This window comes from Scleropages formosus, chromosome 13 (assembly GCF_900964775.1).
Source record: "Scleropages formosus chromosome 13, fSclFor1.1, whole genome shotgun sequence".
Taxonomy (NCBI): Eukaryota; Metazoa; Chordata; class Actinopteri; order Osteoglossiformes; family Osteoglossidae; genus Scleropages; species Scleropages formosus.
In genome coordinates this window covers 13,561,912-13,620,630 of record NC_041818.1, presented here as the reverse complement: position 1 = coordinate 13,620,630, position 58,719 = coordinate 13,561,912, and the positions used below count along the sequence as shown (strand labels likewise).

Below are 58,719 nucleotides of genomic sequence, written 5' to 3'. Positions count from 1 at the left end.
GTATCTTGCTGAAGGGCTCTACAGCTATAGGTGGAGTCAAACCTGAATACTTTGGATTCAAAAGCAGCAGAGCTGTTAGAACTGTGCTACCAGCTGCCCCCAAGTTGCTTTTAGTTTAAGGCACTGACTGGAGCCTTTTTGTATAATGAGCCTTATATGATGGGGTAAAAGTTCCCCCCCATAAGTCATAAGTATAGCTCATAGTTTCAGTGTCCACTAATATTTTCTTTTGAGCTGATGAGATGTAAACTCCATGGCCCCCTATCAAAAATAGATCAGGCCCATTTTCTCTGAGGAACACAGCTGCATATATGACTTTTCTGAAGATTTACTCTGGGGTTCAGTGTGCCGAAACAGCCCATTGCATTGCTCAGATATCTTCCTTATTTTTGTTCTTTATAGCTTAATGGACGTCTTGTTTTGCGAATTGGAAGTTAACTCCACAAAGCGTACTTTGCAGAAGAAAGGGTTAAAAGAACTGAATGCAGGGGCTGGATGTAAAAGAAAGGCCATAAGCGCACTGCGTGGTCTGGGAGTGTGTGTTGTTGATTGTGAAGTGTGTATAGGAGCAGATCTCTGTGGTTTGCCTGCTCAGACTGGTGTGAACTCTTTGAATCAGTCTTCCTGTGTCACCCTAACTGTGCACATGCACATATGATGAGAGTAAAAAAGTAAGAAGGCAATCACTGCTGGTAGAGAGCAATGCTCAACAAAACACTTTCATAAGGAGCACGAAATGTGTGTGATTAATCAGGCAGTGGAACATGTGTGAAGAAACGCTTCTAGCAGACCACAGCCATCTCACTACAACTAGGGGGCATTACCATTTATTGATTTAGCTGATGCTTTTCTCCAAAAGGGTCTTACAGTTTTAATTTACATAACTGTTTACTCATTTACATTTATTCATTTAGCAGACGCTTTTGTCCAAAGCGGCGTACATCTCAGCAAAAGTACAATTTATGCATTACATTGAGAGAAGGAGACATAGCTGCAGACATGAAAGTCTCAAGCAAACCCAGTTTGTTACCCACCACTTGCTGCACCGAGGTTCATCGATCGAGTAGGTGCATAAAACACAGGACAGACAAATCCCGATACACTCCCACCAATTTTTATTTTTTTTTTTAAAATATTATAAGATACACAAATTAACAAGTGCAATACCAGAGTAGTGGCTGAATAAAGGTTGTATCTGGGGATGCTTATGGAATTATTTATACATCTGGGTAATTTTTATAATTTATACATTTTTATCATTTATACATCTGGGTAATTTTTACTGGAGTAATTTTGGAAAAGCACCTTATACTCTGCACCAGGAGGTGGTGTTTGAACCACCCAGTTTATAGATTCACTGCAGGCAGTGGCTACTGATCTCATTCACACACACTTTTCGAGTGGGATCTTTATGTAGTTACCAGTGTAATATGTTCTGGTTTAAAGAATGATGTCAGACAAGCTGCACTTGGAGAGTCATGTGTCTGTATCAATGTCTTTCCATCTGTTGGTGAAATGCATGTTTGTTTTTACTCTGTTGTACATGACCTTGGAGGAAAACGTGTGCTAAATACATAAATGTAAATATAAATGGAACTACGCTTCTAATTTTTTGTGACTCCAATTATTGTTAAATTAACAAATTTACGGAGAAAGCAGTTCAGGTTGGAAAACATACTGAAGGGAACGATACCTGGAAAACAAAACCTGTGGATCATAAATCCATTACCTCATTCACCTCAAGCGCCACCATTCCTGCTACATATTTTCAAAAACGTAGCATTAACGGGATGCCGGTTTGTGCTAGTTTTGCTCTCACTGCAGCTTCGCAGATCAATAGCATTGCCTCTTTCTGTGTGTGAAGAAGTTTTGTATGAATCATGAAGGTTGTAAGCTACTGTGCTAGACAAGCCCAAGGCTGAAAGCACACTATCACCATGGCAACAGAAAACTTATCCTTCCAGATACACTGCACTAAATCCCCTACAACCATCTACCATCTATACACCACAGCAGGGTAACACTCACACACCTGCAAAGTCACTGGTTCATCCGAAACATATCTTTGGACTGTGGTAGGAAACCAGATGGTGATAGTAAATAGTCTATAATCCCAATGATTCTGGGGAGGATCTGAACAACTCTAACTTGGACAAGCGGTTAATGAAATAGACTGTATAGTATATAAATTACGTTTTCTTTACCTTTCCTGCAAAGCACAAGGCAGTAGAAACACGAGTTAGAAATTTTTTTAAAGGACATCACAATGCAGAACAGGTACACAGTATGTTTTATATTACATCAAACTTATCTCACGCAATAATTATAATGTATTACATTTATTCATTTAACTCATTTTCACCGGAGCAACTTAAGGTCAGTATGTTGCTCCCAGGTACTAAGCTGAAGGGGAGATTTGAAGTGGTGACCTTTGGGCCCAAAAGCATCAGATCTAATCACTATACTACTAGTTGTCACCTGGTAAGTACTATGTAGGTCAGTGAAATATCCAATAATAAAAATATCCAATGGACAATTTTTTTTAGTGACAAAAGAGCTTGGCATGACATCCAAATGTGTCACTGAAGTGTTTTGCCTTTTTCTAATTAAAAATATATATTTCTTATCTATGGGGCTGCGGTGGCGCAGAGGGTTTGCTTGGGTCCTGCTTTCCAGTGGGTCTGGGGTTTTAGTCCTGCCTGGGGTGCCCTGCGATGGACTGGTGTCCCATCCTGAGTATGTCCCCTCCCCCTGCAGCCTTGCGCCCTGTGTTGCTGGGTTAGGCCCCGGTTCACCAAGACCCTGCTTGGGATAAGTAGCTTCAGCCACTGTGTGTGTGTGTGTGTGTGTATTTCATATCTGTTCAGCATAACAAAGCCATGATTCCATGGGCTATCAGGCTACAGAGAGGTTTGAACCTGGTGTCATGTGCAAACTTACTATTAAACAGGGTGCAGCATTCAGTAGCACAGCAAGTTGTGCTGTTGTCTCAAAGCCCCTGGGTGGTGGGTTTAATCCCTGCTTAGCCAGTGTGGAGATCGCATGTTCTCTCCGTGTCCTTGTGGGTTTCCTCTAGGTGCTCTGGTTTCCTCCCACAGTCCAAAGACATGCTGTTCAGGCTCACCCATAGTGTGTGAGTGACAGAGAAAGTGTGTTCCACTGATGTATGGATGAGCGATCCATTGTAAGTAGTGTATCTAGCAGTGTAAGTCACCGCGGTGAATAAGGTGTGTGGGCTGATAACACTACATAGAGTTCATTGGAAGTTGCTTTGGAGAAAAGTGTCTGCTAAATGAATAAATGTAAACACCCTGGTCACTGCAGAACCCTCTTATGTGGTTGGTAGAGCAAGACTTGTGATACAAACCCTTTAGCCAGTTATCTGCAAACAAGTACTTCTGCCACCAGTCTTACATTTTGGAGGCTGTACAGCTACCTATTATATTTCTAAAAATTAAAAAAAACAAAAATTCAGATCTAGGTGTCACGCCTCCAGGAACATGTGGATTGGCAACACCTGCGGCTAATTGATGACACCCAGGATATAAGGAGCTCCGTAACAACAACACGATGTGGATTCTTGCAAACGCCCTCCTGGTTTTGCGGTCTCAGCAGTTTCTTATCCAGTGCCTACAATTTCTGTTCTTGATCTCTGACCGTAGCCTGTTTTCCAACCTCAGTGTTTACCTTGCCCTTGCAGTGACGTTCGCGCCTCGAAGACCTTTGCCGCTTCCTGACCTTGATCATGTCCTGCCCTTCGAACCAGGAGAAAAGAATAAAACCAACTCCCACTTGGGTTCGCAACCTGCCTGTCGGTCTCCAGTCCGTCTGTTGCCATGACACTAGGCAAATATATGCATTATCTTTTTGGCATTTAAAACAGATTTAAACCTCAAAATTCTTTTTATTCTCTTAATCTGTTTATTTGTACAGTGCAAAACATTACACCATCTGAAAATGCCTGCTGTTAATCAAATTCCTTCCTTCCCCAGAACCTCTTTTTAGACCAGTTTTTTTTTTTTGTGTTTGATGCACTGACCTAATACAGAAGTTTAAGCTCAATCAATTCATTTTACTAATAAATGGTCAACAAATATATTTGAATATGTGGACTGCATGATGACAAAACTACAAATTACAATCAGTCTCAGTTGAGATACAATAAAGACGTTGTATTGACAAAATAATAGTCCATTTTCCTCAGTCTTTGGGTCAAAGTGATCTTGAGTCCATATTTCACTCACTCACTCACTCATTTTGGAGTCACCAATCCATCTGAAATGCATGTCTTTGGATTGCTGGAGGAACACAAGAACAATCAAGCTCTACACAGACAGAGCCGAGACTAGATTTAAACCAACACGATACTCAACATGATAATAATTCAGCATGCACATATTCACACCTAATAATTCATCACAACCCCACAGATTCATAATACAGACTTTTATATATTAAAAATGGTTTGATTTGCAACAATGCATTTATTTTTCAGTTAAAACTACATTTGTTCAATCCATTTTTAACTTTCTTTCCGTCATTTTCCCCTTATTATGAAGCATTTATCCATAATAAAGACTGTATGTTGAACAGAGAGCAGGAAATTCACTGCCAGTCACTGTACTTCACATCTGAGTACACACTGTCTTGCTTGAGCTCTTTCTTTTTTCTTTCATATCGAGATTTCTTGTCACCAAAATCCAAGGCAGCATAATTAATCATTTCTGCATCATAACTCTGTGGATGAAAAATAAGCTTTGCATGAGCACAAATGTCTCATGTTCAAATGAAATGAAGTTACTTTTAAAGAATTGTGTAGAAATATAAAAAGTATGCAGTTACATAAATGTGAGTTCTCAAGTGCTAATTTTGAACAAGTTTGGTTTCAGAAATTTAGAAGTAAATTGACAGAATTTTGTAAAATAGCTCTACTTTATTAACATCTGTCCACTTTTGTCCAGTGTAACTTACTGTCAAACTGCTTCACATTTATTAATTTTGCTGATGGTTTTCTCCATGGCAACTTACAATGTTAAGCTACCTACAATTTTTCATCCGTTTATACAGGTAGTTAATTTTTACTGGAACAATATAGGGTACGTATGGTGGAAAGAATCAAACTTACTCCGCTTAAGAATCACATGTCTGCAAGTTCTCTCTTTCTTCTAATGTAATATAATAAATGTCAATGTAAGTACTTTAATCAAAGGTACTATAGCAGCAAGCAGGATTCAACACTGGAACCTTTGGTTCACTATCTGCTATATTACCAGATGCCCTGAACTTTAAATTTACTTACAAATTTATATAGTGTTCTTACTGCTTCAGTCCAGGGTGAGCACCTTGATCAAGGACTCCACAGCAGGGTTGGAATTTCAACCTCAAACCTTCAGAATACAGTGAAAACCCTAACCAACACATTAATTGTTACCCCAGAAAGTTTAGGCAGAAGGGTCTGGCCTCTCTTTCTACATTTTTGAGATATTTCTTGTATGGCTTCTTGACATTCCTAAGCAACATGACTGAAATTCAACAGCATGCATACAGAATCACGCACATTCACAAATTAAATTTCCGTTTCTTAAAAATATCCATTTAGATCTGGCTAATTAAACTATCCATCCATCCATCCATCTTCCTCCGCTTATCCGGGGCCGGGTCGCGGGGGCAGCAGTCCGAGCAGAGTACTCCAGACCTCCCTCTCCCCGCACACCTCCTCCAGTTCCTCTGGGGGAACCCCAAGGCGTTCCCAGGCCAGCCGGGAGACATAGTCTCTCCAACGTGTCCTGGGTCTGCCCCGAGGCCTCCTCCCAGTGGGACAAGCCCGGAGCACCTCCCCAGGGAGGCGTCCAGGAGGCATCCGGAACAGATGCCCGAGCCACCTCAACTGGCTCCTCTCGATGCGGAGGAGCAGCGGCTCTACTCCGAGCTCCTCCCGGGTGACTGAGCTCCTCACCCTATCCCTAAGGGTGCGCCCAGCCACTCTGCGGAGGAAACTCATTTCTGCCGCTTGTATCCGCGATCTCATTCTTTCGGTCATGATCCAGAGTTCATGACCATAGGTGAGGGTAGGAACGTAGATCGACCGGTAAATTGAGAGCTTCGCCTTACGACTCAGCTCCCTCTTCACCACAACAGACCGGTACAATGACCGCATTACTGCAGACGCCGCACCGATCCGTCTGTCGACCTGCCGCTCCATTTTTCCCTCACTCGTGAACAAGACCCCAAGATACTTAAACTCCTCCACTTGAGGGAGCAACTCCCCCCTAACCCGGAGGGAGCAATCCACCTTTTTCCGACTGAGAACCATGGCCTCGGATTTGGAGGTGCTGATTCTCATCCCCGCCGCTTCGCACTCGGCTGCAAACCTCCCCAGTGCACGCTGCAAGTCTTGACTTGATGAAGCCAACAGGACCACATCGTCCGCAAAAAGCAGAGACGAGATCTCGCGGCCACCAAAACAGACACCCTCCGTTCCCTGACTGCGCCTAGAAATTCTGTCCATAAAAATAATGAACAGAATCGGTGACAAAGGGCAGCCCTGGCGGAGTCCAACATGCACCGGGAACAGGTCTGACTTACTGCCGGCAATGCGAACCAAGCTCCTGCTCCGGTCATACAGGGAACGAACAGCCCGTAGCAACGAGCCCCGAACCCCATAATCCCGAAGCACCCCCCACAGGATGCCACGAGGGACACGGTCGAATGCCTTCTCCAGGTCCACAAAACACATATGGACTGGTTGGGCAAACTCCCACGAACCCTCCAACACCCTAGTGAGGGTATAGAGCTGGTCCAGTGTTCCACGGCCAGGGCGAAAACCGCATTGCTCCTCCTGAATCCGAGGTTCGACTATCGGTCGGATTCTCCTTTCCAGTACCCTGGCATAGACTTTCCCAGGGAGGCTAAGGAGTGTGATCCCCCTGTAGTTGGAACACAATCTCCGGTCCCCCTTCTTAAAAAGAGGGACCACCACCCCGGTCTGCCAGTCCAGAGGCACCGTTCCCGAACTCCACGCGATGCTGCAGAGGCGTGTCAGCCAAGACAGCCCCACAACATCCAGAGACTTGAGAAACTCGGGGCGGATCTCATCCACCCCCGGAGCCTTGCCACCGAGGAGTTTTTTGACTACCTCAGCAACTTCAGCCAGGGTAATGGACGAGTCCCCCTTCCGAGTCCCCAGCCTCAGCTTCCTCTACGGAAGGCGTGTCGGAGGGATTGAGGAGATCCTCAAAGTACTCCTTCCACCGCCCGAGAACATCCTCAGCTGAGGTCAGCAGCGCACCACTTCCACTGTAAACAGTGTTCGTGGAACACCGCTTCCCCCCTCTGAGTCGCCGGACGGTTTGCCAGAATCTCTTTGAGGCCGACCGAAAGTCTTCCTCCATGGCCTCACCGAACTCCTCCCAAGCCCGAGTTTTTGCCGCGGCGACTGCCAGAGCCGCGCTCCGTTTGGCCCGTCGGTACCCGTCAGCTGCTTCAGGAGTCCCATGAGCCAGCCAGGCCCGATAGAACTCCTTCTTCAGCTTGACGGCATCCCTTACTTCCGGTGTCCACCACCGTGTTCGGGGATTGCCGCCGCGACAGGCACCGGAGACCTTATGGCCGCAGCTCCGAACAGCCGCACCGACAATGGAGGAGCGGAACATAGTCCATTCAGACTCAATGTCCCCCACCTCCCTCGGGACCTGGTTGAAGCTCTGTCGGAGGTGGGAGTTGAAGACCTCTCTGACAGGGGCCTCCGCCAAACGTTCCCAACAGACCCTCACTATGCGTTTGGGCCTGCCAGGTCTGTCCAGCTTTTTCCCCCGCCATCGAATCCAACTCACCACCAGGTGGTGATCAGTTGACAGCTCAGCCCCTCTCTTCACCCGAGTGTCCAAGACATATGGCCGAAGGTCAGAAGAAACGACTACAAAGTCGATCATCGACCTCCGACCTAGGGTGTCCTGGTGCCAAGTGCACTGGTGGACACCCTTATGCATGAACATGGTGTTCGTTATGGATAAACCGCGACTAGCACAGAAATCCAATAACAACTCACCGCTCGGGTTCAGATCAGGGAGGCCGTTCCTCCCAATCACGCCCCTCCAGGTATCACTGTCGCTGCCCACGTGGGCGTTAAAGTCCCCCAGTAGAACGACAGAGTCCCCAGTGGGAGCGCTTTCCAGCACGCCCCCCAGGGACTCTAAAAAGGCCGGGTACTCTACACTGCCGCTAGGCGCATAAGCACAAACGACAGTGAGAGACCGTTCCCTGACCCGAAGGCGTAGGGAGATGACCCTCTCATTCACCGGGGTAGACTCCAACACATGGCGGCTGAACTGGGGGGCTATTAATAAGCCCACACCAGCCCGCCGCCTCTCACCTTGGGCAACGCCAGAATAGTGGAGAGTCCACCCTCGATCGAGTAGAGTGGTTCCAGAACCCAAGCTGTGAGTGGAAGTGAGCCCGACTATATCTAGACGGTATCTCTCAACTTCCCGCACCAGCTCAGGCTCCTTCCCCGCCAGTGAGGTGACATTCCAAGTCCCAAAAACCAGAGTTGGCGCCCGAGGTTCGGGTCGGCCGGGCACTCGGCCCCGACCACCGCCCAAATCACAACGCACCGGCCCCTTATGGTTTCTCCGGCAGGTGGTGAGCCCACCGAAGAGCGGCTCCACGTTGTGGCTTCGGGCTGAGCCCGGCCAGGCCCCGTGGGCATAGACCTGGCCACCAGGCGCTCGCATGCGAGCCCCCCCCCCAGGCCTGGCTCCAGGGTGGGGCCCCGGTGACCCCATACCGGGCGGGGTAAACGGACGCCTTGATTTTTTTGTCATAAGGGGTTTTTGAACCGCGCTTTGTCTCGTCTGTCATCCAGGACCTGTCTGCCATGGGAGACCCTACCAGGGGCATGTAGCCCCAGACAACATAGCTCCTGGACTCATTCAGGCACTCAAACCCCTCCACCACGATAAGGTGGCGGTTCACGGAGGAGTAATTAAACTATTGATGTTATTTTTCTGAATCCCAGTTGAAAGCCAACACTGAAGCCAACTTCAGAAAGTTGAATACAGGTACACATCTTTTCAGTACTTAACTTTGAACTGAAAAATGCGTCTTACTTTGTACGTTAGGCTTAACACAAAATATATGAAAACATCAGAGTCTGAAGGCAGTTTCTGGGGAGTCTGGATAACTTTGAGAAAAAATACTCTGATCTGAAATTTGCCTGAAGTGTCTAAGAAAATATTCTTCCACTAAGTATTATCAGTAATTTTCACACAATATATTAGGTTTCTTTTATATTTTTAGCTGTCTGCCAGTTGTCAGAACCCTCTGTATATGATGTTTATGATGTTTTGTTAAATTAATTAAATGTCCTTGACTGAGATCTAAACAGAATTCATCACACAATTCAGTATTAAGTTGCACTGGGTGGGGACTAAAGGTAAACCTAGGGCAGCTGGTAGCAGAGTGGTTGGAGGTGCTGCCTTTGCACCACAAGGTTGCAGGTTTAAGCCTCACCTCCAGCTGCAATACCCTTGAGCAAGGTACTTACCCTAAACTGCTCCAGTAAAAGCTGGCCAGCAGTATGAATGGGTGAATAATTATAAGTACCTCAACACTGTAAGTTGCTCTGGAGTAAAGCATCAGCTAAATGATCAAATATAAAGCAGAGCACCTTAACTCCATATCACCTAATGCTGCATGTGTAACATACACAGCAGCTACCTAGACACCTTGCAGAGTATGCATTCTTCTAATATTCCCGCTTCTCTTTTCTTGTACAGTAAAGGTCACAGAATACTGCATGAAAGCACTAACACTGACTGTAAGTGTAGCACGTGGCTTATTATAGCGCTTTCATCAGTCTACAGGAGGTTTTCTTGTGGGCACAAGGTACAAGTAGCTTTAAGTGACATGTCAAGATGTACAGCGGTATCAAGATCTCTTATCATAGAAATAAGAAAAGAATAACTACACAATAACATTGACATACAATACTTTTTACACAGCAATATTACAATAACCAGTCATAACCAATATAATTCTAATGAGGGACAGATTCCCAACCTGGACGATTTTATGAATAGATGCTGTGGAGTGGTTAAATGCTTGTTAAAAGAAAATCTTTTTTAATTTTCCGTGCAATTTTTTTACACGTAGCAAGCCGTCAGTTTTTCCCCAAGTGAGCAAAAAATGTCACTGACGGTAAAATGTAAACTGAATTAAGCTCAATATTATCGTGTAAACAATGAATAGAGCTTGTTGTACAACTTAAACGTGCCAAACAGCAGTTCTATATAATTGTTTCACAGTGCTTGTGTCCATGAATAAGATTTCACAGCTATAAAACACGAAACTTGATAGCAGTGACAGCCTATGGAATGCTTCCAGTTAGTGTTTTCATATAGGTATGTCAACCACTGTGAAAAATGTAAGTAAATTTAAGTGATAACACTATTGCTGCATACTCATCACTTGGTTTTTCTCACTGAGACTGAGGTTTTTACCACGTACATGAATTCTGGACTCATCTTTCCCGGAACCGCTGGGAAGGCCTTGCTGACAGATACAGGCTGTTTGATCACATGGAAATAAATTATGAAAATGATTAGTGAAAGGTGAGAGCATATTACAATGCTAAGCAAACCATATCAGACCAGTTTACTTTCAACTTGTACCAAGCAACTAAAAAAATCTATTTGTATTGCTGTTCCAATAAAAATATAGATAAATAAACAGCCTTGTTTGACAGGATTGCTATTAGCACTGTTTTAATGTTTAAATTAAATGTTAAAATTTTATATTACCTAGAAATATTACTTGTGCAGAAGAGGAAATTATAGATCTGTCCCCCCAGAGAGCAGTTTTCAGAACAGTCAAAATGTGAATGTGTTGAATGTATAATTTGAATGTGTGAAGCAATGAAAATGTCTGTTAAACATTTAAAAATTTGTGATATACTTATTTTTGCAATGAAATACCCCTTTTTCTCCAAATTCAACACAAAGAAAAAGTTTCTAACCTCTACAATTCTTATTCCTGGTACAAAGCAGCACAGCAATGAAAATCACACAGAAACCCAATGACACTGCCTGAACAAGGATCAGAGGATCCACTGAATGATCTAAAAGACAATGGCAAACATTTATTAACATTGCAATGTTGCAACAAGATATCCATGATCTCTCCATGTATGTATAGTTACTTCATATTTAAATAAATGAACTCAATGCACAACATTATACTCAAACTACTCAATGTAATCTTGATCTTCACTTAATGTTCAGCAAAAATTAAACTTGTAAAAATTTAATGTTGAAACCTACCGTTAAATTCCAGCTGTGTCCCATTTCCAAACAGTATGTCCCCACATGTGACCACAGCACAGTAATAAATCCCAGCATCAGAGCGGCTGAGGTTCCTCTTGGGGAGGCTGTAGACACAGCTGTGTGTATGAGACCCAGCCTCAGGGCTCTTCTCACACTCATCACTCCTGTTTCCATGGGTGTAAATGAGTCCCGGAAGGGATTCTCCCGAGCCGTGTCTGAACCAGTAAACACTGTGTTCTCCTGCACAGGTCTCACTGTCTACTGTACACTGCAGAGTCACCGAGTCTCCTGGATGCACTGGGTCTGACACAGGCTGCTCCACCACAGTCATGCTGTTGGGCTGCTGTTTGTTGGGACCTGAAAAATCAACTGTTTTTCATGTTCGGGAGTAATTCATTTAAGGAATTAAAAAACAGAATGTATTCAAAAACTTTTTAAACCATTAGAACACTGCGGCAAGGAGAGGTATACCCTAATAAATAATGTATATTGAAATATTAATGAGAGAATGCAAATTGTCAAATGGTCCATACACTGGGAACAACCACACACATTTTCAGAACCGCTTGTCCCATACGGGGTCGCGGGGAACCGGAGCCTAACCCGGCAAGACAGGGCGTAAGGCCGAAGGGGGAGGGGACACACCCAGGACGGGACGCCAGTCCATCGCAAGGCACCCCAAGCGGGACTCGAACCTCAGACCCACTGGAGAGCAGGACTCAGTCCAACCCACTGCACCACTGCGCACCCTGGGAACAACCAAAAATTTATAATTTGAAACACAATTATCAAAAATAAAAAAAAAAAAAACAACAAAGTTTATTACCCTTTATTACCAAATAGGTTCCAGCTCCAAACACAATTGAGTAATCTTTCCTCATTCCACAATAATACATTGCAGAGTCTGATGATTCTATGTTTGATATAGTTAAATGGTTGAGTCCCACACCTGTCTTTACTTGAAAGCGTGTAGAGTTAAAGTTATTGTAAAACATAGCATCTGAAGAAAACTTAAGAGATGTTGCTATGAGAAGAGGTATCTGGCCAACATTTAGTTTTAACCAAAATGTGTATTCCATGTCATCATTCGGACAGAAACACTGCAGTGTCACTCTTTCCCCAACGCGAACCGCCAACACTGGATGTGGCTGAACAACATCATCACCTTGTGTCACATCTAAAACATGCAAAACACAAAGACAGCAATTATTCAAATGCATGTATTAAACTCATTGATAGTGCAAGAGCATGAAAATGTGAAACGCTCCTACCTGTTCCAGGACTGAACTGTGTTTCGAAAATGTGAATGTTTATTAAGCCTAAAAATAGTACAACTTTTCAGCGATACTTACACATTTCAATAAAAAAGGCAAGGATCATACAGAATCTGATCATTCTGTTGAGAAGATCTTGTTCTTATCAGAAACTTTACAGTGAATCTGAACTGTGTCATGTCAAGAGTTTTAGAAGAGCACATGAGAAGAGAAAGGAAAAAAGGGGTGGCTAAGGACATAGGGTTACTTGATTGGCTGAATGAAAGTTAAAAACAAAAAATTTTCCATTTAGTTGTTCCACTTAAGGATTGATGGACCTTGTACTTGAAATTCTGTTGTCAAATTTGAGCTTTCTGTGAAATAGCTAGTTTTCTATTGACAAGTGACAGTATAGCATCTGTACTGTTGCTGTAGCTAAAAAATTAAAACGTGGAGAATCTAACCTAACCCCCCCACTGGTGCCTATACATGTCTCTATGAAAAACCCACCCAACATGAAAGAACCAATTTCGTATGAAAATAATGTGACTTTAAGGAAATACTGAATATGACCTCTGAAATTGTCATCAGTTATACAGTTCACATGTGCTGCTGCCATAGAGAGCACCATCATCAGTGCAACAATTTCTTAGAAACCAAGTACCTAGTGTAACATATCCATTTTTGTTCTCAGTGTCAGCACGTAACCGGCAAAGTTACCCATTTCAAAAGCAATTTTAGGCCCTATACAAAAATAAAACAATAAAGAACATTACAAAGAAGACTATATAGAATAAGTATAGTTCAGTTATTAAATTATTCCACAGTCAATTGTAGAAAGTTTGAACAGCAAAATCCGAAAACTGATATTTCATTAAAATTTTAATTTAAGTATTTGTTGTGAAACCAACAGCTGCTGATATCGTTCAGCTAACTTCTTAGGCAATGCAAGGTTTTCCATTAGCAATATCTCATAATTCCACTAGTGACCACACTGTTATCCATTGAGAAACTCTGTAATGAGCAAATCATAGATGAATAAGTAATATGTCATGTTCCACATTACCCTAACCCTAAAGATGTTTCTTCTTAGGGTGGAGATTGTTACAAGCTCAGTAAATGGCTTACTGAAGTATGCTGTACAGTAAGGGAGTAATGAAGACCACAGAAAATGTTCACTTTCTACTGCAACATCCTCTTTCATGTACTCCCACTCACATCTTGTTTATGTAAGCCCACTTGTAAGTGCAAAAACATCATACGGCTGTATTGTTACAATGAGACCGTCTATGGTTTTGGTCACAGAAAGACATGCTTACCTACTCATTACTAAATATTATAGATATAACACACACACACACACACACACACACACTGTCCAAACCACTTGTCCCATACGGGATCGCAGGAGGCCGGAGCCTAACCCAGCAACACAGGGCGTAAGGCTGGAGGGGGAGGGGACACACCCAGGACGGGACACCAGTCCATCGCAAGGCACACCAAGCGGGACTCGAATCCCGGACCCACCGGAGAGCAGGACCCGGTCCAACCCACTGCACCACCACATCCCCCTCATAGATATCGCCATTAACCTTTATTTAGCTGACACTTCTGTCCAAGGTAACTAATTTTAGATAGCTTTACAGAAAGTTATATCATTTTAAGGAGTGTGGTGGTGCAGCGGGTTTGGCCTGTGCCTGCTCTCTGGTGGGTCTGGGGTTCAAGTCCTGCTTGGGGTGCCTTGTGATGGACTGGTGTCCCATCCTGGGTGTGTCCCCTCTCACTCTTATGCCCTGTGTTGCCGGGTTAGTCTCTGGCTTGCCGCACCCCCACTTGGGACAAGCGGTTTCAGAGAGTGTGTGTATGTATGTATGTATATAATTTTACACAGCAGCGTATTTTACTAGAGCAGTTTAGGGTAAGTAGCATCCTCAAGAGGAAAATGATGGCACAGCTCCTGAGCTGCTCATTTGACATGGGTTTAAGTCGCCCTCAAGGTCTGTGGAGTTTGCATGTTACCCCTACTTATTGCCAATTAAGAGTAGCACCTAACCCTCAGAGTTAACCTTGTGGGTGGTGATCTCACAAAGCAACTCCATGTAGTCTTTTTGAGCAGAGCATGGCCAGACTTCTTGTGCCACCAAACTACCAGGCTCTTGTCACTGAATGAATGGATCCGTGGTTAGCTGTGTGTGTAATTTGTTAAATCAAATTTTGGTGAGGAATTCTTGTTACTACTTTAAGATATCATGTGAGTATATCATTTGTGTCCCCTTTTTGTCTGGCCCCTCATCTTTGGCCAATTCACCAGCACAGACAACATAGCTCTCAGGATCCCAGGGGTGCTCTAGCCTCTCCATCAAGGCAAGGGTGTGATCCTTAGAGGGGTATTTCATAGATTATATAATAAAATATTCTTCAAATATATGTGTGGCTGACAACATTTGTTCTACATTTTAAAACATTTAAGAAATGTGTCAGCCTGTCTCTATTTCTAATGACTGTATGATTATAATCTAGGTTAATGTGTCTGAAAATACATATGACAAAAACTTCAATGAATATTGAGCTTACCGAATTATTTTTTGTCAAAGTTGTCTGATACCAGTTATCATAACAAGCTAATTTTTAGCTTCTGTTTGACTTTGACAGTATTATGATTTTCATAAAAAACACTGATCTCAACCTAGATGCCAAGAGTTTATTTACGGGGGACTCAATGACTGTAAGTGAATACAAACAAGTAGAGAAACTAAGTGACCTTTACAAACTCGATTTGGAAAACAGAACTTTTGGAGCTGTGAACATACAGTACAAAGCAAGAATCCAAGAGAGTTGAGGGTGTCAATTCTGCTTTTCAGTCCTCTTTAACGTCTGGAGGAGAGAACAGGGTGAGGAGACAGTATGGAACCTGCAGAGGAGGAGCTGATGTCTCGTGAGGCAGAACTTGTGGAGATCCACGTGTGTATTGACAGACCTTCTTGGACAACCTGACCTTACATTTGCTTTTAAATTAGAATATTTGAAACACTGACATAGAACAAACAGTTGATGGTAACAATATGGTGTCTTGTCAGTGTTGCTGTTTTAGACACCATAATCTCAGTTTCAGTTGATGCATCGGACTTCTGAGCACACTCTTTCCTCCTCCTTCTCTCACCTTTTTCTCACAGTTTCAGGTTTCTTGTTGGCAAAAGGTAAGGAAAAAATAATTCAGCATTGCTGGATCCCAATTCTGTTAACAAAAGGGAAATCTTCTGTTCAAATTTATGTTTCTATTTAATGCATTATAAAGAGTAATTTAACATAATGAAAGTAGTATGAGTATTTATAATGCATTTATATGAAGTCAAATAAGAGGAAATTTTATTTGAAAACTGTTAAGTGACTGTACACTGCAGAGTCATCGAGTCTCCTGGATGTACTTGGTCAGATGCTAGCTGCTGCACCGCAGTCTTGCTGTTGGACTGCTGTTCTTCAGAACCTAAATATAATTGGAAGATTGTAGGAAAGTAGAACATTTATACTGACTTAATTATTAAAGAATCTTCCTAGGCAGCATGTATGTGACACCTTTTTAATATGTTTACCAAATGATATGTGTATTAGTATGTTTAGGAACCAAACTGTTAACCGTAAAAGAAAGTACATTTTTGTAAATTCTTTTTTAGAAAAATAATAATTCTTCTACTATAACACTAGATTGCATTGCATGTTTTTCTACTGTAATCCATTGTTTCATATTTTTGTACAGATATTGTAATATACTCATTTATAAAACTGTGTACTTTGTTTAGATATCTACTAAAATGCCAAAGAACACTGATGGCTGCTCTTGGAAATCCAAAAATAAAGGAAATTTTCAAAGTAAAATTTTTTAGCATTTATTTTCAGAAATGTTCCTGAGCCAAACAGTATTTCAGAATCTCTTACATCCCCACAGTAACCCGTTGCTGAATCTGAGAGCTCTGTATTTGAAATTAATTAATAATTAATAATTTCTGTCAAAAAACTGGTCTTCAGTTTGAATCTTGTACTGTTAAACTTGTTGTGAAATGCTCCGTGTAGTAAGTATTCAAGAGATGTTGCTATAATTGTGGGACTTCGTCCAACTATTTGCTTGTACCAAGAGAACTACTCTGTTTCACCCTTTGAAAAGAAACATTCTGGTGTTGTGGTGCTTCCAAAGTAAATGGTCATTCTAGGATTTGGCTGATCTAAGACATTAGTTTGAATCATACCTGAAACAAAAAAAGACAAAATATTGATATCCTGGGGTGCGGTGGTGCAGTGGGTTGGACCGCAGTCCTCCTCTGCAGTGGGTCTAGGGTTCGAGTCCTGCTTGGGGTGCCTTGCGACGGACTGGCGTCCCGTCCTGGGTGTGTCCCCTCCGCCTCTGGCCTTACGCCCTGTGTTACTGGGTTGGCTCTGGTTCCCCGTGACCCTGTTTGGGGCAGGAAGTTCTGAAAGTGTGTGTGTGTGTGTGTGTGTGTACTGATATTTATTGTTGTAGAACTGCAATGGTCATACTGGAATACGCAATATGATATACTTGCATAAAACTGTGCTAAAGAAACATAGTACAATTTTTGTCATCTCATTTAAAGCCCTCATATTTTTCATCACCTAATGTTATTTTACCAGCTTTCTGTCATTTGAGCCCAATTTGCAATGAAAGGTGCCATTCAGCATTAACAATGCAGTTCAAAATGCACTAAAAGATATCCACCACAAAATAATAGTACTAATCGGAGACTTTACTGTTTGGTGTAAAAATTATTTCTTGAAAAAGTAATTACCAAAGTATATAACATATTCAAAGTCAAACTTACACACTTTACTGAAAAGGATGAGGGTTACTGAGAGTCTCATCATCCTGGAGAGCAATACCTGTCCCTGGCAAGCAGCTGGTGTCACCTTCATGGATTGTACCAAGCTAACAGTTATGTAAAATAAATTTAACTCTAAGAATGTTTGAAAATGAAGCAAGTACGTGAGTGATATATTGATGGGTGGTGAGATGTCAGTTTCATCGCCTTACTTCATTGGCTGAAAGAACAAGGTAAACACTCAGTTCTTTCCATTCACTAGTTCCTTTGTACCCAGTGTCTTAACTGCTTTTTATGTGTTGCTTTTTTTATGATGTGGAAAACCAAGCGTAGTACTGTTGTAGATTTCATCTGTTTTGTTTTTCTCATTTTAAGCTCTAAACCTTAAAAAAAATTGAATAAAAATAATGAAAATTCATCACACACCTATCATACCAGAAGTGCACTAAGTCTTTTACCCAGAAAGCAGCAGCAAAAAAGGTGCCAAACCTTTGGAAATTAATGAATGATTGAGGCAGCTTTGATATATAGAGATAAGAGTTGGAACTAAAACTCTCTGTATGAGGTTGTCTAAAAGTGGTCTTGAAGAACCACTTCTGTGAATTGAATAACTAACAAAATTAAAAGGTGTAATTTTTAGTATTTCTTTTTAAAATTACTTAAAAAAAATGATGAAATCTTTATTTTCCCTCAAATTATGTACAGAGGATATGCACTGCAGTAAAAAATAATAATGTAGTTACAAATTTCACTCCAAATTTATGAATCTCACTCCTAAATACAAAATTAATATATAAAAGAGCTTGTGAAATTTTCTGCAATAATAATAATAATAATAATAATAATAATAATAATAATTCACTCAACATAATTTGGAAGAGTCAAAAAATTTAATATGATATGCATATGACAATGGTCGTCTGGTGGCGAGATGGTTGGAGCGGCTGCTTTTGGCTCCGATGATTGCTGGTTTGATCCCCACTTCTGGTTGTAGTACCCTTGAGCAAGGCACTTGCCCTGCAATTGCTCCTGTACCTGTGCCTGGGTACCTAGTTGTGGCCCTGTGTCCCTTCCAGGGTGTGCCCCCCACCCCTTCAGCCTTGCGCCCAATATCTCCGGGATAGGCTCTGCCTCACCGCGACCCCACTCGGGACAAGCTGTTATTGAAATTGATTGGTTGTATATGACAACAACAAGGTGTAAGACCAGTTCAGCATCAAATCATGAGTTTCAGTCCCGCGCTGTGTATGTAACATGCGAGTACACAATCTCCTCCTTCAGCTCTTTCTTTCTTCTTGCATTTTTGGGTTTCTTGTCAGAAAAGTGCAAAGCTGCATAATTCAGCATTTCTGCATCCTGATTCTGGGAGAAGAAAACAGGCTTCTTAAGAAAATTTTTAACTTTATTTAAAAAAAAATTTACCACAATGCAAGGATAATCATCAGCACTTATGTGTATTTGGATAGAATTTCTTTGTATAGTTTACTAAATCTTATCTTAAAATTACAGGACAGAATTTGACCATGCTAAAATGTTCAAATTGTCTAAGAATGTTTATGGTGTTTATGATGCTATCTTTTCAAAAAATGATCACTGACCAAAAAAAATCACAAAATTTGCTGTAAACTTTAATTCCATATTTCCTGCCAGTTTTTGGAACTTGAGTGCCTATAATCTCATTAAGAATCTTGTTCTTTTGCAATGCTAACATATATACAGTACATTTTAAATAAGGACAATAAAGATTTCTCATGACTTTAAAAAATTTAATGTACACCCACAGCTAAAGCAAAATTTTTGAGCATCACTGTAATTTTTAGTGTAAGTGAAATTTTATTCATACCATATGAATTGATCTTCCTGCTGTGGAGTCATCTTGGTTGATTTGTTGTGGTACATCCACTTTTTCATTAAAAGAAAAGAAATGATTAAATTATTAAGCTAGAGGACAAGGCATACTCACATCTTTCATCTTAAGGCATTAAAAATGTAGTGCATGAAATTATTTTGTGAAATGCATAACAAAATTTGTATATTGTATGAAATGAAACATTAAAAAAAGCTTAAAAAATAATAAATTTAGATATTTTAATTTTTCCATATTTAAATTAGGTATAGTTTTGTTTGCTTACCTGTACAGTGTTTGCAGCATTTTTTGTTTCTAGTGGTTATAAGCACAATGTTCACAATCACACACAAGCACAGTAACACTGCCAAGCCAAACACTACAGCAGCCATAGAACTCCCTGGAAAACATAAAACATGTTCGTGAAGGTAATATTTATTTTGCATTCATTTATTTCGCTGATACTTCTCTGAGGTGACTTACAGCATTAGATTTGTATAATAATTTATTTACAATCATTACCCATTTTAACTGGGTAAACTACAGTCTTTAGATATACCCATTTTGTAGATCAACATGTAAACATGTGAATACATCACAACCATTGGACACCACTCAGAATAGTTTGATAATTTGGTCTCCACATTAATATGCTGGAAAAAAACCATTTTGGTATAGGTGTTTTATTATACAGTACTTACTCTAAGTTAACAAATGTATTGTTTTGGATGATCATAATTGTACATCTTGTGTTACTGCAGTAACATATATCTAATCACAAAATAAAACAAAATGAATCTAGCAAAACTGACTGTGCCATGTGTTTTCTGGCATTACATCAGTTCAGTTTTCTTCTAATTTCTTAATCAGAGTACAGACTTATTGTATATTGTATATTTGGATGGGACCAAGTCTTTTCTCAGATCTTACCTTCAATTTCCAGCTGTGTCCCATTTCCAAACAGAATGTCCCCACATGTGACCACAACACAGTAATAAATCCCAGCATCAGAGCGCCTGAGGTTCCTCTTGGGGAGGCTGTAGACACAGCTGTGTGTAGGAGACCCAGCCTCAGGGCTCTTCTCACACTCATCACTCCTGTTTCCATGGGTGTAAATGAGTCCCGGAAGGGATTCTCCCGAGCCGTGTCTGAACCAGTAAACACTGTGTTCTCCTGCACAGGTCTCGCTGTCTACTGTACACTGCAGAGTCACCGAGTCTCCTGGATGCACTGGGTCTGACACAGGCTGCTGCACCACAGTCCTACTTTTGGACTTTAGTTCTTCAGGATCAAAATGATTTTAAATTGTTAAAATAATTTAAGTATTTCAATTTTACACATTATGAATGATCTACAGTCCTGCTGTCCGGTGGGTCTGGGGTTCAAGTCCCGCTTGGGGTGCCTTGCGAGGGACTGGCGTCCCGTCCTGGGTGTGTTCCCTCCCCCTCTGGCCTTACGCCCCTGTGTTCCCGGGTAGGCTCCGGTTCCCCGTGACCCCGTATGGGACAAGCGGTTCTGAAAATGTGTGTGTGTGTGTGTGTGTGAATGATCTACTTATATAAATGCAATTTTCATGCTCATAAAATTTATATTTCAGAAATGCTTTGAAACATGGAATTCACTTAATGCTTACCTTTTACTGTCAGAAATGTCCCCCCTCCAAAAAGAGTTCCATAATCCCTTCTGGTTCCACAATAATACGTTGCTGTATCTGATAGCTCAGTTTTTAAGATGACCAATTCATTATTTCTCTCACCCATTTGTATTCTGAAGCGTGTGGAGTTAAAGTTGTTATAAAACACTGGTTCTGCTGCATATTTATTAGATATTGCTATGAGATAAGGCCTCTTTCCAATGGACTGCTTGTACCAAGATATGTATTCAATTTCGTTCTTTGAAAATATGCAGTCCAGTGTCACACTGTCTCCAAGTTGCACTGATAGTACAGTACTTAACTGAATGACCACATTAAATTGTGTCATATCTGAAACAGGCATGAAAGAGAAGATAATAATTAAGACATTTCACAGATTAAAAAATGTTTAAAGTAAATTACAGGTTAGAGAAGAGTTTGAAGTAAATTACTGGCTACCTGCGAAAAACTTTTGGAAAAATACAGTACTATAATAGCAAATAGCACATGTTATTATTAGTCATGCTATCACACCACAATACATACATGGCATTTGCCAGTGATTAATGAAATTAATGAAAGTAGCACTTACATATTGTACTGCAGAGCAGGAGGGTGACACAAAGTCTGATCATCTTTGCTAGCAAGTCCTGTCATCTGTTGGACTGCCTTTTGTGCATAGACTGTACCAACAGGTTTGAGAGATAAAAGGTCAAGAAAAAAAAAAAGAAGGGGTGTTGCTGAATTATCTGGGTTCTCTGACTGGCTGAAAATACACACATGATTTTTTTTCCATATTTTTAAATCTAACAACTGATTTACAAGTTTTGGATTTTAAATGGCATTTACATTTATATCAAGTTAATCACTTCAGTAGATTTAGCAGATAGTGTAGTGGTTAGCTGTGCTGCCTATGGACTTCAAGGTTACATGTTCAAATCTGATCTTCTGCAGTAGTACTCTTGAGCAAACCACTTTCTCTGAATTAGTCCCGTAAAAAGTACGGTGTAGACAGCTGGTAGCATAGAGGTTAGAGCTCCTGCCTTTGAATCTAAAGGTTGCAGATTTATTCCCCATGTCTGGCTGTAGTACCCTTGAGCAAGGTACTTACCCTGAACTGCTCCAGTCATGTTACCCAGCTGTATAAATGGGTAAATAGTTGTAACCTTAACATCATAAGTCAATTTGGAGGCAAGTGTCAGCTAAATGTAAAAATACAGTAACTTAGCTGTGTAAATGCTTTATAAACCAGGCTTGGATGATTAATACAGTGTTGTAGAGTAAAAAACATCTTGTATTACATGCATCAGCTGGGGTAACTCATAGCAAAGTGGTTTGATCTGCTACCTTTGGATGCAAAAGTTATTGGTTTAAATTTTACCTCTAGCTGTTATACTCTTGAGGAAAGTATTTATCCCTGGCTCCAGTAAAATTGCCCAGCTGTGTAAATGGGTAAATATAAGTAGCTTAAAATTATTAGTTGCTTTGGAGAAAAGCATCAACTAAATGAATTAGTGTAAATGCATAGAAAATGCTTGAATGATTTTAAAGAAAACTGATAACTGCAAATAGAATGTATGTTTTTATTAAAAAAAAAAAAAAATCCTAAGTACATCAGTAATTTAATTTTCTGGTCCTGTTAGCATCCTTCAACCATACTTTGCAAGCAGTCACATGAGGCAGCACATTCACATGTACTGTAACACATATGCAACCTAGTGATGTCAGACAGATGAAGTAAAAGAGATAAGTTTTAAAATAAAATGTTCTGCACTAACTTATAAAAGTCCTCTTCACAAGTCAGTTTTACAAAAATGTGAACTTAAAACATGTTGTATCAGTTTTTTACATTATCATTGTCAAAGGCCTGGCATCCCATCCAAGGTGTAACACTGCAGCCTTACATCCCATGCTTCTGGACTGGCTCTAGATCACCGTGACCGTGCTGAAGACAAAACAGTTATTGGAACTGGATGGATGGATTGTCAAAGGCAATTCAGTGTTATGATGAAAACAAGAATGAAATCTAAAGTGTATAGAAGATCATAAATAAAAATCAAATGAAATCAATTCTGAAAAATTGTACTGCAGTATTATCAGCCTAGGAATAATAGAAATGCAATCATTCAACAAAAGAACATTCCAATGCCCAGAAGGTGTGGGCAGCCACTGGTACTTGGACCCCAGAAAGTTTATTTTTATCTCCTTTGCAGTGGGAGTTTCTTGTTTTCCTTTTGTTACCATTGTTACCATGGAGACTGGAGGTAAGACCCGGGTGCGGGAGCCGGGGGCTCGAACAGCAACGTGCAAGGCGATACTTGTAGTCGGGGATGGGCGTGGGTCCAAGGTGCGAATGTGGTTTGTGAGATGATCCACGATCGAGGGAGGCAAAGGTCAAAGCTGTGGGAGACTGGGTACAAGGAGCAGGAGGTGGGCGAGGGAAGAAGGTAGGAAGACACAAAACGAAGAACAGGTAAGATCATACTTGATGTAAGATCAAGGAGGAACTCAAGAGCACAGGTGGGGAGAGTTGTTTTTAGAAGATTCCACGGTATGGATGTGGTGCAGGGGCGTATCTAGAGGGGTGGCATTGGGTGGCACCAGCCCCCCCGAAATTTCATTGTCCCCACCAGTGCCCCTCCAATCCATTGGGCTAGAGTACTGTCAATCTGACAATACTCAACGTCATTGGATCAGAGCGCTGTCAGTCACTGTCTGATTTGCAATGCAGTATCACAGTACCGTGGGGGTGCGGTGGCGCAGTGGGTTGGACCGCAGTCCTACTCTCCGGTGGGTCTGGGGTTCGAGTCCCGCTTGGGGTGCCTTGTGACGGACTGGCGTCCCGTCCTGGGTGTGTCCCCTTCCCCCTCCGGCCTTACGCCCTGTGTTGCCGGGTAGGCTCCGGTTCCCCGTGACCCCGTAAGGGACAAGCGGTTCTGAAAATGTGTGTGTGTGTGTATCACAGTACCACATTTTTCAAAGAGGAAAAGACAGAGACACGAGTCAACCACAGACCACGTCTCTGTTCATAGTATGTACACATTCAATTATATATTTTGAAAAATGTGAACTGGGGGGTTGTCGTTCTCTGCAGCAATAATTTACATACGTGAGCTCCAGATAACAGTAACAGTACTGGAGTTTGATTGTCCTAATCAAAAGATGACTTGCGGATATATTCTGCCCCCCCCCGTCCACAGACCCCCCTTGACTAGTTCTTCTCTCCCCCGTGCCACCTCATTTAAAAACTCCTGGAATTGCCCCTGGTGTGGTGGTTTGGCACCCTTTATCCTCCTGCATAGTGATTAGTGGCAAGTGCTAGTGCTTGGGGAGCGATCGTGGGTGTAACACCTCTCCTCATCTGCTAGCAGTAGTTAATTGTATCTACTTTGTATTGTAGCCTTACTATATTTTGTGTTGTCTCCTCAACATTTGTTCAATGCTCTGAGTGACCTTGGTAAACTGAACCAAATTGAATGAATTTGAAATTAAACTGAACAATACACTTTATATGGAGGTAAAACTATTACAAACAAGACAGGGCTAATAATGCAATGTAATACTATGGGAAGAGACGCTTAGATAACTTCAAGATAATAAGCAAGAAGATGAGTCTTCAAAAGCCGTTGAAAGGTCAGAAGACTGGTAGCTGGTCTGGATGAATGAAAGGTTATTCTACAGTTTTGAAAAAAGAAAAAGTATGAGTGATTTGTGTGCTTGGGAAGAGAGTACCAGTAGAGACAGAGATGGTTATGCAAAAGAGAGTAGGATGATAGGTAAGTGTGGAGATAGTAAGAAGCCATGTAAGCACCTGTAGGGTAGAATTAGGGTCTTAAATTGGATCCTGGCTGTAATGAAACCAGAGCAGGGGAAAGGTGTGTTTATAATGGGGATCATCGCACACTTGTGCCAGAATTCTGAATGAGCTGGAAAGATGAGTAGCAGATGGAAGAAGACCCTTCAAAAGAGAATTGCAATAACTGAGTCTGGTGAGAACAAGGGCATTGACAAAGAGTTGGGTCACACACTGAATGAGGAAAGGGCAAAGTTTTCAGATGTTAAAAAGAGTGCTATGCTTGGTCAGGTCATACATATGAAATCTTGAAATCTGGAAGGATGAACAGTACTGACTGAGATATGTGGAATCAAATTTATGGGGCACACAAAGGAGGGTTGCCAACACATACCAGCACTTGTACCAAGCAACCATGTTGGTTACTATTTCACACTAACAACTAAAACTAATTCCAATAAACAGACATCTAGTTGCCATTACTCCTAATTTTCCTATTTGAACCCCTACTACTGCATGCTTGCTGTTTATTTTGTCTTTTCTCTGGACCACGTTCTGGTCCCACATTTTTCCAACCTGAAACCTACTGTTGACTTTAAGCATCCTGGCTCTAAGCTTCACACTATGTGAAGAATAAGAAAGTGTCACAATTGAAGTGTCTTTTTGTTTTGGTTGACTGCTAACATCAATAATTTTTGGTTGTTCAATGAAACCGTTTGTCAGAATGGCATATAAAATCCTTGAAACACCACTCCAGTTTTCAGAGCATGAGAAGTTCCAATAATGCTATACTGAAGTTTGTCACAAACAAATTTTGAAGACAGAGACAGAATAATCAACTTTTTTATCGGTGAAGAAAATGGATTTAACAGGTGGGTTTTACTGATTCAGGATTTTCAAATCTTCTGCAATTCAAGATTTTGAATAACAAAAATGTACATAAGAACATCTACTGATTTACATTATCAAGTCAATTAGACATGATTTGTTTATTAACAAATGAAAGTCTTTGTACTTCATTACTGCTCATAAATAAATGATTGATGGTACAATGAATGAAATATTTAATGAAGGGTCAAGAAAATAACACTGAGTTTGAATTTCATATCCAAAGAAACTTTGTTGATATTTATCTTGCAGAAGCTAAGTAACACTGTATGTTTTATGATTTTCCATGATATGTTCTTAAATGCATGCTTGTTTTTATTGATGAAACACTAGTTGTGGACACTAGTGATCATGGACAGTGATGGCAATCATAGCCATGTCATAGCAAAAAAGATGTTGGGCTGCTATGATGTTACAACATAATTTTTACTCCAAATCTGTAGCTATGACCTCTGCGTACACACTGTGTTGCTTCAACTCAGTTATCTGTCTTCCAAGTTCTTTCTTAGGCTTCTTCTTGGCAAAATCCAAAACAGCATAATGCAACCTTGTCACATCTTGATCCTGGGGAGAAAAAAACAATGAAATTAACAATGTTTATAATTGAGAAGCAAAAAAGCTATCCTGAAAAGTTAAGAAATCCACACACACACACACACTTTCTGAACCGCTTGTCCCATACGGGGTTGCGGGGAGCCGGAGCCTAACCCAGCAACTCGGGGCAGAAGGCTGGAGGGGGAGAGGACACACCCAGGACGGGATGCCAGTCCATCACAAGGTACCCCAAGCAGGACTTGAACCCCAGACCCACCGGAGAGAAAGACCCTGTCCAACCCACTGCGCCACCACACCCCCTCCAGTTAAGAAATCCATGCATAGAAAAAGTTCTTTGGATGATATAGAAAAAAATCAGAATTACGAACATTTTTTGATTAACTGGTACATAGCAGCATGCTGTGTTGTAAATTAAAGATATGAAATTGCAGTGTCAGGGTTACTGGTCCACATTCAATGTCCTGCCACTGTAGGAGCATCTTCTAGTTCAGTATTTGCTTTGACTTTTCACATTAAAATATTTACGTATATGTATATAAATGGTTTAAAACGAATATACAGACAGTCTTTTTACTGCAGCAAATCATGCACCTTGCTCAAGGGTGTTACAAGAGGTTTGACGTTGCAGGGAATTATACTTCTGTGTTTCATGCTGCTTTCATGAGTTGGTGTGTTACCTTCTTACAGTGTATTTTTTATTTATATACCTCATCATAGCTTTCTTCTGTTTGTTTAGCATTGTTCGGAGCTTTCTGAGCAACATGAGCACCTAAAATTAAGAATTAGAAACAAGATTTTTAAGAATTCAATCAGTACAGTAAAACATAAAATAGAATAAAAAGTTGTATAAAACTAATATTTAATTAATTCAAACATGAGATTTTGTGAGTTTTTAAAATTTCTAGCAGAAAACCCTACTTAGGTTAAGGTAACATAAGTGAATGAGGAATAAAATGAAGGGAATAAAATGACTGATTAGACTCAATTTATGAATTATATTGTAAATTATAATAATGATACAGCCTACCTGTACAGCTCTCACAACATTTCTTTGCATTTCTGGTGCAAACAAGGACAACAATAACAATCACACATATAAACAAAGCAGCTCCCAAAGCAGGAATAATAGGATGCATCGTAGGTCCTTTAAGAAATAAGTTAGTTAGTATGTGAGTTAGTGAATTAAAAGTTAAAACTAATAAGAACAGAAGAATTCCACATGATTTATAAAAAAAAAAATTCTGCCAAAAAAAAGCAATCTAAAATAATAATTTGTCAGTACACTACTATTTATGTTGTGACGATTATTCAGTTTCTTCTTTTTACAGGAAAAGTACTCATTCTTATTAAATAATATTTGTCATTTCATTCTTTCTTTTTTGTTTTCAGTCTTTATCATTTTTATTCATCATTGTAGGCATATACTTTTAATATTATGCAAATGAAAAATCTAAATACCATGTTCATAAGGCATAAAGTCTTTATTTTTCAGCTTACCTTTAATATCCAGCTCTGTTCCATTTCCAAACAGTATGTCCCCACATGTGACCACAGCACAGTAATAAATCCCAGCATCAGAGCAGCTGAGGTTCCTCTTGGGGAGGCTGTAGACACAGCTGTGTGTAGGAGACCCAGCCTCAGGGCTCTTCTCACACTCATCACTCCTGTTTCCATGGGTGTAAATGAGTCCCGGAAGGGATTCTCCTGAGCCGTGTCTGAACCAGTAAACACTGTGTTCTCCTGCACAGGTCTCACTGTCTACTGTACACTGCAGAGTCACCGAGTCTCCTGGATACACTGGGTCTGACACAAGGTGCTGTACTACCTTTCCACCATGGAACTGCTTTCTTTTAGAACCTAAGTGATTATAGCAAAATTTCAACATGTTTAGAAGCGGCTGAATGTAAATATTTGGCAATAGTACTTAAACACTCAATTCTGTAAATTGTAGAATGTTGGACTGGACTTCCACAATACAGACTATATGTCAATAGAAAGCTTTATTGAAAATTTTAACATTTTTACATCATGTTTTTAGTGGTAAATAGAGAAACTAGAGACAGTTATTGGTTTTTCGTGCTCAGTTTACAATACATTTATGACCATTTTAAATAGCTCAGCTTTGTGAATGGAATTTGAATTTGAAATATCAGCCAAAATGATGTTAACAGAAACATAATTTTGAAAAAAAGCATTTTTACCCCTTACGATGAGAAATGTTCCTTCTCCAAATATCATATCATAATTCTTCAGTACTCCACAGTAATACATTGCTGAATCCATTGGCTTTGTTTCTGAGATTATTAAATGATTGATTTCAACATCTGCCAATACTTTCATTCGTGTAGAATTAAAGTTGTTGTAAAACATTGCTTCTGATGAGTATTTATGAGATGCTGCTACAAGATGAGGCTTCTGTCCAACAGATTGTTTGAACCAGTATATGTAGTCAGTTTCATCTTCTGAAATGAAACATTGCAGTGTTGCACTAGCTCCTATTTCAACAACCAAAACTGGGTTTGGCTGAATTATGACATCAGTTTCAATCACATTTGCAACTGTTGAAAAGACAGACCAGAACAAGCATTGTCTTAGAGACATTCAAAACCTTTTGCTTTTATTAAAGAAATACAGACTACTCGTTAATATTCTGAGCCATTAACACGCATTGCTCTACTCTAATTTTCGAAACCTTAACTGTGTTTTTTGCTTTGAACACCTTTCCTACTGATTCATTTTAATAAACAATAACGAAAGATTAGTAAATTTAACTGGAATTACACTTACAAACTTCAGTGAAAAGGACAAGAGTTACACAGAGCTTGATCATTTTCTGTCCCCTGCAAGGAGGCAATCTTGTGCAGACAGAGTGTAACGAAGACAGCTACTGACAACGTTATGAAAAAATTAAGGTGGGAGTTGATTTCAGGGTCTTTTTGATTGGCTGAATGAACGTAACAAACGTGTGACTTTCCACTGCATTTTCCAATGTATTTTCTTGTCAACAACTTCAAGCAGTGTATCTTACTGGTTTTACAACAATTCTGGTTGGCTGTTGCTGATGACCAACCAATATCACCTGTTTAAAGAAATCAGTTGCTGTGCCTGTTATTTTAATATAATTTCACAATTTAAAATGTGATTGTGTATACAGTATTTTGAATAGATCTGATGTATTTTTCTGTTATGAAACACCTTCTACCTGCTGTTCCAGAATCTATGTATCTCTTGTGTGGGAGCAGGTGGCAAAGCATATGTAAATGTTTTAAATATATGTTGACTTCGAAAAGCTTTTGGAAGTTCTTGAGGAAAGATGTTGAAATGACAAGTGCTATCTGTTCTTTTTGGACAGTCAGTGTGTTGAAACCAAATGCTGGTGTCAAGGACGTGATAAAATGTGCTTTGCTCATTATCAGTACCTTGGGCAGAAGCAAATAACCTTCAGGATGTAAATAGCCCTTGAAATGTTGAAGGCATGTATCCTATGTAAGCTACTAGAAGGACTGTATGTGTCTTATCTGCTGACTTTATTGCACCCCTACTCATGTATGAGAAACAAAATGAATTGTGCTTAAATTCTAAGTGGTCCAGAATCTTGTTAACTATTAACGTCTTATTGAATATAACAAATAAAAATTTTTGCAAGTATGGAAATAAGGCTGAGTGAAGGCTAAGACATGGGAAGGGGCTGTCCCATTTTGGTGGGGTTTTTTTAATCAAAAAGAAGGATGGGGATTGCATCCCTGCATTGAGTACTATGGTTTGAATGAAGTCGCCATAAAATACTGGCACCCCTGGCCTCTCATCTCAGCTGCTCTAGAACAGGTTCATGAGGCCTAGGTTTTTACCAAATTAGATCTCCGCACATCTATAATCTGATCCGCATGAGAGATGAGTGAATGGCAGCTTTTAACACCACCTTAGAACACTATGGCCGAGCTGAACTTCCAGCAGAAGACCTGGCTGAATCATGCCATTAATTTCAGTCAAATCTAAAAACAGATACAACACAAAGAAAACAGCACTTAAAACACATTGTACGTATTAAATATGCATTTATATTACACACACACACACACACACACACACACACACTTTCTGAACCGCTTGTCCCATACGAGGTCGCGGGGAACCAGAGCCTACCTGGCAACACAGGGCTTACTTTTATACAAAGCATTTTTTGCATAGCAAATGTAAAGTTATGTAATGTCTTCTGCAACTTCACAATGCCATTTTTCTGCAAGATTAGTTGTCTGTCCAATGAAAAATTCAAACAGTACATGTGAAGGTATGAGAGGCTTCTGTTGGACATTCCAGCATTACAAAGTTACACTGTCAGTGAGCTGAACTTTCAAAAAGAAAACTTAGCTGAATAATGCCATTCATTTTAAGACATAATGGAAACAAATCAATGAGCAAAATACTAATTAAGTCATACTGTAAACATGATATTTTTAGATGGGTTTAATTTTTAGTTTTTCATTTTCAAGTTCAAGTTCAAGATTCAAGTTTATTGTCATAGATACAAGTACCATGTACATGTATCATGAAAATCTTCCTGAATGCTTCTCCACAGACTATGGGCAAGGACAATAGGAATACTGCACAAACAAAACAATGACAAACAAAACAGTGTCAATGACAGTAAATAACAATAGCAGCAGTGACAGCAATAACAATAAATAATGGTAACAGTAGTAACAATAATGGTAACAGTCAGAGAACTCAGAACGAGAGAATGAGAATGCTTGAAGTGACAGCGTAATTTACCAATGCGCTTGGGTGGAGCAGTCCAACTCTATTTACTAAAGGTGGCACATTGGTTAGTGCTGTATAGTCTTACAGCAGTGGGGTAAAAGCTGTTTCTGTACCTAGCAGTGTGGGTTCGAATAGACCTAAGCCGTTTTGCAGATGCCAGGGAAGAGAAAAGTGCCCGTGAGGAGTGACTATGATCTCTCATGATGCACATCATCTTTCTGAGGCATTGTGCGGTGTAGGTGACCTCGACTGCTGGTAGCTGTGTGCCGATGATTTCCTGAGCTGTTTTGACCACCCTCTGTAGGGCTTTCTTGTCCTGTATAGAACAACAGCCACCCCAGGAAGTAATACACCCTGTGAGGACGGACTCCACAGCACACCTCTAGAAAGTGGTGAGGTCTGTAGTGGACATCCTGGCTTTCTTCAGATGCCTGAGAAAGTGGAGGCGTTGATGGGCCTTTTTTGATGGTTGATGCTGTGTGCTCAGTCCATGTGAGTTTGGCAGTGAGGGTGACCCCTAGGAATTTGAAGCTGTTGACCCTTTCTACCATGTCCCCTCCTACGTAGATGGGTGCCTGAACCGTATCCTGTCTCCTGAAGTAAATCACCAGCTCCTTAGTTTTATTGACATTGAGAGACAGGTTGTTGTCCTGGCACCGCTCTCCCAGGAGCTTCACCTCCTCTCTGTAGGCCGTCTCATCGTTGTTGGTGATCAGACCCACAATGGTGGTATCGTCAGCAAACTTTATGATGGTGTTGGGGCTGTGACTGGCCACGCAGTCATGTGTGAACAGGGAGTATAGCACTGGGCTCAGGACGCTTCTCTGTGGAGTGCCAGTGTTGAGGGTCAGTGGGGAGGAGGTATTACTGCCAATCTGCACACGCTGGGGTCTGTTGGTGAGGAAATCCAGGATCCAGTTGCACAATGTGGCTCTCAGTCCCAGACCTAGTAGTTTCTGGATCAGCTTGGTTGGGATGACAGTGTTAAATGCTGAACTATAGTCTACAAACAATAGCCTTGCACAGCAGTTTTTATTATCCAGGTGAGACAGAATGGTGTGGAGTGTGTGTGAAAGGTGGATTATTTTCATTCATATTATGACACTTAAAACAGAAAATAGGTTTTTTAAGCATGCACACTTTTCTACCAAAGCATTTTGGCATAAGTCTTAGTTTACACACACGCACGCACATACGCACGCGCACACACACACATTGTCAGAAACCGCTTGTCCCAAGCGGGGTTATGGCGAGCCGGAGCCTAACCCGGCAACACGGTGTGTCTGAAATGAGACCATGTGCCATCAAGTCCTTTAAACAGTTTTATTATTTTAAACATATTTAGATGCAAATTGCATTGTCCAGTGTGCTGTTTAAGAGAACATTAATTAGTGTCACATGTTCTCAGTCTACAGTCTTGGGAGTATTGGGTAAAAACAGAGAAAAGGATCACTCCTGTACATGTACATGGAAAAAATAGAATGTAAGAAGTAGAAAGTGGTACGATGAGTTCTTCTCAGAATGAATGCTGTAACAATATAGGCCTGCAGATAGTGTTCTAGATGGAGCTGCTGCCTTTGGATATGAAGGGTACAGGTTTGAACCCTGCCTCCTACTGTGGAACCCTTCAGCAAGGTACTTAACCTGAAAAGCTCCAGTGAAAGTTACACAGCTGTAGAAATGGGTCAATAATTATGTTACATTGTTTTCTCCCCGGAAAAGTATTTGTTTTTTTTTGCTTGTATATAGTCATCTTACAGGGAAGGATGTGCACCATAGACTTAACCTTTCTTACTCTGTATTGCTCTGTAGTTGTACTTCATGGCTTTTTTCTCCTCTGAGATTGTTTTCAACAAATAATTTTAGCAAATGTGGAATTTGTACAATTTATCTGTTCTATTGATCAGAGAAATATTCTTGTAAAAACTTTTTTCTTTTGAAAACTGAGAAATAGCATTAATACTGACTGCAGGGGGCACAAGTCGTTCCAAAACTTGCATTTCCTCATTTAGCTGAAACCTCAGAGTGTGGTTTCAGTTAATGTGTATATGTGTGGGGATGCGGTGGCGCAGTGGGTTGGACCGCAGTCCTGCTCTTTGGTGGGTCTGGGGTTCGAGTCCCGCTTGGGGTGCCTTGCGACGGACTGGCGTCCCGTCCTGGGTGTGTCCCCTTCCCCCTCCGGCCTTACGCCCTGTGTTGCCGGGTAGGCTCCGGTTTCCCGTGACCCCGTGAGGGACAAGCGGTTCTGAAAATGTGTGTGTGTGTGTGTGTGTGTATATGTGTGTTTTCTCCAAAGCAGCTTACAATGCCGAGCTCCCAGTAATTATTAACCTGATTTTACAGCAAGGTTATTGTATGGGAACAATTCAGGGTGAGTCCCTTGCTCAAGGCTACTACAGTTGTCTGTGGAATTCAAACCTCTGGGTCCAAAGGCAGCTGCTCTAACCACTGCACTACTACCTGCCCCCCCAAAAATAGAATTTAAGCTTGTCTATGTGGGAGACTAAAGGAAAAGCTGATACTCAATTAAAGAAGTGACATTTTTTTTTAAATGAAGGTTGAGGGAAACAGGGTCAGGAACAAGCTCTCGGCTGGCTGGCTGACTGTCTTCTGTTCTCTTGCTCCTAGTCTAGTGACCCATTCCTAGAGCAGGGAAAGGTATGGAAAGGACATGGTGTGCGGGTGTGTGAGCCATTCTGCCTCCCTACCAGCGTACTTCATCACACAAAGAAAAAGTGCCTTAAAGTCAACTATTGCTTTTTTCAGTAGTCTTATAAGGAACATTTAGTTTCAACAAGGTTCAAACCATGCAGATAAATGTCTGTTAGACACTAGTGGCTGTTTGTCATGTAATAGCGGTGTAGAAATTTTATCCCAGTGGTTCTCATCCTTACGTTAAGCTTCTGTAACTATTAGACCCCAACTGTACAAGCTCATTGTTTTGAGCTTTTTGGAAATAATGCAGAATGTATAAATCTTCGTCCACAGATGACAGTCTTACAGTACAGCCTCAGTTTCATGGGGATCGTGAATGTTGTGCTCTCTGGGGCCTTGTGTTCCTGGTGTGCTCACCTCAGATACCGTAACAAATTTCTCAAAGGTCCAGTACAGAGAAGCTCACATGTACGTTTGGTCTGGTCACGGAACCTCTTGGCTGTCTTGTAAAACTTTCATTGTTCAGTTTGGAGAACCATGAATCTTCATACTTACAAGAACACACACACACACAAGAAGCAGCAGTCGTCTAAAAAGTAAGTTTAGGGGGAAATTACCGTTACATAAATTGAGTGCACTGTGGTTTAGGCTGAAGGTATCTGCCTTTATTGGTTGGTTTCCATTGGTCACCATTTCCTTTAACTAGATTTCCAGATACACCGTGCTACTTTAAAATGCTGTAGCACACCGAGGCCGCCCAGGAAGGGGGTGGAGACGGGGTTAAAGCAGCCACAGCTGGGGCTGATTTCATCTCCTATTTCTTCCACGGTGCCCAGCAGTAGAGAAAAGAGACCGAGGAGGAGAACAAGACCAAGACGACTGCAGACCTGAACCCTGACATGAAGCCCACGCCCCGATCGACCCGACTCTCCCAGCCCCCCCGGCCAGCACGAAACCTCTCCCTACCTGTTCCCTGCTCCCCCTTTCCCATCTCCTTCCTTCTCCGCTGTCTAGGCAAATAAAAGCCCACAGCTACGAGCGACTGCATCTCCTGTTTCCTGCCTCGTCTCTTACATATGCATATTACCATTTTTAATTAAGCCACTTTTATTGAGGTGGGAATGACATGAAAAAATGAAAAATTGTTCGAACAGGGGGGTGGCGCAGTGGGTTGGATCGGGTCCTGCTTTCCAGTGGGTCTGGGGTTCAAGTCCCGCTTGGGGTGCCTTGCGGCGGACTGGCGTCCCGTCCCGGGTGTGTCCCCTCCCCTTCTGGCCATACGCCCTGTGTTACCGGGTAGGCTCCGCGACCCTATATGGGACAAGCGGTTCTGAAAATGTGTGTGTGTTTGAACAGGTTGTGCTTCCTTCATGCCGCTCTGAGACACAGACCCAGTATTCTTGCCCCGATGAATGACACACCTAGTGTGTACTTTCTAGTCCATGTGAGAGATATACATTCAATTGTAGATGACCCTGTAGTTGCTAAACTTATGGAACTCACTGGTAACACTCTAAACACTTCCATAAAAGAAACTAAGCAGGAATTAAAAGAAAAAGCACGTTCACTTTCATTTTACCATAGAACAACCCAGATGTTTTATTGCAGACCTTTAAAACAATATAATGCATGTGCAGACATTTATCCTAACATAAATATACTGAATATTTCCAATACATTTAAGAATCAAAATATGAATATGTTATGCTCAGGTTTTTTTTTTTACCAAGGAACAAAAATGACACAGGAAGTTCTCATTGCTTCAAAAGCTTCTTTAAGGCTGTCTCTTTACAGCAGGGGGGGTGTGGGGGTGCAGTGATGCAGCGGGTTTGGCCTGTGACTGCTTTCTGGTGGGTCTGGGGTTCGAGTCCTGCTTGGTGTGCCTTGCAACAGACCGGTGTCCTCTCCTGGGTGTGTCCCTTCCCCCTCCAGCCTTACATCCTGCGTTGCCAGGTTAGGCTCCGGTTTGCCACAACCCCACTCGGGACAAGCGGCTTCAGACTGTGTCTGTCTGTCTTTACAGCATTTAATGTACAGCTGCAAGTACAACATGCATGAGAGTAACATGTATCTCATTACAGCAGTACTTGGTATTTTTTCCAGTGATGCTCACAGACTCCTTTTGGTGTCGGTTTTGGCCCTCGGTCTTACTTGTGGAGTACTGTAGATGATGATGAGTATAAGCAGGACACAGAGAAGAGCTGCAGTCCTCACAATGGAGAAGCAGACAAGAAGCCTTGTATCTGCAGCATAGATGAGATAGCAAAAACAATCATTAATGTTACAGCGTGGTCTTACACAGCGCTGCTAGAAAGTACGTGAATCCCTTGTCTCCCTTACTTTTACAAGAAAATCATGATTTAATTAGAAGCAGACTTTCTCATCTTACATAATAGGTATTCTGTAGGATTCTTTGTTTTAAAATTTGATTAATTGGTTTCTGGAAAATTTAAACAAAGAGTTGAAACATTTGGGATTGTAGCGTAATGGAGTTGCCATGGTGCCTTATATTTTTAATAATTTAAATGCAGTGTTTGCTTAATAAAATTTCTTGCTTTTTTCAAATTTGGACATATGGTGATCACTATTTTGCACAGCCTCCATAATGCCCTATGCATTTTTGTTATTAAATCTCCATATTGTATTCCGGAAAAACTTAGTAAACGATGTTCATTTAGCACATTTATCAAAAAAAGGACCTTGAAATTCCAGCTGTGTCCCATCTCCAAACAGTATGTCCCCACATGTGACCACAGCACAGTAGTAAATCCCAGCATCAGAGCGGCTGAGGTTCCTCTTGGGGAGGCTGTAGACACAGCTGTGTGTAGGAGACCCAGCCTCAGGGCTCTTCTCACACTCATCGCTCCTGTTTCCATGGGTGTAAATGAGTCCCGGAAGGGATTCTCCTGAGCCGTGTCTGAACCAGTAAACACTGTGTTCTCCTGCACAGGTGTCACTGTCTACTGTACACTGCAGAGTCACCGAGTCTCCTGGATGCACTGGGTCTGACACCACCTGCTGCACCACAGTCCTGCTGCTGGACTGCTGTTTCTTAGAGCCTAAATAAAATACGTGGAAAATGAGGGAGCACGTTTGGTAGAAATTCAATTAATAATTAAATCAAGGGTATTATTTTATCTTGTCATTTCTATCATCTGTCATTGCCTGATCATGTAAGCTATTGCATAAACTTTCAACTGTAGATGTTTCTCCCAAGTTTTTGCCTTTGAAATAAACCACAGATACACAAAACCCACAAATCTTACTTCTACTAACCAATAAATATCAAAGTATATTTAAAAATCAAAAAATGTGTATTACCCTTTATCCTTAGCAAGGTTCCAGGTCCAAATTGTATTGTATAATCTGACCTTGTTGCACAATAATACATTGCTGAATCAGATGATTCTGTCCTTGAGATTATCAAATGATTGATTCCTGTGCCCAACTTTACTTTGAAACGTCCAGAATTAAAATTTTCGGACAATGTAGCTTCTTCCGTATATTTATGCGATGCTGCTATAAGTTGAGGTGTCTGTCCAATAATAAATTTGAACCAATACATATAATGAATGTAATTAGTTTCTTCTTCAGGAAATGAACATTCCAACGTCACATTGTCCCCAAGGTGAACTTCTAACAAAGCACTTGGTTGAACAAGATTATTAGTTTCTGTCAAAACTGAAACAAGAAAAACAGACAAAATTTAAAAAAAATATTTTGCACATGATATTTGAGTTACTAACATTGAAAACTGGAATCTATTGTTTAACACTGAATAACAAAACAATAGGTCCTATGTTTGGATGTGCTCTTACAAATAAAGTATGAAAATTATTTTGCGTAATAGTATTGGATGAATAACACTTAAAACTGCCTACACATTTTTATAGCAATTATTAGAAATTTAACAGGATTGCAAGTTTTACACAATGTAATAACAAGCTGAAGTGATACTTACACACATTACTGAGAAGTGTGAAAGTTACACAGAGTCTCATCATTTTGGTGAGAAGTTTTCGTCCTCCGCACCTAGGGTGTCTTTGCATGCGGATCACACTTAGCTAGCAATTTTAGCTTTTGCGTTAGAAGGTCAAAGGGTGTGGCTATTTTAGCCATGTTTTTCTAAGTAAATGATAGGCTTTGTGAATGCAGTTCACACTTTTTTCTCACTTAGCCTCTCATTTGTGAGCAGAGCTTTACCACGATAGATATGTTTCAAATTTCCTGAGGGTGAACATTACAGAAGACCTCTCTTAGAAAGGCACAACAATGCCTCTATTTCTTAAGAAGATGAAACGGAGAGTGTACTGACGTACTGCATGACATAACGGTATGCCAGTTGCACAACAGAACAGAAGAACAGAAGGCTCTGCAACGGGCCATCAGGATGGCTCAGAACATCACTGGCCCACAGCTACCGGCAGTCGAAGACGTTTATCTGTCGAGATGTCAAAGCAGAGCCTCCAAAATTATCAGGGACTGCACTCACCCTGCACAACACCTCTTCAAACTGCTCCCCTGTGTAAGGTGATACAGGACAAGTCACTGACACGCCACAAGAATGAAAAACAGCTTCTTCCCCAGAGCTGTGAAACAGCTGAAAACTGCTTAATTTTTATTGTATTATTTTGTATTGGCTCCGGTTCCCCGTGACCCTGTATGGGACGAGCGGTTCTGAAAATGTGTGTGTGTGTATTTTGTATTATACTGTATTATCTATATGGGGCAGGGTGGCGCAGCGGGTCCTGCTCTCTGGTGGGTCTGCCATTTGAGTCTTGTGCCTTGTGACGGACTGGCATCCCGTCCTGAGAGTGTCCCCTCCTCCTCCAGCCTCTCGCCCTGTGTTGCCGGGTTAGGCTCCGGCTCACCGTGACCCCACTCGTACTTACCCTAACGTACTTACCCTAAATTGTTCCAAACGGGCATGTACCAGGCCACCTACATGGCGAAGCAGCTGAGAAACAAAAAATGTGGCCAAACTGCCACTTTTGACTGACTAAACGCATGCATTTGTGAGACACTGGCACAACAAGTAAAGCATCTGACCTGGAGTACGCATCCCACCGATATAAATGGAAGAAGGACGTGGCAAACTAAGCTAAGAGTTGGATCAGACTGGCTGGCACTTTCACACATGGCGTCACAAATTTACCATCATTATGGCATTATGGAATATTTAACATAAATATTTCTATATAAAAAAAACGTAAATGTTTTTATATGAAATGTAAATGTTTATCACACACACATTTTCTGACTGTTAATATACATATATATATATTTTACTAGGAATGTGATTAGGAATTGTCGATAGTCAAATAAAGTTTTACACAGCTATTCATGTGATGAATATTGGTTCACATGGCGGAAATAAAGAAACAAACTGCACTTAAGAATCATACGTCTGCATCTACGTCTCTCTTTCTGCTAATGTAATGTACACACGTGAATTTTCTATGAGATGTACGTCGCTTTGGAGAAACGCGTCTACTAAATGAATAAATGTAAATGTAATGTAAATGGGGGGTGCGGTGGTGCAGTGGGGTGGACCACAGTCCTGCTCTCCAGTGGGTTTGGGGTTCGAATCCCGCTGGGGGTGCCTTGCAACGGACTGGTGTCCCGTCCTGGGTGTGTCCCCTCCCCCTCCGGCCTTACTCCCTGTGTTGCCGGGTAGGCTCTGGTTCCCTGTTACCCTGTATGGGACAAGCGGTTCTGAAAGTGTGTGTAATGTAAATGGAAAGTGAGAGTACTACATACTGTCCATTCCTTTTTAAAAAATATCTTCATAGCATTCCTCTTCCTGCAGCTACATTCCTGAGGTTTCATGTATGTTGGATGCTATTATCAGTCAGCAGCACTTGACAATGGTCTAAAAACAAGCTTTTTTTGGAAGTCTGAGAAGTGAGATCCCGTGCTAATTAGAACACACCCAGTGATCCCTCTTCTCGATCTGTACTCCACAATATTAATCTCCTTTTCAGGTCACTGTATTTGTCAGAAAGACATTAATTTTGATTAATGTAATTGTATATATATGGATAGATGGTATCTTTGTTGATACGTATATATCAGTTTATTCTAGTAAATGTAAACACCAGTGCTTGAGGCCAGTCAGTAAAGCCTCTTGCATTTTCTTTCTGAATGCTGCTTTTATAATGTCATTGGCCTACTGATATCTCTGTCGAATCCAGGTTTCTCCACAGATGGCACACTTTAACCTGAATGCTCCCCTCACTTCTGGTGTCCTCTCTTCTTGGGTGTCCAGACAATGGCTGCAAGCTGGATAATACAACTACAATATCATGTAGAGCTGTACCATATGCTATCAATGTCCATAATCCAGCATTGTCAAAGTTGGCTAAATCTATTTAATTCATGCTAGTTGCTGATAAATATACCCCACACACATAGCTTTCAAGCTTCTCCCGCCAAGCCTCCACCTGTCACCCGGCCACCAGGTGCTGGGAAAATTTTTGTAACTAATATGTATTACTTACAGTATATGATACAGTGGTGAACTGATCATTGATGTATAAACCTTTTTAAAAGAATGGATTGTTGACTTTTTCCCTGAAATCAAATTAAACTTGTATTTCAAGGCTTTCGCTGTAAAGAATTTTTTTAAAGTTACTTCTATGCAGTGTTCTTTATTTTTTAAAAGATTTGTAACAAATAAACATGTGCAACATTCTTGAACCATGCTCACAACATTACATTCCAGTGCTTTATTGAAAAATTACACGACATACATTCAGAATGCATTATTAAGAAAATTTATTGACACATACATCATATCTACTGAGAAAGTACAATGTTTCTGAATCCTGAAAGGTGTGAAAATTGTATTTGGCAGAAACAATTCAGAAATATTCATGTTAACAGGAAGCAGTTTCATTGGAATTGCTCAGTTATGAGTTTGGTTTCACTGATCTGCACATCCACATCAAACAGCTGCTCTGCCCTGCACTGTGATTCAAAGAGTATGATCAATTTTGAGTCAGTACAGCACATTTGTTGCCACCTTCCTCAACAATCAGCTACACTTCAACATTTTTTTGCATAATTCAGACTAAGAGCATGTCAAAAAAGAAAAAGAAAGTTTCACTTGTTTCATTACTCATTTAATTTTTGCATCTATTTCTGTGAAAACCTGCAGGAAAATACCAGATGATATCTTATGAATCATAGAAAGTATATGTACCATAGCAATCAACAGGATGATGTTGATGACAAAAAAAATCAACAATCATCAGCCTGTACATTTAAATCAGTCTGTCTAGCTTTAACGCAACATAATGTGTTACTTCTTTAAAAAAGCAGATATTTTCTTAGAATTACTGGATTTTCGAATAGCCAAAACTATTTTCACAGACTTAGTTAAATCAATCAGAATGTAAAACATCCCATAAAATAATTTCACAATCATGTAAATGGCCCTATTTAAAAATACTAGCCACTTTACTAGGTGGGCACAGTGGCGTGGCGGGTTTGGGCTGTGCCTGCTCGCTGGTGGGTCTGGGGTTCGACTCCTGTTAGGAGTTCCACGCGATGGACTGGTGTCCTGTCCTGGGTGTGTCACCTCCTCTTGTGGCCTTGTGCCCTGTGCTGCTGGGTTAGGCTCAGGACAAGTGGTTTCAGACTCTGTGTGTGTGTGTGTAGTCAGTTTATTATTATAGTAATTGATTATCTGTGGAATTCAGTCATAAACTAAAAACATGGCTTATGCAATAGTCACATCACAACAGTACTTTGTCAGTCCAACAAACACAATTTTTTCCTCTCAGTCTCTGCATGTCACATCTGAGTACACGCTCTCCTGCTTCATGTCTCTCTTCTTTCTATCGCTCTTTGGAAGCTTCTTGTTAGTGATATGCAAAGCAGCATAATGCAACATTTCTTCTTCACAATCCTGTTGATGAAAGATAAATTAAAAATGTGAACACATAATGTCTAGCTGTCTACGGTATTTTTTAACCTGTTTAGTCTCCATTTATATGTACAAATGTGTACTGTCCATTTGTTCGCATTCAGGCATGCCTGATAAGTGGAGAGTCCTGTTGCTGAGTTTTCATTGCTGACTCCCTGAGACAGACTCCTTGTTTGGCCACCTAAAAGTGAACATGTTTATTACAATTAAATCGGAGCCTCACAGTTTAGCGCCATTGCGTAAGTGCATTGTATATGCCTAAAGTGAAATGAAAGATAACACACTAGAATATAATGCTTTTTAAAAAATACTGTTTGTTAGACATTTAAATAAATTATTTATTAGAGCCTAGGAGAATTGGCAATGTGTTTCATGTTTTGTACTTTGAGTAATCCGGTGAGTACAAAATTAAAGTATTCGAAAATATAGTCAGTGAAATATTTTTCATATAACACATTTTCACAAGCAATTTTCCCCAAAGTATCACACTGTGAATAAAAACACTAAATGACTAAAATCGAGAAAATTTTAAGTTAGCTGCTGACTCCTACAAGACTGCATCTGAGATATATTACAAATTAAAAAAAATTCCAAGCTACAGATTAGTTAATCACTGGAAAAATCTCAGATTTGTAGAATTAAAGTTGCTGCTTACCCGAACAAGTGTTGCATTTATTCTTTCTAACGAAGATGAGCAAAGTAATCACAATAACACAGGCAGTGAGCGACACTCCGAAGCCCAGAACCAAAGGATCTACAACATTTTCTAAAAGGCAACATTTGAAAGATATGAAAGAACATTAGAAATAAACAATAGTGAAAAAAAAGATGTTAAGGTATCTGAAATTATTAATTTCTCGTATCTTCAAGTGTGAATAAAATCTTAGAAAGTTCAAGAACAGCAAGATTTAGGTCAATCAAAGCAAAAGCAGGAATTTGAAATAAATGTAAAATCAGGAGTATTTTTTATAAATAATGAAAATTTAAATAGTTTTAATGCCATATCTGAGATATAAGAAAGATTTAATGCGATTTTAATTTTCCTGCCACAAACTACTCATCTAGAGAACTGAAGTCACGCACTGCACACCAATCCACTGCAGAGCGCATAGTTAGTTCCCTATGACAATTTAAAATGCCAAATTCACTTTCGTACATCTTACGAACCTGTGCTGAGACCCGAGCATGAGGGTATTATATCGGGTATTTAGGGAATATAGGGGATTATGTAGGGATTTAAACCACAGACTTTTAGCATTCAGGGCAACAACTGCTAAAGTACCGGCTACCCCAACAATACTAATGCTAATCCTAACACTAATACTGGAAAAAACTAACTGTACTTAATCACACGAATGCAACTATGTCTCTTTTTCTCCTGATGTAATGCACAAATTGTATTTTCTATGAGATGTACACTGCTGTGGAGAAAAGCATCTGCTAAATGAATAAATATAAATGTAAAAGGAGTACTAATAACGGAAAAGAAAGAAGAGAATACATAGAATTTTTAAACACACCTTCAATGTCCAGCTGTGTCCCATTTCCAAACAGTATGTCCCCACATGTGAGCACAGCACAGTAGTAAATCCCAGCATCAGAGCGACTGAGGTTCCTCTTGGGGAGGCTGTAGACACAGCCGTGTGTAGGAGATCCAGCCTCAGGGCTCTTCTCACACTCATCACTCCTGTTTCCATGGGTGTAAATGAATCCTGGAAGGGATTCTCCGGAGCCGTGTCTGAACCAGTAAACACTATGTTCTCCTGAACAGGTCTCACGGTCTACTGTACACTGCAGAGTCACCGAGTCTCCTGGGTACACTGGGTCAGACACCAACTGCTGCACCACAGTCCTGGTGTTGAACTGCTGTTTCTTAGACCCTAAATAAAATGTGTAGAGTGAAAGTGAAATAGAAACAATATATGTATTGTATGAAGCTAATCATTCACCTGACATTATTCTCCAAGGAGACTTGCCATGTTAAATTACTTACCCAATTATTCAGCTAGATAGTTTTACTGGAGCAGTTTAGGGTAAGGACCTACTGTCATCAACAGTACTACAGCTGGAAGTGAGATTCAGACTTGCAATCCTTGAGTCTAAATGCAGCAGTTCTATCTGCTTTGCTACCAGCTGTCCTGTGGAACTCATTAGTCATCAGTTGATTGTCTCAGTTATTGCTGACAATTTTTGCCCAAGTATGTGGTGTTACTAAAATACAAATTGTCATTTTGGAATTCAATAAATTAAACTACACAGGTAAAAGTAAAAAATGTTTTTTCAATTACCTTTTATCCATAGAAAGGTTCCAGCTCCAAAGTGAATTGAATAATCGCTCCGTGTTACACAATAATACATTGCTGAATCTGACCATTCTATCTTTGTGATTATTAAATGATTGATTCCAGTGCCTAATTTCACCATGAAACGTGAAGAGTTGAAGTTTTTGGAAAATGAGGCTTCTGTTGCATATTTGTGTGATGTTGCTACAAGATCAGGTGTCTGTCCAATGAGAAATTTGAACCAATACATGTATTGAGGGTCTTCTGGAAATGAACATTCCAAAGTCGCATTATTGCCGAGCTGAACTTCCAGCAGAAGACTTGGCTGAATAATGCCATTAATTTCAGTCAAATCTAAAACAAACAAAACACAAATAAAACAGTAATTAAAACATATTCCGGGTATTATGAATCCATTACTCTTACTGAAATGTAAATTATTTTCCTTATTATGACATTGAAATAACATATTTTTTATAAGCACATGCTTTTGTACAAACTATTTTTGCACAGCAAGTGAAGGTTATGTTAAAATTGCCTAAACATTTTTACAGGCTTCTATAATGTCGTAGTTTTGTAGGGAAGACAATAACAAGCTGAAGCAATACTTACACACAAGTGTCAGCGTTATACAGAGTCTCAGCATCTTGGTGAGAACCTTCAGTCCTCTGCAAGTGGATTGTCTTGTGCACATGGATTGCACCAGACCAGCAGTTTTGCATTCATTTCAAGTCAGTAAAGGTGTGGCTAAATGCACTAAGTGGTTTGACTGGCTTCATGAAGGGCATGAGCAGAACACTTTCCTCATATTCTTTCTCTCCTAAAATGTAATGTGTGAACATTAAACCACAGAACATCAAAGCTTTACATGTTGTTTATACACACCTCTGTGGTTTGGTGTCTCGAAAAAGACCAGATGTGTTGTCAAGATATTTTAAAATTTAAATATTGAATTTTTTGCAAACTGCATTGTCATAAATTAGCAGACAACTAACACTGATTAATATTAGATCATACAGTATGGTAGTGTTGGTATCTCATAGCTCCTGGGCTGTGGGTTTGAATCTGTCTTTTTGAGGAGTTTAAATGTCCTCCATCTCTTGGTGTAGGTTTTCTTTGGGTGAGTGAATCAGTGTGTATGGTTGCCCTGTAATAGGCTGGCATTTCATCAATGGAGAACCATACTCTATGGCTTTGGGTTAGGCAGCAGATCACTGCAACAATGCAGTGAACAAGGGGTTACTAATGGTAGATGGATGGATAATATCAAATATTCTCTGTCGGAGAAAGCTGCAGAGAGCATTGGCCAAATGCAAAAATAATGGTAATGAAGTTAAAGCAAAATAATCTCTCCTGAAAAGAGGAAGGGTCAGTAATAGTTTAAATCTTTACAAATAAAAAATAATAATAATAAATCATTCCAAAGTTTGTCACCTTTAAAGTAAAATGATAGCAACAACCAGACATTCACCACTTGTATTTCCATCATGGTAATGTTTGGTTTTTGATCCTATATACAGTTATTCTGCAGTGAACAATGTGCCCCATGGACTTCATTTTTCTTCCTCTGTGTTGCTCTAAACCTGAAGATCATAGGTCATATAATCTAAAATCCCACATTCACCTGCTTATCACAGTCATTTCAACACAGATTAATTTATGGCAATCTGAAGATCCTATAAATTTTGTGGTTGAGAGTGTACTTAATAGTAGTGTTGATACATATATAATTCCTGAAATTTATTGCAAAATAATATAAAACGGTGTAATAGAATTTAGCCCATATGAAAATTTAATAATCAGCCTTCATTATAAACCTCTTAAAATTAATATTTCTGGCTGCAGGGGTGACATAACATTTCACAAGTTCAGTGTTTTTCACCTATTTCTGTGTTTTTATAAATAAAAAGCTCACCTACAATTTAAATCACTAGAGAAAGATATTCAAGAACAAAACATGTTGAAGTCAGACAGGTGGTAGTGTAATAATTGAAGTTGCTCCCTTTACACCCTAAGATCATAGGTTTAAGTCTCACCTCCAGGTTTACTACTCTCAAGCTAGGTACTTAAATTGTTCCAGTGAAATGATCCGGGTTTCTAACTGACTAAGATTAACACTCTAAGCTGTTTTGTAGAAAAGCATCAACTCAAATAAATGTACTGTAAGTTAAACATGCATTTTTCAAGTTGTTTTTATTGTCATTCCTCTATACAGCTTGTATACAATGGAACAAAATGTCATTTCTCCAGAGACCATCGTGCAACACAGAACGGGAGTACAGGACATGGGCTGTAAGATGTAGGGGTCATGCTGGGTTAGCTGTTTGCACCATATCTGAGAACCCCAAGTGGCAACTGTGTGCTACCGCACCATCTTGAGCTAAGCTAAGGCATTTTTCCCATAGTCTTACTCATTCTGAGTCCAGCCCGTGTGAACACACTTTCAGATGGGCATCTGGTGTCTGCCATGTGTTATTGATCAGTTACTGTAGAACCATTGTTTCCATTCTTCAGTTTAAACTTACCACATCTTTCCACATTAACTTAGACAACATACTGATGTAGTCAAAAGAAAAGCAGCCCATCACATATTAGACCTCCCACATGCATATTTACCACCTATGTGCCTTAAATTTATTTGCAGTCAACCTCTTTCAAAATAGTTACCACAACTCTGATTTTGAGATATTCTTCACTTTGTCAAAATCATTCTGTCATGGCTAGTTCCAGAGGGCAGCAGTGGACCCAAGTGCAGAGTGGAATTCATGGTTTATTCAGGGAAATCCAAGAGCCATGGTCACAGAACAGGCAATGGGGTCTTTGATGCATGAAAGTCTTAACAAAGGCAAGCCAAAACACACTGTCAGTAAACAGGCACCTACATAAGGTTCTACATCAGCTCCTGCTCTGACACTGCCTTTTATGCCTCAGTCCGCGTCACGTCCCAGGTGTTCCGCATTGGCTCGGTGGCATGGGCGTGACACATTCATTTCCAATTAAAATGATTAATCTCATTTTAATAGCATTTCATTATGTTAAGTAAACATTACAGATTAACAGAGGCCTTGCATTTTCTTCATTCATAGTTTCTGGGTCCAAGGATATGTTTCAAGTTAATTGATGAGTTTAAATTACAGTTGGTTTATCACTGAGCATGTCTGTCGCTTATTATGCCCTGGCAATTAATCAACATTACTTTTGCAACTATCCTCTGCACAACAAAGAAATAGCAAATAGATGTGGGTGCTTCTGGTGCAGAATGAGACATCTGAGGCAGCTGTAGCATTGTTTTCATCAGGTACCTCGAGACTCCCCAGCTGATCCACATCTTGTTAAAATAAATCTATTATAGTTTTATTACTAGAGTTTCGGAACACTGGCGTGTCAACATGCCTGATTCTATGTGTCATTACCATTTAGAGACTTGATGGTTGGTGAACTCAAGTACAGAGTTTTATTGTCATATGCAAAGGTGCAATTGGTGAAAAGTACATATTCAATGCTGTAAAGGTTTTAAGACAAATGCGAAGAAACACAAAGACTTTGGGTTGCAGAGACTGGAGGACTTGGTTGACAAGGAGGCATGAAGACTGGGAGACCTGGTGACTTCAACAACAAGAAGATGCAGAAACTTGGGGATGCAAGAACAGGAGCACTTGAGAAATGAGGAGATATCCAGGGTTAACACAGCAATAAGGCAGGCAAGGATTGTGATGACTTGTTGAGATTCTACAAACCTAAAAGAGACAGTTTCTTCTTTTAAAGACCTGTTTAAATGTGATGATTGATTTCAATCGATTGACAGTGTGACAAGAGTTGTGTGGGAGTCCTCTAGGTGGCTCTATGCAAGGGCCTCTGGTGTTCAGTCAAGGTATTGCTTGCAGGGGACATGACACAACGTTCACGTTGTAAAATTTTCTAAACTGTTCAAATAAAACCAGGATCAAGAGTCAACGATAGAAAAATCCTTGATTTCTAATATTGATTTAGACATCATATTTTCTGTTGGAATGCACATTGCCTATGCAAGAAAGCTACTTCCAAGTTATGTAACATTTATGTTTATTGATTTAATAGACACTTGTCACCACTCTAAAGATGTTAGATTGATTCAGACTCCAACACTTCTTTACTTTGCACTCTGTGTGTTAACCTCCTGCACAAATGTCTTACAGTTCTGGCACATATGCTTCACACCTAGTGGAACTTGCAGTCAGAATTTTCTATATAACAAGTGAAGATTCAAGGTTTCATTTGGCACAAACAGGAAATCATTTGACAGTCGATATGTTTTGCAGTTGGTTTATGCAGGTAACAAGATGAAGAGAAAAATAAATATGAATACATGCACACAGTCTGAAACTGCTTGTCCCAAGCGGGGTTGTGGCGAGCTGGACTCTAAGCCAGTAAGACATGACGCAAGGCTGGAGGGGGAGGGGACACACTCAGGAGGGGACGCCAGTCCGTCACAAGGCACCCCAAGTGGGACTCAAACCCCAGACCCACCAGTGAGCAGGACCCAGCCAAACCCGCTGCACCACCGTACCCCCCAAAAGAGAGAGAAAGAGACACACGCACACACGCACACGCTTGTCCAATACAGGGTCGCGGGGAACGGGAGCCCAACCCGGGACGGGACGCCAGTCCGCTGCAAGGCACCCCAAATGGGGCTTGAACCCCAGACCCACCAAAGAGCAGGACCCGGTCCAACCCACCGTGCCCCCAAAAGAAAAATAACATATGTTAATAAAAGTAGAAAGTAAGAGTAATCATATAAAGCCACATTCATTATGTATCAAATTGGTCAAAGTGAAAAGTGATCATAATTTCATTAAAATTTTGGCAGACCCATAAACTGAGTCTTACTTATAGAGGTTAAAGTTAAATCTAAATATTAATAAACAGGGGACATATGTCTCAATTACTGATACCATGGTTAGGCAGAAAAACCTTTTTTAACTGGAGGAGTTAAAGGGAACCTAGGAGTGTGGTGGCACAGTGGGTTTGGCCAGGGCCTCCTCCTCTCCAGTGGGTCTGGGGTTTGAGTCCCGCTTGGGGTGCCCTGTGATGGACTGGCATCCTGTCCTGAGTGTGTCCCCTCCCCCTCCAGCTTTACATCCTCTGTTGTCAGTTTAGGGTCCAGCTTGCTGCAACCCTGCTTGGGACAAGCAGCTTTGAACAGTGTGTGTGAAGGGAATCTTTCTCTTTAGCAAACTTGCATTGGTGTCCATCTACCTGGTGAAGCATAATCCTTATTACTGAAATTACAATTCTTATGACCATATTTTTTGACCAATGATTACAGCTTTTGGCAACCAGATATTTATAAAGGACAAACAATAATTGATGCCCATCAAAATAGAGTAATGAGTCATACAGTGATACACTGTGTGCAGTCCATACCTTTAGCTACTAGTTTTGGTGTAGAAAATGTAAATACAATACAGTATATGGTGGAAAAATTACTCAGTGTGGCAATGTTATGTCTCATACTAATGATTTTGACTTTGGATTGTCAAAAAAGTAGCTTTAATACCATATTTGTGGTATAGCAATATGGTATTGGAGTTCATTCCCACTGTGTACACCTGATATCTGAGTACACACTCTGCTGGATCATCTCCTTCTTTCTTGCACTTCTAGGTTCTTTGACAGGAATATGCAATGCAGCATAATTCAGCAATTCTGCTTCATAATTCTGAAAAAGAAAGAATTATCAAGATTAAAAAAATGAATAAAGAATGTTGAATCTGCCAAACACAATCACATTGCATTACAAATTAAAAGGTAACAGACAAAAAATGGTAATGCCAACCAACTGTCATAGAGTGCAGAAAAAGAGAGCTTAAAGCTGAAGTAATTAAATTTAAAACTATAAATGCAACAAAGGTTAGTGATATTAGGTTGATTACAATATTTGTAATTAGCAGTATGCTGTATTTCAGCTATAAAAGAGGTCTCACAATTAGCACTATGATATCAGAGTTTTCAAAGCAACATAAGACAACTAACAGAATTCCGAAGAGGCCAAGTAGTCGGTGCCCAAAATGCAGATGCATGGGTCACAAAAACTGCTAAATTGTTTGCATGACGAAGTCTAGGCAGAAATGTTGAGGTTTGTGAGTCTTTAATAGTGGTTCTGTGATTGAAAAGTGTGTGTAGACGTGTTTCAGTATGTCCACAGTAGCTGTCCTTTTTCTTTTTTTGGTTCCCCTCTCCTGATGTGGATTTGGAGTCACTTTCAGTCCAGGAGTGGTTGACCTGATTTGCTGGAGCAGGAAAACCAAGACTTCCCACCTGTTGAAAGGACACTTCCTGGAGGCCATTGGGAAACTTACAGCATGATTTCCATAGTGCTCTTGGGCTTTCTGTTTAGCTTCTTGTTTGTACTTTGTTTGTACTTCTTTTACTGCTTGTACACTCTGTGTGGTTGCTTGTTCATTCTCTCTCTTTACACTGAGTAAAAGTGGTGTAGTTAGTAAGGTGGCAGAAAACTGTTTTGGGTTTTGACCCCTTTTCATTTTCAGTTTGAGTTAAAAAGTGACTTGTCTATAAGTGTTAGGTTAGTTCTTTGTGTTTTTGATTACCCTTTGCTTTCTGTCCACTTTTGTAAGGTTTGCATGTTGGTTCTTTATTTTTGAACATTTTGATTATCTGCCCTTTCACTACAACATTAATCACACTGTTGTGTTTGAGCACCCTGTTTGTGTTGTAAAATCGTAAGGCATAACTTGGTACAAAAATCTTTGTTACACCCATCTACACCCCTAGTCAACACTGGGGTCATAACAGCATGTGCTGTGAAAAAGCAATTACACCCAGTTTTTGCCATTTTAAATACATTAAGACATGCGGATATTAGATCTTAATTTAAATCCTGTCAGTGGGTCAGGTTGACTATATTTCACAAATAACACTGATAACGAGTATTTTAAAATTATTCATTGAACAGAATTCAATAGAAATTCAAATTTCTGCAGAGAAAAGAAATGTTTTGTCACATACCTGATCACTTTTTACTTGTGTCTTGATTCCATCATGTTGGACTTTCTGAGAAGCACCTGCTTTTACACCAGATTAAGAAAACAGACATACACAGATCAGCTGGAGACAGAGTACAGTTTATAAATTAAATAATTCCATCTATTGTCATAATTGTTTCAGTAGTAAGTTACTTTGGATGGAAATTTCAGCTTAATGAACTCTGACAAGATTGAAAGATATACGTTTGAGGTTTTTCAGCAGGTTTTTAAACTTTTATTAAATTCTGCCTGTTTTTACTATTAAGAAGAACATGTACACCTTGCTGAAATACATGCTAATTACTTTATAGTCCTCTCATCATTTCTTACAGTTTAAGAGTTTGCAATGCAGCCTACCTGTGCAATTTCCACATGTCTCCTTTGCTCTCGTGCAGATAAGAACAAGGATTACAATAATACATAATACCAATGCAATTGCCAATGCAAGAATTACTGGATCCAGAAAAGGTTCTATAGGAAATACAAAAAAATATGTATTTATATTTTCCATAAAAATCTACATTTATAGAACTTCTACCAATTCATCATGATTAGAACAGTATTCTGTTGTGCTCATGTAAAAAAAAAAAATTTACAGACAAAAGGGAAATACACTAAAAAACATCTATTTATTTATACCTTGATATTATTTCAGTTACTTGTCAAAGCAAAGGCAATTCTTTATTGAGTGCTCTTATCATGCAGAGGAAAGTAATGATGTTTTGGAAATATTTGTAAGCAGACTGCTTTTGTGCAGTGAAGTTTTTCAGAGACGTTCTCTTTAATTGGAACCTGATATCACAAGAAAAATTGTTTAATTGCTGTTCACAGGATATCAGACTTGAATATATCCATAGTGCTTCGTAATTAAATATAAAATCTGAGCTGTCTTGTTGACAACTGGAGTGAATATGTGTGCTTCTAACGTGCAACAATGGCAGTGGGGAAAATGGTTTGTTGTAGCAACATTAAACTTTTTTCCCAAGGGTTCTCTACTGTTAATTTTAATTGCAAGAATGATTTTTTTCGTATTCTTTCCTTATTGTAGAACTGAATTAATACTTTCATGAAAAATTAACAGATATAAGGCATGTGGTTTTCAATTCTTACTATGAAAGATATCAGAAATGTGTATTTCTGCAGTACATATATAATGAAAAGTTTTCATTCTATATGTTCTATAAAATTAAAATGCCATCAAACATTTGTAATTATGGCATTTTAATTGAATTTGCCATGGAATAAGCATTCTTTTGTCTAAAAAACTACAAAGCTTAATATTATTGGAACAAGCATGATGAGGACTACAATAATACCAAAGAATATTGGACATTCAGTTTGTTATTGTTTGCCAGTTAAAAATATTTTTTGGTGACCAAATTGTAAAGGAATCCTAATTGATACAATATGGAAAGCTGGAATGCTTTTACTGCTTTTAACAATGTCTTTCCTAACCAGATAATTCCTTATCCATTTAACACAGTTAATATCAACTCTTAATTAATTGAGACCGTACCTTCAATGTCCAGCTGTGTCCCATTTCCAAACAGTATGTCCCCACACATGACCACAGCACAGTAGTAAATCCCAGCATCAGAGCGGCTGAGGTTCCTCTTGGGGAGGCTGTAGACACAGCTGTGTGTAGGAGACCCAGCCTCAGGGCTCTTCTCACACTCATCTCTCCTGTTTCCATGGGTGTAAATGAGTCCCGGAAGGGATTCTCCGGAGCCGTGTCTGAACCAGTAAACACTGTGTTTTCCTGCACAGGTTTCACTGTCTACTGTACACTGCAGAGTCACCGAGTCTCCTGGATGCACTGGGTCTGATACAAGCTGCTGCACCACAGTCCTGCTGATGGACTGTAGTTCTTCTGAACCTGAATAGCAGTTGAGGTTTTAGTAGCCCATTTTGCACAACATGACAAAACAAAACTAATGTCTATGATACTTTGGCTTATGTCAATAATTTCAACACAGTACACAATAGTAACTTGTAGAAATACATTATATAATTTGTAGACTTCTGGAAAATATGCAACAATTACCCTTCACTGTCAGAAATACTCCAGTCACAAAAGCAGCTGCGTAACTCCTCATGCTTGCACAGTAATAGAACGCAGAATCAGACTCTTCTGCTTGTAAGATTGTTAAAAAATGTTTAGCTCCATCTCTTTTTACTTCAAAATGCAGACTATTAAACTTGCTTTCAAAACGTGCATCTGTAAAAGATTTATGTGAGGTTACTATTAGACAAGGCTTCTCTCCAACAATTTGTTTGTACCAAGAAACGTACCCTGTTTCCTCCATCGACATGTCACATTCTAAAGTCACATTGTCCCCGAGCTGAACTGATTTTATGGGAATTGGTTGAACAATATCATTACTGAAGGTCATATCTGAAAGAGATTTAAAAAAAAAAAAAGAAAAACAGAACAAAAATTTTGGAAATCAATGACCCTTGAAATTTGTAAACCATTTTGTAAATATTTCCTATTACAAAATATTTAAGACATGCGTTACTACTGTTACAACACAGAACATTCTTAGCAGTAACTCTTCATGGCTGTATAAAGTTGAGTTAATTTGCAGTTGCACTTACACATGTTACTCATGAGAGCCAAAGCAACATGCAGTATGATCATCTTCTTGAGTAGCTCGTGCTCTTGCAAGAAATATTGTTTTCTGTGCAAGTGTGTGTCAAGTGTGAAAGTGACTTGTTAACCTAAAATAAAGTAGGAGGGACAGTGAAATGATTGGCTGAATGAACATGATGAAGATAATACTTTCCACTCAGTATTTTTCCAGCCAGTGACTTATGACTGTTGTTTTTGTTATCATGAATCTCACCATGACCTTTAATAAACTTTCACGCAAGCTAAAGTTATTTTTAATTACTTGGAAGTCTTTATTTTGCGTGAGTGGTCATGATGTGTTCACACCTGCTGACCACCAAGACATAGAGAAAAACACCTTACAAACAGCAAAAATTTTAATTGTACTAATTATCGGATGTCAAGAGTGACTTGTTGAACAATGACTTGAGTCCATGCCATACATAAATCAAACAAAATACAAACAAAACAACGAAATGAAATTTCAGATAATTATACGTGCCCCAATTAGCCAAAACATTAAAACCACCTGCCTAATATTGTGTAGGTCCCCCTCGTGCTGCCAAAACAGCCCTGACCCATCAAGGCATGGACTCCACAAGACTGCTGAAGGCCTCCTCCGACTTGCCTCCTTTCCATAGTGCATTCATAGGGCAGAGCGTGGAGTCACACACCGGTTGCTGAGACGGCATCTTTGGAAAGAATGGAGTCCCTGTTCATCGTAAGTTCCTTCCTGAATGTATCGTCTGACGGCATACCTGTGTGTTGTGCATCATGTAACATGTTTTGTTTGGTTGCACCTGCTGACTTTGTAGAACATTTCATTTGCTCAAAATGCGTAACAAATAACGACTTGGTGTGGTCCACGATTTAGAAGAGCGCATTAAAAATTTGATTTCTATGCGAGAAACGGAGAGTTGGATGGACTCAGTGTGTCCTGATGCCTCCGTAGTGTCGAACTCGGTGTCTACACTTGCAGGCCCCAGTACAGCTAACGAGAAGCCAGGCACACCGGAGCGCCCTCACGGCGACTGGGTTACGGTTCGGAGTAAGAAGTCGAATAAAGCGAAGCCTAAGCGAGTTCCTGGTTTGGGATCTCCCGTCCAAACCCAAAACAGATTTTCGGCTCTAAGCAGTTCACCTAATAATAATAATAATAATAATAATAATAATAATAATAATAATAATGTGCTAATTTTGGGGGATTCGGCTGTCTGAAATGTTAAGGTTCGGGGTCCTGGGAATCGAAATGTAAAGGTAAAGTGTTTCGCACGTGTGTCCGACATGGCGGCTCGTGTCAGTTCTCTGGCCGATAATGCCCTGTCAACTATGGTGCATGTTGGTGGTAATGACATTTGTTATTAGCAGTCTGAGGTGTTAAAGAGCAGATTTATTTCTATATGTAACGAGGCCAGAAGGAAATGTCGTAATCTAATAGTATCTGGTCCTTTACCTAGACTCTTCATGGGGGACATAGTGTACAGTAGATTGGTATCTTTTAACAGGTGGTTGGAGACGTGGTGCCGCTCTAATCGTATATCATTTGTTAATAACTGGGATGATTTCTGGGAAAGTCCCAGGTTTTTCACGCGTGATGGTATACACCTCAACTGGAGGGTTTCATTTGTTTTGTCCCAGAACTTGGCCTGCAAGTTGCAGGACTGACTCATAGTCCATGGCATGGATCATCTCCCTTAGCAGCTTTGTGTATTGATGGGTCTGTTGCTTGTTCTGATATCAGTAGTCATTTCTCATGTGATGGGGTTTCTTGTGCCTTGTCCAGTGTGGGCCTAAAAACTTTAAATAAAAGCGTTAAGTGCAGCCAAAACATTCAAACTATTATAAGGCCACGGCGTTTAACTAGACTTATTGATAGGAGGGTTTGCACCAGAAACCTTAAATACATTAAAACAAACATTCTCAACTTACCACCGAGGCCAAACTGTAATGTAAAATGCTGTTTGTTAAATATTCGTTCACTAACAAGTAAAGCTGTCCTGGTAAATGACTTAATATTAAGTTACAAGTCCAATCTATTCTTTCTTACCAAAACCTGGCTCGGTGAGTACGACACTATTCCGCTAATATAATAGAAGCCACTCCTGACGGATATGATTATTTCCATAAATCTTGTTCTGTGTGTCGTGGAGGTGGAGTCGGCGTTCTTTTTAATAATAGATTACAAATAACACAGAGAAATTGTGATAATTTCACCTCTTTTGAAGTTCTACAATTAGATTTCAGCTCAAACCCCAATATAATTATATTCCTTATCTACCGTGGACTGTACTCCTCTTTTCTTGAGGAATTTAGCAACTTCATAACCAATTTAGTCATTAACCATGACAAAATTATCCTTATGGTAATTTCAATATTCATGTAGACGTGTCGTCGGATGCTCTTGCTAATAGTTTTCTGTCTCTCTTAAACTCCGTCGGTTTTACCCAAGTTGTTACCTGTCCTACTCATTCCTGTAACCATACTCTCGATCTCGTCATAACCTACGGCGTAGATGTTCATGTTAATATTATTCCTTTAAATGAGGCTATTTCTGATCATCATTTAGTAACCTTTGTCTCTGCGGCTCCACCAAAAACTAAACTTATTTGAACTGTAAGAAACTCGTCATGGTTCAACGAATCAACTCGTGCAATAAAGTTAGAATGTCGTAAATTAGAGCGTAAATGGCGTTCAACTAAACGTTTATTATGTAGCCTGGTCCGATTGCCTAACAAAATATAAAAAAGCACTTTTTTCATGCCAGATCCGAATACTACGCAAAGTTAATTGATGAAAATCACAAGAACCCTCGCTTTCTGTTTATACCATTGCCATCGCTTACTTAACTGGTAAACACAAAGATAAAAAATGTATTTCTGCTACCATTACTAATGATGAATTTATGTCGTTTTTCAATCATAAATTAGTAAATATCCGCAAATCCATAGTGCCCTCTAGTTCGGTTTTAGCAAACATGAGCACTTCTGACTATATTAGTTGTCCGCACCATCTCAGTAACTTCGACGTAATCACTGTAGAAGAAATTACCGTGCTAATTTGCTCTATGAAAAGTACTACCTGTCCTTTAGACCCAATCCTCACTAAATTACTGAAAGCCGCAGTTTCCGTGCTTGCAGAACCTATTGTTAATATTGTTAATACGTCGTTACTAAATGGCTGTGTTCCAAAAGCTCTTAAAATAGCTGTTATTAGACCCCTACTAAAGAAATCGGATCTGGACTGTAATAACCCATGGAATTATAGACCGATCTCCAATCTACCGTTTTTATCTAAAATTCTAGAAAAAATCGTAGCTTCCCAAATTGTAAAATATCTTAATCACCATAATATATTTGAAAAATTTCAGTCTGGTTTCCGCACTGGTCACAGCACTGAAACGGCACTTACGCGTGTTGTTAATGATATTCTCATTTCTTCTGATGCTGGTCAGATCTCTATTCTTATGTTACTAGACTTGAGTGCTGCGTTTGATACTGTAGACCATAGTATCCTACTGAGTAGACTTGGAAACCTGGTTGGACTAAGAGGTACTGCTCTGAAGTGGTTTGAATCGTATTTAGCTAACCGTGAACAATTTGTATTGAAATTGGACGACAGCACCCCGTCCATCTCTACTACGGTTTAGTATGGTGTGCCGCAGGGCTCTGTGTTGGGTCCATTACTGTTCTCACTTTATATGTTACCACTGGGTGATATTATTCGCAAGCACAATGTTAATTTCCATTCGTATGCCGATGACACACAGCTTTATGTATCGTTCAAGCCTGATGATCCATCACATGTGGTGTCGTTAACTAATTGTTTTACCAGTATAAAATTATGGATGAGTAGTAATTTTTTATCTTTAAATGCCAGTAAAACAGAGGTACTTGTGGTGGGTGGTGATGCTAAAACTCTCAACATAATCACACCAATCTTTACAACAAGTGGTATTACCTTCAAGCGTCCGGATTGTACCAAGGATTTGGGTGTCCTGCTGGATGGAAAGCTATCATTTGCATCGCATGTAAATGCTTTGACTAAGTTGTGCTTCCTTAAATTAAGAAGCATAGCTAAAATGCGGCGAATCCATTGTAGACAGGATTCTGAGAAACTGGTTCATGCTTTTGTTTCCAGCAGGCTGGATTACTGTAATGCTTTATTGTTGGGTTGTCGTACCAGACTGTATCCAGGCTACAGCTGGTACAAAATGCTGCTGCAAGAATTGTCACTGGAACGAGGAAGTACGACCATATAACACCGGCACTTAAATCCTTGCACTGGCTCTCGGTCTCTTATAGAGTTGATTTATAAAATCCTACTTTTGACCTATAAGGCAATACATGGCATTGCTCTGGCTTACCTTTGTGAAATCATTAATTTTTATATCCCAGGACGATATCTCCGTTCATTAGATGCAGGTTACCTTAAAGTACCTGTGATCAATAAGACCTCAGTAGGAGGTCACTCCTTTAGTTATAGAGCACCTAAACTGTGGAATAGTCTACCAGTTGCTGTCAGAAATGCCCCATCTGTTTCTGTTTTCAAATCCCAACTTAAGACTTAAATGTTCACTCAGGCATTCCTCCTCGTAATGTAAATCGACCTGCCTTGGTTATTTATTTTATCACCTTTACAAAATTGCATTTTAAATTTACTTAAGTAACAGATTACTAACTCTGTCCTACCTTCTCGTTGAGCACTACCTTGCTACATAAGAACTGAGGAGGGTGGCCAGCGGTGACAGACGAATCCCATACTGACAGAGGACGATGTCCATCTGCCATGACGATCGAGACGTTCCATGCCAAGCCGGGGATCCAAGATGCCATTTACCAACATTATAATTACTTGTTAAACACTGGTTTACAAATTGTTACTTGTTACTAGAATGCCCAGGAGGGGTGGGCAACCACTGGCCCATGGACCCCCAGCGGTTTTTTTTCTCCCTCAACCTTCAGTTGGGAGTTTTTGTTCCTTTCCCCTGGTGGGCAGTAGGTATACTTATAGCTCTATAATACGTTCTTCATTATGGTAGCCATTAGCTGACTGTCTTCTTTGTTTATATCAGTTTTTCTTGCTTATGCCTGTGCTAAAGTGCTCTGTGTCACTGCGTGAGAAGAGCGCTCTATAAAAAATAAAAATAATAATAATAATTCTGCTGCCATCTCTTTCCCAGGAAAATGATGCACACACACCCAGCCATCCACATGATCTAAAAGAAAGCGTGATTCATCAGAGCAGGCCACCTTCTTCCATTGCTCCATGGTCCAGTTCTGACACTCATGTAGATGCTTTTGGCAGTGGACAGGAGTTAGTATGGGCACTCTGACCAGTCTGTGG

At 40.1% G+C, this 58,719-nt stretch overlaps 5 protein-coding genes and 1 pseudogene across 5 annotated transcripts; all 6 read right to left on the bottom strand.

Moving 5' to 3' along the window:
* Positions 1-11,009: 11,009 nt before the first annotated feature.
* On the bottom strand, positions 11,010-14,673 carry LOC108928586 (immunoglobulin kappa light chain-like). The gene is made up of 4 exons (XM_018742574.1): positions 14,628-14,673; positions 12,145-12,498; positions 11,319-11,666; positions 11,010-11,116 (listed from the first exon to the last, which is right to left on the bottom strand). Exons 1-4 carry the CDS (start codon positions 14,671-14,673, stop codon positions 11,010-11,012), a joined length of 855 nt encoding a protein of 284 aa, XP_018598090.1.
* A 3,960-nt stretch (positions 14,674-18,633) lies between these two features.
* Positions 18,634-21,231, bottom strand: LOC108928585 (uncharacterized; annotated as a pseudogene).
* A 4,758-nt stretch (positions 21,232-25,989) lies between these two features.
* LOC108928584 (uncharacterized) lies at positions 25,990-32,699 on the bottom strand. Its single transcript, XM_018742572.2, has 5 exons — positions 32,672-32,699; positions 28,288-28,676; positions 27,616-27,943; positions 26,826-26,887; positions 25,990-26,127 (listed from the first exon to the last, which is right to left on the bottom strand). Exons 1-5 carry the CDS (start codon positions 32,697-32,699, stop codon positions 25,990-25,992), a joined length of 945 nt encoding a protein of 314 aa, XP_018598088.2.
* Positions 32,700-36,201: 3,502 nt separating this feature from the next.
* On the bottom strand, positions 36,202-37,547 carry LOC108928583 (uncharacterized). The gene is made up of 3 exons (XM_029257507.1): positions 37,493-37,547; positions 36,853-37,212; positions 36,202-36,590 (listed from the first exon to the last, which is right to left on the bottom strand). The coding sequence occupies exons 1-3, from the start codon at positions 37,533-37,535 to the stop codon at positions 36,202-36,204; spliced, it is 792 nt and encodes a 263-aa protein (XP_029113340.1). The 5' UTR covers positions 37,536-37,547.
* A 3,767-nt stretch (positions 37,548-41,314) lies between these two features.
* On the bottom strand, positions 41,315-43,918 carry LOC108928582 (uncharacterized). Its single transcript, XM_018742570.1, has 5 exons — positions 43,750-43,918; positions 42,982-43,341; positions 42,117-42,227; positions 41,545-41,642; positions 41,315-41,443 (listed from the first exon to the last, which is right to left on the bottom strand). Exons 1-5 carry the CDS (start codon positions 43,883-43,885, stop codon positions 41,315-41,317), a joined length of 834 nt encoding a protein of 277 aa, XP_018598086.1. The 5' UTR covers positions 43,886-43,918.
* Positions 43,919-52,140: 8,222 nt separating this feature from the next.
* On the bottom strand, positions 52,141-53,435 carry LOC114912133 (uncharacterized). The gene is made up of 3 exons (XM_029257526.1): positions 53,364-53,435; positions 52,810-53,160; positions 52,141-52,641 (listed from the first exon to the last, which is right to left on the bottom strand). Exons 1-3 carry the CDS (start codon positions 53,404-53,406, stop codon positions 52,262-52,264), a joined length of 774 nt encoding a protein of 257 aa, XP_029113359.1. The 5' UTR covers positions 53,407-53,435; the 3' UTR covers positions 52,141-52,261.
* Positions 53,436-58,719: the final 5,284 nt, after the last annotated feature.

Bases quoted from the DNA above. Each gene is read 5' to 3' on its own strand.
- LOC108928583 (XM_029257507.1), bottom strand. From the start codon at position 37,535: ATGATGAGACTCTGTGTAACTTTCACACTTCTCAGTAATGTGT. The intron at 37,213-37,492 runs GTAAGTATCACT...TTCTTGTTTCAG, and splicing joins CACACTTCTCAGTAATGTGT to TTTTGACAGAAACTAATAAT. The intron at 36,591-36,852 runs GTAATACACATT...TATTTTATTTAG, and splicing joins AACCTTGCTAAGGATAAAGG to GCTCTAAGAAACAGCAGTCC.
- LOC108928586 (XM_018742574.1), bottom strand. From the start codon at position 14,673: ATGGAGTTGCTTTGTGAGATCACCACCCACAAGGTTAACTCTGAGG. The intron at 12,499-14,627 runs GTTAGGTGCTAC...TGCATGTTTTAG, and splicing joins CCACAAGGTTAACTCTGAGG to ATGTGACACAAGGTGATGAT. The intron at 11,117-11,318 runs GTAGGTTTCAAC...ATTGTCTTTTAG, and splicing joins GACACAGCTGGAATTTAACG to ATCATTCAGTGGATCCTCTG.
- LOC108928582 (XM_018742570.1), bottom strand. From the start codon at position 43,885: ATGGTGAAATTAGGCACTGGAATCAATCATTTAATAATCACAAAGATA. The intron at 43,342-43,749 runs GTAATTGAAAAA...CATTTTATTTAG, and splicing joins AACCTTTCTATGGATAAAAG to GGTCTAAGAAACAGCAGTTC. The intron at 41,643-42,116 runs GTAAGCAGCAAC...GTTCACTTTTAG, and splicing joins TAAATGCAACACTTGTTCGG to GTGGCCAAACAAGGAGTCTG.
- LOC114912133 (XM_029257526.1), bottom strand. From the start codon at position 53,406: ATGATCATACTGCATGTTGCTTTGGCTCTCATGAGTAACATGT. The intron at 53,161-53,363 runs GTAAGTGCAACT...AATCTCTTTCAG, and splicing joins GGCTCTCATGAGTAACATGT to ATATGACCTTCAGTAATGAT. The intron at 52,642-52,809 runs GTAATTGTTGCA...ACTGCTATTCAG, and splicing joins AGTATTTCTGACAGTGAAGG to GTTCAGAAGAACTACAGTCC.
- LOC108928584 (XM_018742572.2), bottom strand. From the start codon at position 32,699: ATGAAGTACAACTACAGAGCAATACAGA. The intron at 27,944-28,287 runs GTTAACATCATT...CATGGTGGAAAG, and splicing joins TTTTTCAAAATTATGTTTCT to GTAGTACAGCACCTTGTGTC. The intron at 26,888-27,615 runs GTAAGCTGAAAA...TCTTAATTTTAG, and splicing joins AACAGAGCTGGATATTAAAG to GTGCTCATGTTGCTCAGAAA.